At 35.1% G+C, this 60,948-nt stretch overlaps 7 protein-coding genes across 11 annotated transcripts; 4 read left to right on the forward strand and 3 right to left on the reverse strand.

The window, feature by feature from the left end:
* The first annotated feature begins 11,097 nt into the window (after positions 1-11,097).
* LOC137826498 (RING/FYVE/PHD zinc finger superfamily protein) lies at positions 11,098-14,542 on the forward strand. 5 transcript variants are annotated; one of them, XM_090294624.1, is made up of 4 exons: positions 11,098-11,327; positions 11,601-11,707; positions 11,829-12,191; positions 14,072-14,542. In XM_090294624.1, exons 3-4 carry the CDS (start codon positions 12,073-12,075, stop codon positions 14,304-14,306), a joined length of 354 nt encoding a protein of 117 aa, XP_090150750.1. In that variant the 5' UTR covers positions 11,098-11,327; positions 11,601-11,707; positions 11,829-12,072; the 3' UTR covers positions 14,307-14,542. The 5 variants fall into 5 exon arrangements, with proteins under 5 accessions (XP_090150750.1, XP_090150749.1, XP_090150751.1 ...); XM_090294623.1 differs by having other exon boundaries at positions 11,099-11,289; XM_090294625.1 differs by lacking the exon at positions 11,601-11,707 and having other exon boundaries at positions 11,122-11,289.
* A 12,144-nt stretch (positions 14,543-26,686) lies between these two features.
* Positions 26,687-29,692, forward strand: LOC137826588 (uncharacterized). Its single transcript, XM_068632601.2, has 3 exons — positions 26,687-27,232; positions 27,515-27,880; positions 28,760-29,692. Exons 1-3 carry the CDS (start codon positions 26,951-26,953, stop codon positions 29,396-29,398), a joined length of 1,287 nt encoding a protein of 428 aa, XP_068488702.1. The 5' UTR covers positions 26,687-26,950; the 3' UTR covers positions 29,399-29,692.
* Positions 29,693-32,019: 2,327 nt separating this feature from the next.
* On the reverse strand, positions 32,020-32,709 carry LOC137826561 (17.3 kDa class I heat shock protein). Its single transcript, XM_068632564.2, has one exon. It carries the CDS (start codon positions 32,658-32,660, stop codon positions 32,187-32,189), a length of 474 nt encoding a protein of 157 aa, XP_068488665.1. The 5' UTR covers positions 32,661-32,709; the 3' UTR covers positions 32,020-32,186.
* A 2,824-nt stretch (positions 32,710-35,533) lies between these two features.
* On the forward strand, positions 35,534-36,403 carry LOC137826487 (17.5 kDa class I heat shock protein). The gene has a single exon (XM_068632464.2). It carries the CDS (start codon positions 35,714-35,716, stop codon positions 36,182-36,184), a length of 471 nt encoding a protein of 156 aa, XP_068488565.1. The 5' UTR covers positions 35,534-35,713; the 3' UTR covers positions 36,185-36,403.
* Positions 36,404-38,170: 1,767 nt separating this feature from the next.
* LOC137826250 (17.3 kDa class I heat shock protein) lies at positions 38,171-38,963 on the reverse strand. The gene has a single exon (XM_068632145.2). It carries the CDS (start codon positions 38,865-38,867, stop codon positions 38,388-38,390), a length of 480 nt encoding a protein of 159 aa, XP_068488246.1. The 5' UTR covers positions 38,868-38,963; the 3' UTR covers positions 38,171-38,387.
* A 2,104-nt stretch (positions 38,964-41,067) lies between these two features.
* Positions 41,068-47,056, forward strand: LOC137824452 (uncharacterized). The gene is made up of 5 exons (XM_068630101.1): positions 41,068-41,407; positions 41,741-41,838; positions 42,015-42,428; positions 46,586-46,634; positions 46,746-47,056. The coding sequence occupies exons 1-5, from the start codon at positions 41,175-41,177 to the stop codon at positions 46,822-46,824; spliced, it is 873 nt and encodes a 290-aa protein (XP_068486202.1). The 5' UTR covers positions 41,068-41,174; the 3' UTR covers positions 46,825-47,056.
* A 4,245-nt stretch (positions 47,057-51,301) lies between these two features.
* Positions 51,302-53,509, reverse strand: LOC137824389 (uncharacterized). The gene is made up of 5 exons (XM_068630025.2): positions 53,039-53,509; positions 52,624-52,941; positions 52,159-52,528; positions 51,955-52,071; positions 51,302-51,863 (listed from the first exon to the last, which is right to left on the reverse strand). Exons 1-5 carry the CDS (start codon positions 53,264-53,266, stop codon positions 51,754-51,756), a joined length of 1,143 nt encoding a protein of 380 aa, XP_068486126.1. The 5' UTR covers positions 53,267-53,509; the 3' UTR covers positions 51,302-51,753.
* Between the last annotated feature and the right edge of the window lie 7,439 nt (positions 53,510-60,948).

Genomic DNA, 60,948 nt, shown 5'->3' on the forward strand with positions numbered 1-60,948 from the left:
GTGCGTCGCTAGCGCTTCTTTTATTCAAATTGGCGCGCCCTTCCACTGTTCCTTCATCTTCTTCATTCGACTCCCAGACTCTCTACGAACTTCTCTTCTGCGCACCCATCTTTCTTCAAATTCTCTGCTTCCCAATCTCTTGCGATCATTCAAAGGTATGGTTTTTCTTTTCCCTGGACCCTTTTTGGTCATCTTTACCGATTGCATTTATCATTCTAGTTATCATGCATCCATCTTCCCTGTTTTTCTTCTTCTCAACCCGCGCTAGGGTTTTTCTCGTGTTTCCGCCTTGACTTCTGCCCCCTCTTCTTTCTCCTTTACCTGGGCATTTCTTTCTCATTTCCTCTCTCTGTTTTTCACCGAACCATTCATCACTCCCTCCCTTTCTATTTCTGACCCTTCGTTTTCCTCCATTGCAGCTATCTCTCGATGGCTCGCTTGAAGCAGACCGCTCGTGTCATTGCCTCTTCTTCTGGTGCACAGCCCTCCGCGAGTGCACCAGCTTCGCCACCGCCTGTTGTCACCTCATTCCATGACAACTCCAAGGTCTATGACTGGGCCCCTCTGGCGTTGCTATCTGAAACGTCCATCTTGCTACCTCAGGACCATCTTAACTCACTCCTGAGCCACGACCCGGGCGAACCCTCGTGTTCCATAGGCAGGGAAAACGACTTCCACATCCGAGTCCGCATCCCTCCCCGAGGGATGCCCATTTGCGCTGACGACAGGGCCACCAATGGGGTGCCCTTCGTTTTTGTTTACTCCGCGATCTTCAAAAGGTTGAAGCTGCGACTCCCCTTCACCTTCTTCGAGAAAGAGCTGATGATGGAGTTGAACGTCGCGCCCTGCCAACTCCACCTCAACGCCTGGGCCTTCATCCGGGCGTTTCAGATCCTGTGTAACCACTTTGGGCACAACGCCTCGGTGGAGGTGTTCCTTTACTTCTTTGAGGCGAAGAAACCAGGGGATAGGTTTTGGGTCAGCCTGAACGGGGTTGCTGGACGGGTGCTTCTGGGCCTGTACCAGCAGTCCTTCAAAGACTGGAAGGGCAGATTTTACATGATATCCGCCACCCCACAAAGTCCTCATCTGCTCGAGGGGTACCCCCTCTACTGGGTTCCCCAGGTTGAATTTAAAAAACCCAAGGACCTCGAGACCATGGCCCCCTACGAGTGCGAGCTGTGTGGGCTGCTCCTGGGGGCTAAGTTTGACTCCGCTCGCCTCATCAAGGATGAGTTTGATGTGGCTTCTCTGAAAAAATATATAGGTAGTTCTTTCTCTGCCGCCCCTTAGGACACTTATACCTCCTCATGCATGCTCTTATACGTTTCACCTTGCTTGCGTCTCTTAGCTGTCTAATTTTCCCCTTTCTTGCCTATGCAGATTCAATGACAGGGAAAGATAGGAGGTTGGCGGTGTTAGAGCTTGCTAAACGTCGAGCGACCAAAGGGATTGGCTCCTCCTCTTCCACCACTGAGCCAATTGAAGCCCCTCCACTCTCGGTCGCGCCAGCTGAAGGCCCCGAGCAAGGGAAGAAGAGGAAAAGACTGGTGAAGGCTTCTTCGCGTGTACCTGTTGCTGCTGCTGCCTCAGTGGAAGAGGAAAGCTCTGGCTCCCCCCTCATTCACCGCCAGAGGAAGAGGCCAGTGGTCGAGGGGGTCTCGTCTCTTCAGCCTGGAGAGATCGAGGTGGTGGAGGTAGAGGAAGGTTCACCACCTCCCCCTCCCTCTACTCGACCTGCCCCAGAGCCCGCATGCCCACCTTCTCCTTGCCAACAATTGCCCCCAATCTCTCAACCGCCAACTTCCCCCCCAACAGGCCAATCACCTGGTCCATCTGCTCACCCTGCTGGGGGTGCTTCTGCTCAAAACGAGGGTGCCCCGTCTCCACTACCAATCTCCACCGCAAATGCTGAACATGGTAGGTCCGGCTCGCGCCCAAGCAACTCTGGGGCCAACCATGAGAACTTCAGCAGAGTTATCTCCATGGTGCGACAACACATCAGCAACAGGGAGCTCGTCGACTGGAGCGGGGAGGAGATGGATGCACACCTTGCCAAGCAGGTGGTGCTCTTGCTGGAGTTCTCCACCCAGCATCGCAAGCAGAAAGCCCTGGAGAAAAGGGTGAAGGAACTTGAGCACGACAAGGAGTCGCTGCAAAGTGACCTTGAAGCCGCTCAGGGGTCTGTCGAGCTGATGCGAGGCATGGGGGAGAAGGCCAGGAAGGAGTATTTGGTGCAGGTCCAGGAGACCATCAAGATGGAGATCTTGATGGGGCAGACTGTTGGTCCTCTGGACTGCAAGGTGGTAGAGCTACAGGCTGAGAACTCTTCCTTGCGCGAACGGAGTACTCAGCTGGTGGAGGAGTTACAGGCTGAGAACGCCTCCCTACGTCAACAGGATTCTCAGCGGGTGGAGATGCTCAAGTCCGCCAAAGAGGCTACTGCTGCTGCTGAAAGGAAGCTTGAGGAGGCAGTGGGCAAGCTGTCTGAAGCTGCCTCCTCCCTTGCTGCCCTCACCACGCAGAGGGATGCTGCGGAGGCTTCGAGGCGAAGTCTGGAGGCGGAGAAAGAGGACTTGATGAACGTGGGCGCTGATTCCCTCATTGATGGATTCGAGCTGGCGCTCGAGCAAGTCCGCTGCATCCTCCCAGAACTGGACCTTTCACAATTCAGCATTCATCACTCAGTGGTAGATGGAAAACTTAGGCCTCCTACTCCCTGAATCTCTTCCCCTTTTGTAAATTTGACTTCTCTGTACAAAGCTTCATTCTGTAGCCTTACGTTTCTGCACCATTCAACTCATTGTAACTGACAATTGTATGAATATCTCTGGCGATATACCTTGATTTTAACTGCTCAATTTCTCTTTGTATTTTCTTTGAACTTCACTTATCTTTATGTGCGTGACTAATTGTTAGCTAGTTTAGGTTCAACGCGATCTTGGGCTTCACCTTTCCTTTCGCACACGACTAAGTGTTAACCAGCTTAGGCTTAGCGCGATCTTGAGCTTCGTCTTTTACTTTGCGCACGACTAAGTGTTGACCAGCTTAGGCTTAGCGCGATCTGCTTCTCTTACTCTTTGCGCGCGACTAAGTGTTAACCAGCTTAGGCTTAGCGCGATATGCTTCTCTTACTCTTTGCGCACGACTAAGTGTTGACCAGCTTAGGCTTAGCGCGATCTGCTTCTCTTACTCTTTTGCTTCTGCTTGATCACGACTGGCTATTCCCTCAGCTTGGTGTTTAACAGTCCTCGTGCGCTGCTTTGCACTACTAGCCAATTACCGACAACTCATCAGTGATCGCTCTTTAGTCTTTTACTTAGCTTTCTCTGTCGCTCTAGCGCTAAGTGCATAAAGGACTTTGACATCGATCGCTCAAAGTGATGCCTCGTCTTGGGGAAAGAAAAGTGTTTCTCGCTAACCCCTTTTACTTTCCCTAAGGTCATCACCCTTTGGCGGGTTGAGTCGCTCATTCCCTGTCTCACTCCTGGGGTGAGAAAGGTTTCTGACTAAGAGTCTTACTGGGCCAATATTGGTGTATGCCAAGTGGGTAAGGACATTTTGTCAAAACCTTTCCTTTCCCCCCCTTGGTCTTACTAGCACCCCTGGCTTTTCAAACCTTTAACTGTTTGCGCTCACACCTGGGGTGAGGAAGACTTAGATCGGTGCCAGTACTTGCGCCTAGGGCAAGTAGGGCCTAACCAATCACCTGCACTTGCACCTGGGGCAAGGAGGATTTTAACTTTAATACTTGAGCACGCTTTATATGCTGGAATTTTTTCTTTAATTGGGCAGCCTCGTTAAAAACCCTCCTTAGGGAAAAGAGTGCCCCCTTGTCTGTTCAACTGTTTCCACCACATACAAACATGCATCTTTTAGCGCGAGAACGCCTATTACTGTACAACTTTAACTGAAATAAAATTTTAAATGGGTGGCGTTCCATGTTCTGGGGAGTGTTCCTCCTTCAAAAGTCTCTAGGCGATAGGCTCCGTTCTCTAATGTCTCCACCACTCTGTATGGGCCTGTCCACTTTGGGGATAACTTGTTCTGCATGTCATTTTGATGCGCCTTTCTCATCACCAGATCACCTTCTTGGAAACGCCTGGGCCTCACTTTAGAGTTGTGCCTCCGCTCTACTCTTCTCTTCACAGCTTCGGCACTGACTCTGGCCTCTTCCCGCACTTCGTCTAGCAGATCCAGATTCACCTTACGCTCTTCATTGGATTCTTCAGCAACGAAGTTCGAGAATCTGGGGGAGCTCTCCTGTATTTCCACAGGAATCATGGCGTCTGTCCCATAGACAAGGCTGAAGGGTGTCTCATGGGTGCTGGACTGTGGGGTGGTGTGATAAGACCATACAATTCTGGGGACCTCCTCTGCCCAGCCTCCTTTGGCCTTGTCTAGTCTTCGCTTCAGCCCCCTGAGCAGCACTCGATTTGCTGACTCCACCTGCCCATTTGTTTGTGGGTGCTCCACTGAAGCGAAAACCTGTTGTATCTTTAACTCTTCACACATCTTCCTCAGCTGATGACTTGTGAACTGGGTGCCATTGTCGGAAACCAGCCTCTTGGGTATTCCGAAGCGGCAGACAATGTTCTTCCAGACGAAGTGTTCGACTTTCTGTGCGGTGATGTGTGCAACTGGCTCTGCCTCCACCTACTTAGTGAAATATTCGATGGCCACAATGAGGAACTTCATCTGCCTTGTCGCCAGGGGAAAAGGTCCTAGGATGTCAATCCCCCATGTATGGAATGGCCACGGGCTATGGATGGACCTCAACTCCTCAGGGGGTGCCTTGTGCCAATCTGCATGCAGCTGACATTGTTTGCATCGCTGAGCAAACCTTATGCAATCTTCCTTCAGCTTTGCCCAGTAGTACCCCGCGCGGAGTACTCTACTTGCCAAAGCGCGACCACCTACATGGCTTCCGCACACCCCCTCGTGCAGCTCAGACATGAGTCTGGTGCATTGCTCGCCGTGTACACAGATCTGCACAGGGTGAGAAAATCCAAATCTAAATAGGCTTCCATCTATGAGAGTAAACTTACTTGAACCCCTCTTTATTCTTTTTGCCTCTGCCAGATCGAGCGGGAGTACACCATCTTCTAAGTATAGCTGGTATGGCGTCATCCAGGTGTCGGGTTCCTTCTCCGCATGAACCTCCATCGACTCATCGGTCTTTGAGGGTCGCGATCTCACCCTCGGTGCTCTTAGCGTTTCTTGGGTCAACGACCGATGACCGATCGTTAGACGCTCCATTGACTTGCATACGTAAAGCACCTGTTGTCTGATACGAACGCGCGCGGCACCTTCAGGGTTTCCTGAATGACGATTCTCTGCTTCCCCCCCTTGCCTGAGCTGGCCAGCTTGGCAAGCAGGTCTGCTCGGGCATTCTGCTCTCTTGGCATGTGCACTAACTCAAACTCGGCGAAGGACGTCTTCAGGAGCTGCACATACTCCAGGTAGGCTGCCATCTGGGGGTCCTTTGCTTGGAACTCCCCGGTAACCTGCCCGGTGACCAGTAACGAATTGCTCTTGGCCAGCAGATTTCTTGCTCCCATTTCTCTTGCTAACAACATTCCTGCGATCAGGGCCTCATACTCCGCCTGATTGTTGCTAGCTTTGAAGACGAAGCGGAGGGACTGCTCGATCAGTACCCCATTTGGTCCTTCCAGGATGACTCCCGCGCCGCTTCCCTGCTGATTAGAGGAGCCATCCACCGATAACACCCATCGGAAATTTAGCCCTTCTGCAGGTGTCGCGATGGATGATAGCTCGACTACGAAGTCCGCGAACACCTGCCCCTTGATCGGTCCTCGGGGCTCGTACTGAATATCAAATTCCGACAATTCTACTGCCCATTTGACCATCCTGCCTGCTACATCAGGTTTCTTCAATACGTTTTGGATAGGCAGATCAGTCATCACGACCACTGTGAAGCTGTGGAAGTAATGCCTGAGTCTTCTGGCTGAAAACACCACCGCCAGAGCAGCCTTCTCGAGGGCCTGGTACCTTGTTTCAGGGCCTTGCAGCACCTTACTCACGAAGTAAACAGGCCTCTAGGCCTGGTCCTGCTCTTGCACCAGGACTGAACTGACTGCCCTCTCCGTAACAGCAAAGTATAGACGAAGAGGGATGCCTACCTGGGGTTTTCGCAGGACTGGTGGGCTCGCCAGGTACCCCTTTAGCTTGACGAAAGCCTCTTCGCACTCCTGTGTCCAGAGAAATCTGTTGTTGCGTTTGAGACACTGGAAGTATGGGTGACCTTTCTCCCCACCAGCGGACATAAATCGGGACAGTGCTGCCAAGCGACCGGTGAGCTGCTGCACCTCCTTCACCGTCGTTGGGCTCCTCATTGCCACGATCACCGCACACTTCTCCGGGTTAGCTTCGATTCCTCGCTCTGTCAAGAGGAAACCCAAGAACTTCCCAGCCTCCACACCGAATATGCATTTCTCAGGGTTGAGCTTCAGCCTATACTTGGCAATGGTGGTGAATAGCTCTTCCAGATCAGCTGCATGATGCTTCTTCTCTTGGGACGTAACCACCATGTCATCTACATAGGCGTGTACGTTCCTTCCCAGCATGGGCGAGAGCACCCTATCCATGAGCCGCTGGTAGGTAGCCCCCGCATTCTTCAACCCAAATGGCATGACCTTGTAGCAATAGTAATACCGTTCCGTCATAAACGCGGTCTTGCATTCGTCCATTGGGTGCATCCTGATCTGGTTATACCTTGAGAAAGCGTCCAAGAAGCTGAGTAGCTTTCCCCCCGAGGCGCTATCAACTAGAGCATCTATACTGGGTAGGGGGTAAGAATCCTTGGGGCACGCCTTGTTGAGGTCAGTGAAGTCCACGCACATTCTCCACTTGCCGCTTGCCTTCTGCACCAGTACCACATTCGCTAGCCACTCGGGGTACTGGATTTCTCTGATATGCCCTGCGACAAGGAGCTTCTGCGCTTCGTCGTGGATCACCTTCCTCTTCTCCTCGTTGAATTTACTTCTTCTCTGTCGCACCGGTCGAACCATGGGGTCCATCGATAGACGATGGCAGAGGAAATCGGGGTCGATTCCTGGCATGTCGGATGCTGACCATGCAAAGGCATTCATGTGCTTCTCAATCACACCCATGATCAGCCTTCGCTCTTCTTCAATGAGGGATCCCCCCAACTTGAATTTTCTTCCCCTGATGTCCACTTCGACCCATCCTTCAGCTGGGTGGGGCCTTCTCTCACTGGCAATGACCGCTCTCGCGATCCCTGACCCGCGAGGAGTGATCGTGCCTTCCTCTTCTTCTTCAACTTGGGCTACCTGGGAGCCCCCCACCGCAGCGTTCTCCATCCTCTGAGCGCCTTGTGTCTCCCTGACCGCCAATCGCTCTTCGCGCACGCCTGGTGGTGGTTTTGTGGTGACATGGCACACACTTCTTTTTTGCTTCAAGCTGTTCTCATAACAGCGTCTTGCCTCAGCCTGATCCGACTTGATGGTTATCACGGTCCCTTCCATAGACGGCAGCTTCAACTTCATATGCCTTGTCGATGGTATTGCGCCCAGTCTATTGAGCGTTGGCTTCCCCAACAGGACATTGTACGCAGAAGGGGCGTTCACCACCAGGTACTTTATCTTTTCAGTGCGGGCTATCGTTCCGTCAGTGAACGTTGTCCTCAGCTCGATGTATCCCCGCACTTCTACCTGATCCCCTGCAAAACCGTAGAGACAACCAGTATACGGTCTTAACTGATCAGGGGACAACTGTAGCTTGTTGAATGTTGGCCAGAACATGACATCCGCCGAGCTTCCTTGATCTACGAGTACTCTATGCACCCGTCTTCCTGCTGTGATGAGGGAAATGACCACAGGGTCGTTGTCGTGCGGGACAACGTCCCGTAGGTCAGCTTTCCTGAAGATAATGTCCACCTCGGGGTAATGGCTCTCATTCACTGCATCTACCGCCATCACCGATCGTGTGTATCTCCTTCTTTGTGAAGCTGTGCATCCCCCACCAGAGAAGCCTCCAGCGATCGTCTGCACTTCCCCATGCACAGGGACTTCATGCTGTTGCTCTCCAGTTTGGGATCCTGACGCGCGATCACCCTGCGGCTCACGCAGGTAATCTGCTAGAAAACCAGACTTCACCAACTCTGCCAGTTGGTGTCCCAGCGCCAAACAGGAATGAAGTGTATGGCCAAAGGCCTGATGAAACTCACACCATTCATTCTTCTTCCTTCCGAGTACCTTATCTGTCTTCTCTAGTACTCGTAGTCTTGCTGCTACGGCAGGAAGGGCGATGAGATCCGCCAATCCCACCATGAAGTTGTATCTTGGGGGTGCGTTATTCTCCCTTGCACGCCCCTTGCTCTGGTCTTTGCCTGGTGCATAGGGACGAGGTTTTTCCCGCACCTTCTTCCCCTCTTTGGCCTCATGCACCCTTGCTTGCTGTGGTTTTCCTTGCCCTCCACGCGGTCTGGGTGGTGCAGCACTTCCCCTCTTCTCAGAAACCTCTGTTTCTGCCACTATGTGCGCCATCGCACGTCGTCGGATCTCTGCAAAGGTGCTGGGATGGCTCCTGATGAGAGACTCGCTGAAAGGGCCAGGCAGCACTCCCTTCTTAAACGCGTGCACAAGCACATCTTCATCTTTGCTGGGTAGTCTAACCACTTGTGCCCCAAAGCGGTTGAGGTAGTCCTTCAGCGACTCCCCCTGGTATTGGCGCACGTCGAACAGGTCGTAGGACACCACTGCAGGTGCCTTGTTGACGATGTATTGTTCAGTGAAGAGCTTCGAGAACTGAGAGAAAGACGTGATATGCCCTTCTGGTAAACTCACGAACCACTCCATGGCGATTCCGCTCAATGTGCTCATGAACATCTTGCAGTACACAGCGTCTGAGCCCCCAGACAACATCATCTGGGTGTGGAATGCCGTCAGATGCGCCTCCGGGTCTTCTACCCCCTTGAACGACGCTTTTACCCCCACCAGGTTGGGAGGCACCATGGTTCCCATGATCTCAGGGGAGAATGGCATGGGAAATGCCCTTGGAGGTGAGGGCTGCCTAGACACCCTTTCGTCAACAACGTGCTCCCTCTGCGCCTGCAGCGTCCTTCTCAACTCTTCGTTGACACGATTCAGCTCGTCGTTCCTGCTTTGCGACGCAGCCAACTCCGTCTGCATCCTTTCTTGTTCAACTTTCGACGCTGCAGCGTTATCCTGCAGCGTGCGCACCATTTCCAGGACCTGCGCCATTGTCACAGCTCCTTCGTCAGCGGATGGCGCAGGTGATGGTTGTCTGTTTCTAGGCATCTTCTCTATCAAAGAAACTGAAAAAACTCTGGTGAGCTTTAAAACTGTGGTATATATGGGACAACGATTCACTCGTGCCCCACGGTGGGCGCCAAATGATCCTGCCGGCAACTCGAACGTGGAGGAATCGCTTCGTGGCACTCTCTGCCCCGTCTACGCGACTGCGTCTTCTGCGGAATCACTCCCCGAACTTTCTCTCAGACGTCTTCAAATGTGACCTGCAAAACACACAGACGGCGCCTCTAGCGGCCGTTTGCACTCCGACGATCAAGTTAGTCCAACAGAACCACCAGAAACTGGAAACTAGTAATGTGTGTGTGAGAAAAAACTTGCACTCTGTTTTTTGTCTATCTCTTTTTTTTTTCTCCCCCTTCACTCTCACTCTGATTCTCCCTTTTATCTCTCTTTCCCTGTTTCTGGGCATAACAGAATTCTGTTATGCTTTTCTGGCATGTGTCAGAACCCTGTCATGCTTTTCAGAGAAAGCGTACCTTCAGAATCAGCAATGGGGAGCGTGAGAGTCTGCGCATGTCTGCGCTTGGCTGCGCCTGTCTGTACCTTTAGCGGTACGGAGTGCTCTTTTGTCTGGACCGCACCCCTCTCAGATGATGACACGTGGAGGCCTGCAACTCACATCTAACCACACACGTGTCACTTACTGGAAGGGCTCTAGCGCCTCTCTTTGTCTGCCTAAGTTACGCCCTTGCGGAGTAACTTAGGATGCTTCTCTTATCTGGGTAAATTGCATACTCTTAGGAGAACGTCGGGTGTGGCTGGTCTAGGCACACTCACCAAACGTTACTCTCTGCGTAGGCGACTTACCCTTCAGGATGACACGCACGTAATGGGTTGAGGGAATCACCAATCATCGACTGGCTTACTAGTTCCCTCAGGCCACTCTCGTGCACGATTCCCTGAGGTGTGTTCATGCGGGGTCCATGCGTAACGCTCTCGCTGGGAGCCTCAGTCCCAGTTTAACTGCGTGTAACACGAGACCCCGATGACAATACACCCGATGACTGATCAGTGTTTATTCGCTTATCGCGCTCTGCCTCCAGGCGCGAGTCTAGGAACTGATCTGCTGGTGGTCACTTGGCTACTGACCACCGATCACCATTCTGGGTGATCTACCCCCGACCTCTCTGCCGCCTGATCTGTCGGTGGTAACTTGGTTACTGACCACCGATCACCTCTCTTGGCGATCGTCCCCCCGACCTCTCTGCCACCTGGTCCACGTGTCACCCTGCGAGTGGTCCACGTGGTTCTCTGATGCTGACGTCATCGACTACCGATGACCGATCGGATCAGATGTAAAAGGAATAATTTTGGTAACTAAAATTGTGTATTGTTGATGATTTTTTTTTAAGTCCGAGTACAAGCATATAAATGAAAAAAAAAACTGAAAATATGAAGTAAAATAATAAATACAAATAAAATCGGAAATTATTCTAAAATATTTATAAGTTCTTCAATCTTATTTTCAACCATATTCATCATGTGGTAAGGAATTCTCAGAAAAATAGACTAAATCTATTTGTTTGAATTGAAAGATTAAATTCATTGATACATAAGTATAGAAATTTTCTCATCTCTTGAAAAGTATAAAACCAAAAGTAGAAAAGACATAGTTAAGAAAATGAAAAAGACATAAAAGACAAGAAAAGATGAAGAAAGAGAAAAGTGAAAGTGGTGAATGGCAAAGAGGACAAAGAATTTTGTGCTTTTCACAGTTTTATCTGTTGATGGCAGCGCCAAAAGAAAGTGCTTTTATAGGTGTCTTCTCTATCTATCAATCATAACCTCACTCTTCAAATTCATTCTCTTCTCTTTTCATTTTCCTTTCCCTTTTCCTTCTTTCTTGCATTCTCTCCTCTGTTGCACTCATCATTTGCAGCACATAGTGAAAAACCACCCTGGTTTCTCACCAGACTCCACAAGGAAAAAGAATCGTGGGGTCCACTTATCTCACACACCATGTCACTTCACCGTGAGTGACCCGTGTTCAACAATCTCTCTTGTTTTAAGGTTTCTTTTTGCTTGTTATTATGGTAACGACATAGTATAGACACACAGAAAATAATAATAATCAGACATATTAAAAACTCTGTGTGCTTTGGGTCTTTGAGTCGAGAGACACTGTTAGATTTCCAAGGCCCCTCTTTTTTTTACACACAAACAAACAAAAAATAGGGAATTTTTATTTTTTTTGCTATATTTCTCCCATCAGATCACTGCATAATCATAATGCTGTTTCTCTTATATCATCTCTTCTGATCCACTTCTCTCTCTCTCTCAAAGGTCCTCCTGTGTCAGGGTCTCAGAAGAGAGAGATCACATACCTTGCACACAATTCACACAACTCGTGCTGGGCTTCAGAAAGACTGAAACTTTCTCCTTAAAAACTTGTGGGTATTTATGATCTTTGCCTCACTGAGTCATTACATATAGATTCTCAACTTGGGTGTTCAAAATGTTGGTCACTACTGAGGACAAGTCTCATGTTGTTGTTGTTGTTGACATACACAGTAATGGCTGTTGTCACCGGAGCTCGGCCGCTGACGAGGGGTGTTCCGACGCCACCGATCACTCGCATGAGGGGCAAAGCTCTTCCCATGATCCTGGCACTGAGATAGTGGGAGTGTGTGAGAAGGAGAGAGGATCCTCTGCTTCAGAGTGTTCAGTGGAGGTGGATCTGGAGGAGGGTTCAGTCCTCGAAGTTAAGGTGCATTTGGATAATGTGGAGAGGGATTGTAGGATTTGCCATCTCAGCATGGATATGACCAACCATGAATCTGGAACTCCCATTGAGCTGGGATGCTCTTGCAAGGATGATTTGGCTGCTGCTCACAAGCAGTGTGCTGAGGCTTGGTTCAAGATCAAGGGCAACAAGTAAGTTCACTTTTATGTCTTTGGAATGACTTGGTTCTTGGCAAAGTATTGTGAATTTGTAGATTGATCAGTACTACTTACTCGCTAGTAGTTTACTACACACCATTTTTAAGCTGTTGGCTTTTGTCTTTTGGAGAGAAGTTATGAACAAGGTATCTCTAGTGGTCTTGCTTTAATTTGAGATATGGATAATCTATTTTTCCCCCAAATCTGGTGCTTTGACTTGACTTGTCTGTTTGTTGTTTTCTTACTCTTTCGCAATTTAGCATATGCTTATGATACGAAGAGGATTTGGGATAAAAGGCAGGGTCTTCTTTTGCTAAGAGAAAGTCATTGTGTGAGCTAAATTTGGCCACATTTTTCCCAAAATTGTTCACATCAAAATTAAATGCTTAAAGAAAGATGTTGGAGGGGAGATGAAAATATCATCATATTTGCATATCGGACTGTCCAAGCATGTTTGATTTGCTTCTCTACCTCTTTATCCAGTTGCTTGTGAACAAATTGAATTTCAAAAGTATGTCTGAGAGTGAGGTTTTGAAGGAAAAGGAACAATGAATTTAAGTTCTTGATAAATATTTTCTAATTTTGGTAATTTTTAAACAAAGAAATATAATGATATCCTAACCTTTTGTTTATTTGAAGAAACAATATATAACTTTCAATTAAAAAACAACAAATTTTTGAAACCTCATTTGTTGAATTTTTGAAAGCTTTATTTTTAAAAAAAAAAAACTAAACTTGCCTTCAATGCTTTGTTATTTTTAATCAGACAGCATGTATGGTCCATAAGTAAAAGTTGGTGTGTTATGAGAAATTTCTTGTAAAAGAAGGATTTTGTTAAAACAGTACATTTATGGAGGTGGGTATAGTTTCCCAATCAAGAAAGCCCTAAGTTAATTAATGTTAACCTCAAGGGAGATTAGTATAATCACCCCTTTATTTATTGATCTGGCCCTTGTTATTAAATAGTCATTTCTTTTTCTTTCTTCAAAAGAAATCATGAACAAGTGTATCATTCACTTTGGACTTTTGTGACACATTGACAGCTGAATTTCATGAAGTAATAATCACCTATTGTTGACAGGCTCCAGTAATTTTCAAATTCATAAGTTTAATTGTTAATCCGTAGAAGCATCATGAAATTTGCTGCATCTAGATTGTTTTCCCATTTCAGAAAGATATTTCCTTTTTTTACACTTCTATTTTTCAGAAAGAAACATGTTATTTTACCAGTGGGATATCAAAACACCAATCCATAACAGAAAGTCACAGACTTCAATTCATATCAAAGAAAAAATGTCATTTTGGAATTGTTTTTTTGACAGCCTTGTGAGCATATTGAATGAAGGGAATAAAGTTGAAGTTTGAAAGGATTGTTGTATTAAGTGAGTAGAATCGGTCATTGCTAGAAAATATAAGTTCAATTATTCAATGTTTGATTGAAATTTGAAGGTTTACGACACTTCAGTCTCTAGTTTATATCAAGTTTATAGGAATTTTCGTTATTCTATAGAAAGATATTAAGATGAAAATAATAGATGAAGGTTTCTTCTTCCTTTTTTTTCAAATAATCCATGTGTAAGTTGTTCCCAGCCCAAACAGAGAACATAAAGAAGTGACAGCAGTTTGGCAAGTCAGTTATCATCTGCTGCTATTTGTTAAAGTGAACCATTTCAGAAACTGTTTCGTATGACTTTACTTGTTTTTTCGGTAAAATATGGCTCAAGATCATTAAAATGCAGCTTCTATTGGTTCATGCTTTTTAGTTTACTTCTGCTTGTGTATTTAAACTACTAAAAGTTACTGCAATAGTGTTATACTTTTGTATGTAATAGACTTGTAAATTGTACTAAGTATTTGATCTGTATGATTAACAGAACATGTGAAATATGTGGATCAATTGCACGCAATGTAGCTGGAGCTATTGAAATTCAAATGACAGAACAATGGAATGAGGCAAATGATGCTTCCACGGTACCACCATCAGGAACAGCACCACCCACAGAAACTAGAAATTTCTGGCAGGGTCACCGTTTTTTGAATTTCCTACTAGCCTGTATGGTCTTTGCATTTGTCATATCCTGGCTCTTCCACTTTAATGTACCCTCTTGAATTCCTGTTTAACTTGAGGTTGAAGCAGGTTAAGATGATGGGGGGTTATTAGACCAACCTATGCCTCTTAACACAGGTATCAAACTCAATACCTGTGTCTGCATAGTTTATTGGAACTCTTTCTTTCTTTCCATGTCTTTCTTTCTTTCCTTACTCAACTTAGAATACCACCATGGATGCTTATGGTCATTTTCTTAATTAAAGTTATATAACATGCTCGTTTCCTATCTTAGAAATTGTACTGGAATGGATAGCTTAACTTGGAGGGTTTGTACTTTGTACAATGCACCTCACAATTTTGGATAATTAGTGCATTACCTAGTTTTAACCCTATGATATGGATGAGAAGAGATGAAGTTCAAGATCCAATAACTTTCTAAGTTAAATTGTTGTCCTTTGCATCAAACTTTTTCCTAATTCATGCTTGCTCCAATTGTGTTCCACTTTCAATGGAGTCATTGCTCCAAGTGGATACAAAACCCTCCTTGGGAAGTTTATATTTCATAACCTTAAGCTAAACATCTATTACCCTCAAACTTTGAACCTCAAATATTACACTATATATCCATTTTCTTCAAATAATTAAAAAAGCAATGATCACCAGCTCTCATATACTGCAAAGTGAATTTATCTCCAATGGTACACAATGTATTGTGTTGAGTGAGTATTTGTAAAATTAATTTTTGAAATAATGGCTTATATTTGGATGTTTCTATTCTAATAATAGGTTAATGATAAAATTCATGTATTTTTTTTATTTGACACAGAAATTGCTAAAGTTGTTTCCATTTGTTTTAGTGTAAAAAAAAATCCTATTTTTTTAAAAATTACGCATTTAATTAAAAAAAATCTAATTCTAGTCTAACGTTAAACCAAACTGTTACTATATTGAACTACTATGGTCAGTCTAAAGATAAAAAGTTTGAGTTTGCTTTAACATCAAACAGTTATTTTCCCAAATTTTTAGTAAAAAATACACATTTTAATGAATCAATCTTATCTAATTCTACTATAGTGTTCAATCAAACTTATACTAAATTCAACTATTAGGGTTGTTCTAGAAATGAAAGTTTGGGCAGTTTGTGTGAAATCTTAGATTTTAACTTTGTTACTATCATTATATAAAATAATGGATAGTAAATCTCTTTAATAAAGAGTGGGTACTTTTGTTTATCGTTTACAAGAAGAAAAAAAACAATAATTTGTCCACTTACAAATTATGCTGTCTCTGTTTCATGTTTATTGACGTTTAAGGTTGCTATATTCAAATTAAGCAACATTTGATATATGTTAAATATTGTTGAATTCGGATTAATAATTTTTGTTTTTCTGAAAAGAAACTAAGATCTTGGTCATTTCTTAAAAGTACAGTTTTCTTACCAGGTACCAAATTGCTTATAGGCAACTAAAGTAAATTCAACAAAATTTAGATTATTGTAGGGACAAGATTGTCTCTTAGCCAAAATAAAAAAGTGTACATTAATAATTATGTTTAGCATTGATAAAGACTTAGAAAGAAGGTAAAAATAGATTTTGATTGAGACTTTATCCTCCAAGATTCGTACAATGATTTTATTCCCATCTTAATTAGGACTAATAAAGGAACATTGGTGAACAATGAATTTTTAAAAGGTGACATTCGATCCACTGAATCGAAAAAATTATTCCAATAACAGTGTATAATGATATCTTGAATGATTGTTGCATTAATATTTTATCACTAATCATTTCATGATATAATGCTTTACTTTCTCTAGTGCTCCGAATATCATTGTAAAGATTTTTAATATATTCAACACAAGTCTTATTTTAATATTAATTTAAATATATATTTTAATTTCAACAAAAATATCGGTTAGTTAAGTTTATGACATTTTTAATCATTCTTTTTAGTTTTTATTATTGACTGTAGTTAGTTTAAGCCTAAAAATTAAAAAAATTATTTAGTGTAACTAAAGTAATAAATATTATTTCAAATTAAGATTAGTATATTTTTAATCACATAATTTAGTTAAGTATTATATTTATTATTTAATATAAATAAGATAGGTATATATTCAATTCAATAATTTATTTTTAACGTTGTATTTTTATTTAAAATAATTATATTTTATTTATAATTGTATATGCAAAGTGAACGACGTTATTTAGATTCGGTGGAACGTCTCCTGTATTTTCAAAGAGTTCTTGCAAATGCCTTGCCTTAACTACTATTTATTGTAGTTGTATCTGCTTTAAAGGTGTCTTCAACCAACCGATCGATCATCGAGACCAATTGACATGACTCGTCCGATACCGACTAATACAATAACTTATAATTTACTTTTTATATATTAATTTTTGTATCATAATTGTTATAACATATTATAAATTTGGATTTTGACTCTAAAGATAAAAATAATACTAAATTTTTTGTCTGATAATTAATTAGTTAAAGAAATGAATAATGTATATAAACTATCTCACATTTTAACTTATAAATTAAATGGGACAATTAATCATACCTAAACAAACATTTAATCATAATAAATGATTAAAAACTATGAATGATTTAAAAATATTCTTTTGTTTCATACAATTTTTAATCTTCACATTTTAAATATGTTAAATTATAATAATTATTAAAGTTATAATTTTGACTCATGACTTATAAGTCAGGTTGAACCAATTCTTGAAATAAGTTTTCTTTAATTGGTACACCAAATGAATGACTTGAAAAAGCTCATCCACCAAAGCTCCTTCCAATATTATAAATTGCAAATTGATCCGTAAACATTTGTAAAAAAATAGGAAAAATATAAGAAATGATGGTTTGATTGTGTTTTAATAATCTTTTGAAAACTTTTCCTAAATATGTTTAACTGTGATTATTTAAACGATAGTTTTACATGGCAAGTCATTTGTTTAAGTCTTTTTTAACTTATATTTGGTTTAATGGGATGTGACAAACACAACTTTTTATAACTTAACATATTTACTTGTTTTAAAGCATTTTTTTAAATTTAGTGTTTTTTAATAATTCGCCTTCTTAAATTAGTTCATACAATAATAACATGAAAAGTAAAAAAGATAAGAAAAAAATACACACGATATGTTTATATTGGTTTGACTCACACAACATACTATGTCCAAATCTTAATCAATAGATTGGATTTCATTAAGTAGACTAATATTGTGAATTACAAATTATTATTCTTTGAACTCATAGTCACTTATAGCTAACTCCTTGAGTATTTTTTGGGTTTGTAGTCACTCTTGGTTAACCTCTTGAGTGTTGTTTGGAATTGTAGTCACTCTTAAATAACCCATTGAGTATTGTTTGAGATTGTAGTCACTCCTAGCTAACCCCTTAAGTATTTTTTGGTCACTTCTAACTAACCCCTTGAGTATTATTTACGCTTGTAACAACTTTTGACTAACCTCTTAAGTATTGTTTGGGCTTGTAGTCACTCATAACTAACCCTGTGAACATTATTTAGGGTCGTAGCCACTCATAGCTAACCTCTTGAGTATTGTTTGGAATGCAGTCACTCTTGACTAAGATCGGTTATTCTTTGAACCTTACTACTCCTGAATCAAATTGAGTATTTTTTATCCCAACCATTCTTGACTCAAAATTGAGTAGTCTTTGGATCCAGCCACTCCTGACTAACACTAAACATTTGTAGAACTTAGTCACTCCTAATTAAAATTGAGCATTCTTTGTTAAATAACTACTCTTGACTAAGATATAAAAAAAATATTACAAATAAGTTTATAAATTCTAAGGTAACTATTTTAAATAATAAACTTATTATAATTTGTTGTTGGCTAAAATTATACCAACAATTCATAATAATAAACTCTTAAGCTTTTGGCCAACTTGGGTTTGGCCGATTTGATATAGTCCGATATGGGTGGTTAGTCCTATCTCCACTTCAATTAACATGGCCTAATCTGAACTTTGTCTGACATGGGCATGAATCGATTCGGCCTGATGTGGAATCGATTATACTCGATTCAATGTGGGTCCAACTCGACTTGATCTGATATGGATCCAACTTAACTCAGCTTGATGTTCACCCAACTATGTTTGAGGTGATATCAATTGTCTGGTGGCGAAGCTCAAGTGATTCAAGTCACAATCGAATCGTGACGCCTGGATTGTTACACTCTTAAGTAGAAAGAGTTGTGCTCTGACTATTATCTATAAATTTTGGCCTAGTGGTAAGCGTTAGATCCAACAATTAGTATCAGAGTCAAGGTCATAAGCTTGATTCCCAGTGAGACAATTGTTGAGAGAGAGATTATTGTAGGTTGCACAATTGTCCTATGGTGTAGATAAGGTGTTGAGTCACAATCAAAGAGTTTGATTCCTAATGTGATAGTTGTTGAGGGGGAGATTGTTACAGGTGACATCAATTGTTCATTGGCGGAGGCCAAGTGGACCAAGTCACAGTTGAATCATGATGCTTTGACTACTAATTATAAATTTTGTCCTAATGATAAGTGCTCGACCCAACAAATTGAACTATCCCCAAGGTGAGTCGATGCTACTTGACCTAACATGGACACAACTTTACTTGGTCCAACACGACTTAGCAAAGTGTGAACCTAACTCAAATCGACTCAAGGTGGGCTTAACTCAACTCGACCCAAGTGGAGCCAAAATGACTCAATCCAAGGTGCCTCGACTTAACTCGACTTGATCTGGACTCAACATGGACCTAACTTGATTCGACTCATGTGGACCCGAGTCAAGTTAGTCTGACAAGCATAACTCAATTTAGTCCAACGTGGACTTGATTCAACTCAACATGACATAGACCATACCAACCTTGGCTTGACTCTAACCTAACTTGATCGACCTACTTGACTTGGGCACAACCTCAACCATGTCTATCTTGACGGGACCGACTCATACATACTTGGCCTTTACCCGAATCGACCTGACCTAAACACGACCTGACTTAGCTAACATGGTTTCAATCTAACTTGGCCAGACATGAGTCATCTCAACCTGATTTGACTTGTTTGAAACTAAACTCAACTTCACTTGTACTCAATTTGACTTAACCTATCCTAACTCAATTTCACGTCTCGATAGGACTTGCTTCACACCTAACTTAACCTGACCTGAACCAAAATCTGATTACATGGGCTCATGTCGACCAATTTGAGATGATATTATCTTAGTCTAACTTGACAAAATTCCAATCTGACTTTGTTATTTTGAATTGTTTTTCACGTGGATAAAGATTTTTTTTTTTCATTTTTAAATAAAATAAGTTTTTTTACTTTAAAATCGAACATATTGATTGTCTTTGTCATATAGGATTTTTATTGCTATTTTGATCTTATACAATTTTTCTTTTACGAGTTATTTGGCATGTGGACTTTTTAACACCCAACCCATATGATTTAAACAATGTTTTAAGTGTATGAAATTAACATTAATATTATCATATTTATAAGATATTATATTCTTATCTAGATCTTAATGCTTTCATCACAAGTTTAATTCTTTAATCAAATTATGAAAAGAATTTATTAAAATTAAGATTATAAACTTTTAGGATAACTGTTTTAAATAATATATTTATTAGAATTTGTTATTGGCTAACATTAATTCATAATGATAATCTCTTAAGCTTTTTCTTATCCTAAATAGTGGGTCGCATATAGAAGGTGAAGCTAATACAGCTGTAGTGAGAAAGAAGTTAGGTTTAGAAGAAAAAAGAGAGAGGAATGAGATGATGCAGCAGAGTCAGAGTATGACATAAAGGTGTCTGTTTATTCAGATGGTGAGGCAGCATAATTAGAATGCTATCATTAATACTAATAAATTGGAAACCAATTTCTTGAGTGAATGCACGAGTTCTTGCCATTAACTCGGCGCAATTAACGCTCATTCCTTTCTCACCTAAATCTCCATCTCATCTCACCCACTACACGTGTCAACTTTTTTTTTTTTTCATTTATGAATATATGAAAAAACAAAATACACTTCATTCATAATATATGTGTATGAGTTTTAAATGTAATATAGTTTAAAATAGGTTAAATAATGAAACTTACTTTACTCATAACATTTATAAATATATTATTATATCTATTGTTTAGAGTATTATATTTAGTATTCAATTAAATATTTAATTTAAAAAATATTGTTTAAATTTTGTGTAAAACTCACAGTCATACAATAAAGAGAACACGGATTGCAAGAAAATAAATATTTAAGATTCTCTTAATGACATTTTACTATGTACCTCAACATAATAATAAATAAAAACAATCCTATTTTATTTTTTGGTACTTGTCAAAATAAACACGAAAAGAACAGAAAAGAAAACGAAAGCTTTGAGTTGAGATGGAGTGTTTCACCCGGGGAGTATACGTTTTCTTCATATTTTCAAGATGGGAAGCATGTTTTGATTATTTGAACATTCTTTTCGTAAATAAATATACACTAATGGAAAATCGTGATTATATGACAATATATTATCACAGTTATAATCTACCAATACAAAAAATAAGGCAGTAGTATTTTTATAATAAATTACAAACTTATTATTATGTTAGAAATAAAAATGACATAAAAAAATATAAGTTTTTGTTATGTGACTTATAGTTTTAACCGATATAATTAATAATTTTAGAATTTATAAATTTGTTATGTGCATATGCTAGTATTTTCCATAACTTAATTACGTTTTCTTTGGATATGTTTCTCGTTCTCATTCTACTTCATCTTCTTTAATACTGGTTTATTCTTGCCATCTCCATTAAAGTCATCGGATCCTCCAACTTTAACCAATTCTTCAATGTCTCCACCTCAATCAATGCTCACACACCTCTAAAGCCTCCCATACCTCTTCCCGCTCCAACATCTTGAAGCACTTTGGGATCCTCAACGAGAATAGCGTCATGTTTGACGAGTTTGAGATTGGGGATTTCAAGGAGGGCGAATCGGAGGAGGTGAGGAATCTGAACCTCGTCGCCTAGGATTTTGAGTCAACTCCTAGGAATGACTGTGAACAAGTTTGGAATGTGTTCGTGCAACATTAGCAAGCAAATATCGTGTTTGGACAATGAGGATGCGATTTCAAAACTCAAGTCAATAGAAATAGGACAAAAATTCGAGACAAAAATTCGAGAGAAATTGTTTGATTCAATTGTCTAAAGGTTACCATTCCCCAATTCCTTGGCCATGAATTTACATTTATCCTTGGAATTTTTGCAGACATTTTCACCCAATATTTTTTATATGAACTTTTTGCCCTCCTAAACTTTTTTTAGCAAGTCCATGTCGGTCAAAGTCAAACCTTGTGGTTTGAGACAAATTGACACATTTAAGTGTAGATATTAACATTTTAAGTCTCAATAGAAAAAAGTTATGAATGACATGACAATCTTATAATAGGTTAGATTAATCCTAGTTTACATCTATTTTAACAAAAATCAGTTACAAACTATTTATAAAATGTTATTTAGTAAAACTAGTTAACAAAATGATAAGCAACAAAAAGTCACTATTATAAAAAGGTAATAAACAATTTACAAACAAATTACATATGATTAACATGTCATATTTGTAGTTCCACAAAATAAGAATGACGAACAAAAAAATCTAAAATTCAAGAGACCGAAAATGTATTTTATCTTTATTAATTGTGTATTAGTTATCCTATGAAAAGATTGTACGTCAATTTATTATCGAATATAATATTTAAATTACTATACTGTTTTGACTATCAATTATATCATTGATTATACTTAAAATTATAGTAGAGAATCTCAAATATGAAAGTTATAAAAAAAAGTTATTATTTTAATATTAATCTCACCTATACTTAAAAATAAATAAATTTATTTTGTAAATCGAACAAAGCAATTTATGTAAACAACTTGATTTAATTTTTAATCAATATTAAGCTCCTCATACATCCTCATTAAAAAAAATGAAAATTTTATTTATAAGCATGAACCAACAATTAACATTAATATGTATATTTACGTTAAATTTGCAGCATACAATCAAGTATTTGTCTGATTTTATTTTAACATTTTAATGCTTTGTTTAATTAGGAGAGTGAATTTGAGATGATTTGGAGGAATGGGGAAAAATGTGAGAAAACATGAGATTCTCTGGATTAAGATAAATAGAGTGGAAAATAAAGAAAAATAAAAGAAAAAATTATGAAAGTTTGTGAGTGACTTGAATAATGTGATTGAAATTTTAATTTTTTAATTGATAAAAAAATGAAGATTATAAATTTTCCATTATATTTAAAATTATCTGGAAAAGAAATATGATCTATTTATTTATTGCATTCTAGTTGTTTATAATTAAAACATTATTTATGATACTGTCAAATAAATGAATTTGAAAAAAATATATAAATTATGTAACATTGTCCTAACATATGAAAAATGGTTTGATATTAATCAAATTAATGTACAATCCATAATATGAAAAAAAAAAAAGATTTTAGAATAATGTCTCATAAAATAATAACAATCATATAGGAAAATGTGTATTATTCAAAAGAGTCAGGAAAGTAATTAATTTGATGTTACGATTCATATTCTCATTTAACCATCAGGTTCAATGTGTTTATTCAACAAAGTTGTACAAAAACTCGGAGTCACCACATATGTAAATATGAGTCACCATTTAATATCAACATTGACCCGTAATCGATTATCAACCAAGGATAATCAGTTATACAGTAGAAAACACACTTAAAATCGACTATGGCACTAGTATAACCGATCACCCTTTAAAAAAAATACAATGTGTTCATTCCAAAAATTTGTACAAAAATCTTTATTTGGGTCACCACTTACGTAAACATGGGTCACAATTTAATATCAACATGGACCCATAATCGATTATGGCACATGGACAACTGATTACCATTTCCAGAAAAAATACGTAATCGATTATGGCAAATGGATAATCAATTATGCTTTAAAAAAATAGCGCGTAATCGATAATGGCGCAAGAATAATCGATTATCCTTTTAAAAATAACCTATAATCGATTATTGATCATTTGAATGACTTCCATAATCAATTATGAGTGTCTTCTCTCTCACGAATACATAGAGGGTCACACGGCTTTGTTCACCAAAAATGAAGGGCACCAACATAAATGACTACATGTTACGTGACTTTCTACTCATTTCTTCAACCATATGTGAGGATCCTCTTTTCAACTTTACCCATTTTTCCTCGCTTGCAAATCACTGGAACCAAACAAAATAAATCATCGCAAATTCATCCGGGTGAGCAATACTCACTCAAATACGAACACAATGTAAATTATTTTTAATATAACTCTCCATAGATAAATATGCACACATAAAAACTCATTAAATATTATTAAGAGGTCATATTAATATATATATATATATATATTGATTATATAAAACCTTATGATAACGAAAATGTAAGAAAAAATTGTGTATTACAGGTCAGTCTTTCTTCTTAAACTAAGAACAACATAAAATACATATGAAGTTCATAGTTGATGATATGATTCCAAATAAAACTAACAATAGAATTGAGAATTTAGGGTTACGGAATGGAATCAATTAAAAATAGTAACAATGAAAACTTAGATAGAGGGAGGCACCACAAGCAAAGTTTGATAAGCTTGAGGATGATTGCCACAAGAATTGGTGAATTCTTGCTAAGATCGCAAGATGCAGAAAAGAATCCTAGTAGAGATATATTATCTTTATTAAATTGTCAAAACATTCATTATCATTCTGAATTCCAAAAGTGTATAAATACAAATTTATTTATAGGTCTTGTCTCGTTTGTAAGTAAATAAAATGTAAATACAATCCATATTTTTCAATAATGATCATTTGTCCAGTGGTTAATTGATACTTTCTATCTGTTTCTAGATTCAAATCCTACTTGAAGCAACATATATTAATATGATTTTATTCTAATACTCCAAGCATGTTCTACAATGTATCTTTGACATTTCTAAACCTTCCTCTTGTCATGGGTCTACCTAAGTCTGGAATGTCTTGGTCAAATTCCTCCTCACCATGCCCTTGGACTTGAATGTACTCATCAATTACGCTAAGGGTCAAAATTTCCTTTCAGTGGAATATTTTCTTTTAACTTAGTTTTTTTTTTACAAAATTTGACTTTGAAACCTTAATGAAACTAAATCTAATTTCACTCGCACTAAAGCATGTTGAGGAACTACCTCTAACTTATGATGAATGCATTTAAGTAGAAAAAACAATAATAGTTCCATTGACGTGAAAATTCGTTGACATGAAAACATTAAGATACACTAATTAATTTTATATATTAAAACTTTTTTTTTTCAATTCCATAGGAAACTATTCACTCCGAAGTCACAACCCTAAGGCAAGCCTTCATTGGCATATGTTCTTACAAGGGCCTAGAAACAACTTCTTTCTTTTGAAATCGTTGACTTCTCGGTCTTCTATCTCAGTGTATGCTTTCGATTGACTACTACTCTAACTTGGACTTGGGCTTGGATGTAACTTGTGGGCTATCCCTTCGCTGGGCTAGGTCCACTGGATCTCTCGGTCTTTGGTTTCGGTATCCTCTCACGGGTGAGAATGTGTACTTGCAATGAGCTCCGATGATAAAGTCAAAATTGGTTTTAGTTAATGATCAGATAGAATTCACTCTACTTACCTGAGTTGATAACCTATTTATAGCATTTTCTTATTGGACCTTAAACCCAATTGGAATTTTACTCTTTGTACCTAATCTTCTTTAAACACACTTTCTAAGTTTTTGGCCTTTTAATGAGCTTTGCTATAATAACTAATTATTTATTCTTTATTTTTATTTGATTTTTACCTTCCGGTCAACCTTTTGACCAACCTTTCGACCTAGACCGTACAACATCAAATATCGATTAGAACATATGAATACAATATGATATCAAACAAAAAATCATTATTGTGAACAAAGAGTTAAACTTATTAAGATATCTTGTACATACACTTTTCTTAATTATATAAAACTTGTATACAAAAGTGTCTTATTAATAAAAAAAATCACAAATAATAAACGTTTGGATTGTTGTAAGAACATCATATATAGTTAATTACTGGAGCATTTTGATGAACGTGCATGAAATGATTCAGAATTGAGAAACGACAAGATGTGTTTTTGTCGCTTAATAGCTTCTTTGTCACCAATAATCGGAAATGGGATGAGAGACCACAGCTCATGTGGCCCTGTTCATTGGAGACATGAACAAATTCATGTGAGCCTAACCTATAACCAGCAACCACCAATTGCCAGGGCCATGGGCTACCATTCTCAATTACAATTACAATTTTAGAATGTTGGTCGCATCTTGCATATCTTGTATGCTTGTTTGGGACATGCATCTTTATGTTCTTCGCAAACATCATGTGTTGCCGACATTATATGAAGTTAAAAGGTATCGCATCTTCAATAGGCATGATCTTATCCTTTTAACTAGTTACTAATTATTAGGTAAAAAAAGACAAAGCTTATATAAAAGTATTCATGCCATTCTGGGAGGTAACACAGTTTGAATTGTGGGGTAATGTTCTCTCTTTGGACCTCCTCCTTATTATGTGTTTCTCTTTTCTCCCAATTGCAACTTCACTCATCATTTTCTATTTTCCTTTTCTTCAATTTCACTTTTAATGTAACTTGTTTACCTCTTAATCAAATTCACTTACTCTCTATGTCTGTGTCTCAAGAGAAAGTATCCCAATTGTGTAGCGGCCACACTAAGTATATACATATTTCACCTCCTCTCAATCACGTATGATACAATGTCAATTCTAATGTAGTTAAATAATCATAATATTGCTATGTGAAAGAGAAAGAACACCAGATTGTTGCATCATTGAATTTCCATTTACGTTTTTACCTAAAAGAAAAAAAAAACTATACAATTTTTTTATGGATTTTTAGAATTGATTCTTTTACTTGCCATCCAGTTTTATATTGATGTAGTAAAATTAAATCCAAATACCAATAAGTGAATAAATAAATATTATGTTCGGTAACTTTCTTTTTTTTACCTATTTAATAATGGTTGACACATTATAAATATATAGTTATATACTGCACATTTGGGTTAATAATTTAGCTAAATAGTGATGTAATAAATTCTAATAATTTGGCCTTTAGAAAGACTATAAGAAGGTATGAAGTGGAGGACTTTATGAGGATTTGAAGTATCATTTTCTGGCTGAGTAAATAAAGATAAGCAGCAGCAACCTACCTTAGCATGTTCCCCTTTAGAAAAAAATAAAACAAGTTAACATGAAAACCTTAAAATTATTCAAACATGTACATTAATGTTAGAGGGAAACCTTAAGTTATGAGGATATAGACAAATGAGGGCCCCCATAGTTTGGTTGTTAATATTTTTCCAAAGTAACATACTCCATACTCAACAACACTCGTATAACTATTTCCTTCTCCCTTTCAATTCAAGACACCAACCCTCTCTTTTCTCTTCTCTTTCGTCACTTCCTCATCTCATAAGCTTTCTAAACCCATAAACACATAACCTTTATCACCAAAGTCCTTCTTCCGTTCATGCTCATCAAAATCAAACCACATTTATTAACTCATCTGTTTGATTTCTGCTTCATATATATCTCTCTGCTATGAAGAAGCTCTCTCCCAATCTTACTCGCGAGGATGGGCTCCAAACGGTGCTGGAGGTTCCCATCCCAGAAGAGATTTTCACCATCAGAAGCGGAACCAGCAGAGCTTGGCATAACATGAAGTCATGGATGAAGCCAAACGTTGAATCTTCTAGATCATCATCACTCTTTGGAGACCAAAATACTGATATCCAACTCCTGCTTGGTGTTGTTGGAGCGCCATTGATCCCTCTCCCTATCACCTCTCACAACCACCCCATCACCATTAAATCCCATAACATTGTTAGTAGTTACTGAGACAACATTCTCTATGTTTTCCACAAAACTTAGAAGCTGTTTTTCAATTTGGAGTTTCACTTCACTAATCGATGTTAATTTTTAATGCAAAACTTTATTATTTATTACTAGTATTATTATTATTATGTCGATTACTGATATGAAACTCTAGTTCTCTAATTCTGATTGAAAAACAACTCCAAAAGTATATAAAGTATACTGTGCTAAGTTTTTTCTATGTAGTGTGTATGTATCTAAAGTTTGAATCTTTCATTGTGTGTTGTGAAGGAGGCTTCGATGGCGAAGTACATAGTGAAACAGTACGTGGCGGCTGTGGGAGGAGAGAGTGCTTTGAATTGGGTGGAAAGCATGTACGCGATGGGGGAGGTGAGAGTAGGGACATCGGAGTTTTCAGGAGGGGAAGAATGTACGAGTAAGAAGAAGATGGTGAAGGTGAAGAAGGTGAAGAAGAAAGGGGAAGTGGGAGGGTTTGTTGTGTGGCAGAAGAAGCCAGAACTGTGGTGTTTGGAGCTTGTTGTTTCTGGGTACAAAATCAGTGCCGGGAGTGATGGGAAAGTGGCATGGAGGCAAACACCTTGGCACCATTCTCATGCTTCTCGTGGCCCACCAAGACCACTTAGGCGTTTACTTCAGGTAATTTCACTTTAAATTTCACCAATATCTTTATCCTTTTCTTTTTCAGTTTTTTCCCTTTAATTTAAGTTGTTAAATGCGTGAGAGTGTGTTTATATATTTGACATAATGGAAAAAGATTAGTTATGCTTAGGATTTGATAGGTTATCTTCTAAACCGTGTTCTTGCACTAGTTGTTGTTTCCTCTTTGATTTGATTAGATTTGATTTCCTGAGTCACTCAAGTGTGAATCTGACTTGAATGTGTTGCATTCCCACTTCACTTGCTTTTTTCTTTTTCTAGCAATTAGAATAAAGGTTTAGCTCCCTATAACATAAAAAAGCTAGTTTGAATATGTTTTCAAGCGCTGCCGAACCAAATCTTACTCACCCAAAACCAAGTGCTTCCCTTGCAAAAAGAAACACCAAAACTTTTTTTTTATAGAAAAAGTCAAATTACTTTCCTCATTGTTTTTCATAGAAATTAATAACTTAGCCCTCCCAGAATGCAATGGCGTCTACATTTATTAACAAAAGTCAACAATTTAATATGCAACTAGAAGAAAATTTCTTCCTTATTTAGTCATTCTAGAAGTCAATCATATCTATCTTGTTTCCTCAGTGCATGACAACTGGTTTATCCATTTTTTCAAGTCCTCCCAAGCCTTTCAACACGTAATGGCATTTAGGCATCTTTTGGCTATTACTAGGACATGAAGTATGACTAACAATAAGCATCATATGCATTATCTGTATGCGTGATTGACGTATGAATCATAATCAAACAACCATTCCATGCTTCTTAAGCCCATCTTTATTTCCACACTTTGGTTATGAATTTTATATAATTAATACTGTCATCTATTCTATAAATCTTTGATAGTGAATGCCTTTTAAACAGGGACTTGATCCAAGGACCACAGCCAATTTGTTCAACAACTCCATATGCATAGGAGAGAAGACAGTGAACAACGAAGAATGTTTCATATTGAAACTTGAAGCTGATTCCAATTCACTTCACACAAGAAGTAGCAGCAACGTAGAGATTATTCGTCACACTTTGTGGGGCTACTTCAGCCAAAGAACAGGTCTCTTGGTTCAATTAGAAGACTCTCACTTGCTAAAACTCAAAACCACAACAAGTTATGCTATATTCTGGGAAACCAACATGGAGTCCCTAATACAAGACTACAAAACTGTGGATGGCATAAACATAGCACATGCAGGAAAAACTTGGGTGACATTGTCTAGGTTTGGTGAAGGCCCTGAGGGCCATTCCAAAACTAGAGTAAAAGAGGTTTGGAAGATTGAAGAAGTGGATTTTAACATCAAAGGGTTGTCCATTGATTGCTTCCTACCACCTAGTGATTTGAAGAAAGAGGAAGAAAAAGTGGTACAAGACTGTACAATGCCTGCAAGCAATACAAAGTTACCTTACAAGATTCAATCTGCTTCTTTTAAGATTAATGTTTCCAAAGTAGCTGCTGTTAACGTGGATGATTCAAGTGGTACTGAAAGTGATGATGAAAAAGACATGTAAATCAGTACCTTCCATTTTGTAAGACCACACCAATTTCGAATTTGGTTCCTCTCCTGCATTTTTGGTGTTCTCTAGTGTACCTTCAAAAATATACTGATTTTTATATATTAAAATATATTAAAAACTTTTTTAATATATTAAAATCAGTATATTTTGATGACATATTAAAAGGGCAACACCAAAGATGTATCAGAAAATTTTATGGAACTTGGTGAAGCTTGTAGGAAATAGTTTACGATGAGACTAAAATTATTTCTTAAAAGCCAAAACACAATTTAGTCTAATATTGGGTAATACTAGTTCTTATTTATTTGTATATTTATATGAATACTATTTAATAATATTAAATTAGAGTAATACTTATGTTGATGTCTATTTGAACTAGATATAAAATGGAATAAATGAATAAATAACAAAAATTCAAATATAAAAGAAAGGAGAAATAATTTATTTTATCTTGTTTTATTTTGTTTCTCATGGGCCAATATACACAATATTTCTTTTAGTTTCATTGTTCAAAGGATGAAGAACAAAATGAAACAATAAATACAAGAATAAAAAAAGGAGAATATTTATAAGAAATGTCGTCATTGAAAGGAGAAGAAAAAAATAATAATAATGAAGAAAAATGTGATAAAAAATATTCAAGGAGCTAGATATAGTTCTGGTCACTTAGATTTGCTTTTTAATCGATTCGAAATTCTCTTTTTCTGCCAAAAATAGTAACCATCTCACATAATCTCCAATGCAGATATTCTTTTCGAGTGCTTAGATGTGTCTTATTTATTTTTACTTTTTTTAATTTAAGTATTTATATAATTATTTTTCTCTTCAATCTAACCATACTTAAGTGAACCTCTACATATACATCACTTTGCATAATTAAATTATTTAAAAGCTACTTTTGAAACAGTGAATCACGCTTTATTAGATTACATATTCTTGGTAGAATGGAAATGGTTTCCCATCAAAGTAAATTCTTAGAGATGCTAAAATGGCTTATAGCCCAATTTCTCTTGGACCGAGTAAAAAGAGTTTTGCATAAGGCATTTTCTCCCTCCACCATATCAATTTCAGCATGCACCCAATCAGCTCTAGAAAATGACAAAAATAGCCTTTTATATATGACGAAAATAACCTTACACAAAAATGAAAAAATTATTTTTGAAACTTTTATCTGAAATATTTTGGATTTCAATTTTTGGAACATATTTTTGAAATCTGAAATTTTTTATCCAGAATGTATTTTTAGTTTTGTGTTCAGAATTTTTTTTTCAGCATGTATTTTTTTATTTCTAAATTATAATTATTATTTTGGATTTTTTAATTTAAAATAAGGGCAGTTTTGGAAATTTAAAAAATTGATATGGTGGAGGTTAAAATTGATATGGTGCAAGAGGGTAGTTTTGGAAATTTTTTGAAAATTTAAAAAATTGATATGATGGAGGTTAAAATTGATATGGTGCGAATAATTTGCCTTTGCATAAAAATACAAAGAAAAAGCCACATAACATACAGACTAGGATTGGCCCATAGGCTTTACAGTTTAACAAATTGATCTACTTTATAAGTAGGCAGTTTCTTCCTGCAACCCTACATTTTCCTTCATCCACCCCCACAATTTTGTAAATTTCGAAACTGACCCCCATAATTTCGGGATTACCCCTACATTTTCCTTCATCCACCTCCACAATTTTGTAAATTCCGAAACTGACCCCATAATTTTGGGATTTGGGAGTGTGCTATGGATTCATCAATCCGGAAGTGAATCATGGTGCATTCTGGATGAGGGGGTGTTCCGGAAACAAAGTTTGCATGGGTGTTCCGAAAGCAAAGTTTACATAAATTATTGATTTCTGGATTGTTGAATCCAGAAGCTTAATTTCTATTAAGAATCGGTGGATCTAGAATGATTTTTTTTAATTATGAATTCCGGAATGCATATTTTGAATTATGGATTGGGGATCCGAAATGATTTTTTCAATTATGAATATTTTGCATTTTTTTTATTTTGAATTGACACTATTATTCATATCCTACCAGAAATTAACACTATTATTCATATACTACCAGACTATTATTCATATACTACCAGAAGCATCAATCCAGAAGATTACCGGATGCGCCAAAAAAGCGTCAACCCAAAAATTTACCAAAAAAGCGTCAACCCAAAAATTTACCGGATTTCATAATTGGAATAAAAAAAGAAAAATAAATAAAAATAAATATACAGTTTATAGAGGAACAGTTTTGTCTTTGTGCAACCTTGTGGGGGTGCAGAAAGAAACTGCCTTATAAGTATTTTTCAAGAAAAACCATGTAGTACAGGGACGGATTCACAGTATGTCAAGTTCAGAAAAAAAAAACTTTATAATAAATTTAATTGAAAAGACATATAATAAAAAATTATTTAAAATTACAAAAAAAAAAAAGTGTGAAATAAATTTTATTTCTAATTTTATTTTATAATATCTGTTTGAGTTTAGAATGATTTGATATTTTAGATTTCGAAAAATTGAATAATGACATTTGAACAACTTAATTGCCATTACTAATGGATTAGAATTTTAAATCTAATAAGTGACTTGAGCTAACCTTTTACTGAAAATTCTGGTCGGAAATAAAACAGAAATAAAGCAGTGACGGTTTATTGAAACATGTAAAGAAAAACTTGACACCCACAACATTAGAACTTCACATAACTATGATGCATGATGAGACAAAGGAACACGAAACACACAACATAGAAATACAAGGACACTACACAGAATATAGAATAAAGAGATATCTAGCCAGAGATTTGAATTGACTTCAGCTGAGGCCTCTTCTCTTCCTCTTTAGGTACAGTAACAGTGAGCACTCCATTTTCCATACCAGCCTTTATCTCTTCCATTCTTGCATTCTCGGGAAGCCTGAACCTCCTCACGAACTTCCCAGAGCTTCTCTCAACGCGGTGCCACCTATCATCTTTCTCTTCCTTCTCTCTGCTTCTCTCTCCACTAATCTGCAGCACCCTCCCTTCTTCCACCTCCACCTTCACCTCCTCCTTCTTCAACCCGGGAAGGTCCACGCTGAACACGTGAGCCTCTGCAGTCTCTTTCCAGTCCACGCGAGTGTTCGCTATGGCATTGCCTTCGCCACCGAATGAAGGTGTGTGAGGTGAGGGAAAGGGAAACCCTCCCCAAGGATCAAATATATCAGGAGACAAAGGATCGTACACGTTGCTTCGTCGACCACCCAAGATGTTTGGGATGAGAGACATGGTGGTTTATTGGATTCTGAACACCACACTCTCTTTGTGCTGTGGAGAAGAAACTGAGGAACCTTTATATAGGAAACAAGACCAGTGTCTGTCTAGGACCTTTGCTTGAGTAGGATTTAGTTCAAATATGTTATTAACTTCTTTATATCATTGGTTAACTATGAGTTCATGAACTAAGTATTAATTAGTTAATAGTTAACATTTTATTTATTGTAACTTCACTAAGAAACAAATTGAGGCATGGCTCTGGTTTGAACATGTGTGTATGATGTGGCGTTCAATGGCGAAAGGGGATATAGGAGGTGTTGCAAGAGCAAATGTTTAGCTGTATTAAGTGTTATGCCAAAGTGCAGACACGTCCCAAAGTTCTTTTTTCATGCAACAGAAGATTTTCACTTTAGCTTAGTAGGCTTTCTGAATCATCATTTACAATCTCTGTGATATATACTGATTTCTGATCATGATAAAAAACATACTTTAAGTATACAAACAGTTCTTTTTTTGTTACATTTTTTTAAAACATGGTTTATTTTAGAATCTATAAGTAAATTTTAAATTCAGATACACCTGAATTAATATATTATAATTATTAATTATTAATTTACCATGTAATATAATTTTTACTTCGAATTTTTTAGCGTGTACTTTTTACATACTTATTATAAAAAGTTTTCTAAAGTCGGATTTCGTATGTTTATTAGGTTAAAGGATAAGTTATATATAAAGAGCATTAATTTATTTTTATATATATATATATATATATATGTATATATCCTTTTACTGTTTCAATTTTTTATATTATTTTTAACATTATTTTAAACTTTTGATATAGATATTTTATATAAAAAAAAGCTGCTTAAATTGTAATAAATATATATATATATAGTTAGTATATATCGATTTTTTTATTATTAAAGACAACTTTTTTTACATTGAATATTATATATTAAGTGATGAAATTATAATGCAAATAATAGAAATTACATAGATTATCATAATCTTTTATTATATTGTCAACTTATTTAGTATTCCTAGTAACTTTAATTATTAGTTTGAATGATTATAATATTAAAAAATTATTCGCAATATTTATTTATAATACTAAAAACTATAAAAAAAAAATCTACATTTTGACCGCATCCATAATTTATAACTTTGAAATAAATTATTAATGTAAATATTTAATTTGAGCAGATGGTAGAGTTGAATCGTGTTTTGAAAATGCATTATTTAATTCTTGATCGCTGAATACTAAATTATAGTCTTAGTGCGGACTCTATCGATACAGGATATAATATTTTTAACAAACACTCAAAATAAAATGTCTGAAGAGAGGGGTTTCTTTTCACGATATTTTTTTGTTAATACGATTATACGAATTTAATCGTTTCAATAAATGTTTGCAAACTCATATATGAAATAAATGTGTAAATGGGATGAGACGACTCCTTCACTTATAATTTCATCACTTCACTTCACAAGTCTGGTTTGAATTTTAAAAGGATCGTTTGGTGTAATCACGTAGATTCATTTTGGGTACTTCTAATATGAGTTTAGTCTTTTTAACTAATTTTAAAAAATCTTATTCTATTTTAACTGTGCTTACATTATTGTTCTTGATTTTAATTAGATAAATTATTATTGTTGGAACCTTATGAATATTGTTTGTTATAATTAAACATGTATGAAATTAAAAACTAAATAAAAAATTACATATTTTAAATCTCTGAGACTAAAGTTATACGAGAGAAATAGAAATACAAAATCATGGATAAAGAATTTAAAGGATCAAGATTAGAATTTAATCTTTAATTTTTGTAAATTTTATATATGCTCTCCGTCCTGCTTACAACATCTTTTCAATTTATTTACTCCTATTAAAAAATGATTGACTAACTTAATTATTATCAATAAAAATTGTTGATAAAATATTTTTGAAATTAATCATCTTGGTATTTTCATTTAATTAGTTGATGTTTTAAAAAACAATAACTAGACATGACTATGTATTCTTTTATAATCTTGATCTTAAGTTATTAATTTATAATATTTAATTATTAATCATTTAAAGATATTTAAAACTTTAATTCATCAATACAAAAATATTATTTTTATACCAAACTAGAAAACACACATATCCTTCTACTCATTTGTATTCACATTTTTATTGTATTATTATTTTATGAATAAATAATATTCTACTGTATGTATATTCAATTTTTATTAAATAAAAAAATTAAAATTAATTATTTTAATAATTATTAAATAGAAAATATTCATAAATTTTTTTTGTAAAGTAAATAATTTTTATAATTTTAGATACATGATTTTTTATTATAATTAGTTAGTTAAATTTTAAAAAATAATTACTAAAATATAAATGGTAAAATAATAAAATAAAATTAGAAAATTAAAATTTATAATAAATTGTTTATACTATAAATGACAGTTACAAAATGGTTATAAAATAATTTCTTTATTAATAGTTACAGGAATAGGAATAGAATAGAAATATATATATATATATATATATATATATATAATTTTATTATTTTTATAAATAATTAATGAAAAATTATATTTTTTGAAAAAAAATAATAATTATTTTAAAATAAAATATATTTAATTTATTAAATAAATAAATATATTTTATTAAAATATAAAAAAAATCAATTAAAAAACATACTATAGAGATCGAATCATATATGCTGTATGCTGTGGAATGATAAGCAGTTGAAGGATGAATGCAGCCGTACACGTGGCAGTCATATGTTAAAAAACGCTTTGTTCGTTCCCGAAACATCTTCATGCTTCTTCCTTGTCCACGCTGGCATCTCCTTCCATGATTCATCAGAAGTTACATACATTCTTCAGAACCCTCTCAACACTTCTTCTCTTTTCTGCAAACATTTGATCCATCATGAAACCTCGCGAACATCCTCCTCACTGCATATAAATAAGCTTATTCTTCTCCACTTTCTCATCACTCAGCAAAATCTCATCCACAAACAATCACCAAGACTAAATCTATCCATCAACAACTCTCGCAAACAATGTCGCTCATTCCAAGTTTCTTCGGCACAGGGCGAAGGACCAACGTCTTCGACCCCTTCTCCCTTGAAGTGTGGGACCCTTTCGAAACTGCCCTTTCCTTTCCGCGCTCCGAGGTCTCTAACGAGACGGCGGCGATCGCCAACACGCGCATCGACTGGAAGGAGACGCCGGAGGCGCACGTGTTCAAAGCGGATCTTCCGGGGCTGAAGAAGGAAGAGGTGAAGGTGGAGATCGAGGAGGGAAGGGTGCTTCAGATAAGCGGACAGAGGACGAAGGAGAAGGAGGACAAGAACGAGAAGTGGCACCGCGTGGAACGTAGCAGCGGCAGCTTCCTCCGCCGCTTCCGGCTTCCGGAGAACGCCAAAGTCAATGAGGTAAAGGCTGCTATGGAGAACGGAGTGCTGACTGTCACTGTTCCCAAGGAGGAGGTCAAGAAGCCCGATGTGAAACCCGTTCAGATCACTGGATAGGCTCCCAAATATTACACTTTCATGTGGAACCTATTTACCTATGTGCTTGGAGTCAAACGATGGTGTTGTGTCTTTTTTGTTTCTCTTTTTCTTTTATGTGTGTGTCTCACTATGAATAAATGTATGTGCTTGAATTGAGTTTAAGGAGTTTCAGATACTACTGAAATGTTGTAAGTGTTTGTGTTCATTAATATAGCTTCCGCAACTTGTTTTCATTAACTAGTTTAATGTGAAATTTTATTATTTCCTGCATAATACACTGCTCAAGAAATTTTAATTGTTATGGAAGTTATTGATGCTCTTACTAAAAATGTTTTTTATTTTTCTATAACTAAGGAGTATATCAGTTTCTTTTCAATTTGGGAGTATAGAACATTCGTTTCATTTCTGTTTAATTTGAAAATCAAATCTTAAACCTTGATTAAAAATAATTTATAACTATGGAAGGTAAATGAACTTTTGTCCCCACTGCTTTGTTTGTATGTCCCTGTAACAACCGTGGATAGATGGAATAAATTAAAAATGAGTGCATTGATAATCACATAGTTTATGTTTGATTTCTTTGTTTTGTCTCGTTTAGGGACATTCTTTATTGCCTCATCGTAAGTGGACAAAAGCTGGTAGAGCTTAGATTGATGTCTGATTAGTTGTAGACAAGGCAACTGAAGGCTCTTGGAATTTGACACTGTAAGGATGTGGTTGCTAATTGTAGATGTAGTTCTAAGGCTCTTGACTTCCACGTAATTGAAAAAAAAAAAGACGTAAAAATGTACAGTTATTAGCATAATTTCGTGTTATTATTTTTTTCATTGTAATCAGACAAAATACTCTTAGATCTTTTTCTCCTTGCTAGCAAATCGTTTTTAATAATGGTTAGAAAGGATTTCTAAAAACGATTTTAAAACTATCGTCAGTAAAGATGCATGTTGTTATAACTTTTATAGTTTAATGACACTTAGGACTATTATATAATTAAATAAAATTTTAAAAATAATTTAGAAGAGAATTTCTTATCGTAAGTAAACTCAATAACCACAGAGACAATTTTTTCGTCAAAATAAATAAATAAATTTAAGTTATGATATCTTGAATTTTTGTTAAAACTCCAGAATATAATGACGGTTATAACCTCAATCATTGTTGTGATTTTTTTTTTGAGACAATTTACAGGTATAAACTGATTATTAATAACATACATGTATTTGAATTTATTAACTATAAATTATTATCAACATCATCTTTTAACACATTTTTCTCAGTTGAATTCTATGAAATACATGTATTTGATTTGATTTTTTTAAAAATTAAACTGATTCCTTTTCTTTTATCTATACCTATATTATTTATATACATACATATATATATATATATATATATATATATATATAAAGTATTCTTCCTCAAACGATCTAATAAAATATTTAATAATTGAACTTTAATATTTATAATAAATTAAAATATTACAGTATAAAATGTAATAATATATTTAAAAAATATAAATATATAAATTTATAAGAAATTAGATTTCTATATCAATTAAAATATTACAATTCGTAATAATATGTTTAAAAATAAAAATATACATAAAATTTATAATAAATTAAAAATATAATAATATAAACTTATAATAATATTTAAGTAATAATATATTTAAAAAATACGAATATACATAAATTTATAATAAATAGAATACTATATAAATTAGAATATCACACTATAAGTTTGTAATAATATATTTAAAAATTATGAATTATAATAAATTAAAATACTACCTTTAAACTTATAATAATACTTAAAAAATACAAATATACATAAATTTATAATAAAAATAAAAATGGTAAATTAGTAAACAGGAGGTTCAGAACAATCTTATATCAATTAAATATTAATTATATATCAGCTTCCATCAGAAGCTTCAAGCACCATATCCAATTTTACAAGCATCGAAAAAGCAGAACAAGAAAAAACTGAACAAGGGTCATGGAGTAACAAGGAAAATATGAACTTTTTGTTTATTAAGATAATAACTGTTTATCCATGCATTCTACAAAGTTTTTCAAATTAATTACAAGCATCATGTGTACTCAAACTACACATCACCACATTACATAACATGTATAAACAAACAACATACAAACACACGAAACAACAGAACACATTTGTTTGGAACATGGAAATGGTTGTGATAGCTGAACCAAATGACCTAACCAGAAATTTGCACTGGCTTGACCTCAGGCTTCTTCTCTTCCTCTTTAGGTACAGTAACAGTAAGCACCCCATTTTCCATACCTGCTTTTACCTGATCAATTTTAGCATTTTCAGGAAGCCTGAACCTCCTCATGAACTTCCCAGTGCTTCGTTCAACGCGGTGCCATCTATCATCTTTCTCTTCCTTCTCTCTGCTTCTCTCTCCGCTAATCTGCAGCACCTTCCCATCTTCCACTTCCACCTTCACTTCCTCCTTCTTCAACCCGGGAAGGTCCACGCTGAACACGTGAGCCTGCGGCGTCTCCTTCCAGTCCACCCGAGTGTTGGCTATGGCACTGCTTTCACCACCAGAGGAAGTGACGTTGGCCAGAGTAGCTGAGAAAGGAAATCCCTCAAAAGGGTCCCATATATCGAGAGAGAAAGGGTCGAAGACGTTGCTTCGTTTACCACCGAAGAAGCTAGGGATGAGAGACATCGTTGTCGTTATCTTGATCTCTTCTGGTTTTGATGAAAACTTTGTTGCTGAGAGGATATTTTCTTCAAATGAACTGTTTCTGATGCTGAGAGAAAAATGCGAGAGCTGTATATAAGTTTCAAGAGAACTGCCATGATTTTTTTCCAGAATCTTCTATTCAGATGGCGATGGATGAGACACGTGCTTTTCTGTAACCTTCTACATCTTTCTGTTAAAAATCAATTTTCTGAATTCCAAAACAATTTAAAATATACTGTTAAGATTTTTCTAATTCTATTTAATTATAAATTATAGATAAATGATATTCTGAAAACTAAGAAGTGGTATATAATTTTTTATGTGATTGATTTAGATATAATTAATATAAATAATGAAAAGTAAATTTATAATTAAATAATATAAAAAAAATAATTAAAATAATAGTGTTAAGAATTGTAATGTGATTGTATAAAAAATAGAATTAAATATTATTATTTTAAATTATAATTTTATAATGCAACTAAAATTATTACCAACACCATCTTTTAACACATCTTTTTCAGTTGAATTCTATGAAATTTTGTAAATCTCTTGTCTTGTTTAATAAATGTCTATCCTGATTTTGTAAATTTTAGTTAAAAAATAAGTGTGCTAACATTATGTTAAAGTTTAGTTTCAAAAAATATGTTTATATTATTGTTTACCTTTTAATTTTAGCATAATATGATTTATGGATTATAGTATTTCCTGAATTTATTTAAAAGTAATACTTTTTAAAGAATGATGTGATAAATTTTACACTTTTGTCGTGGAATGCATAAATCAATGTCACACAGCTAAAATAATGAGAAACAAATTTTATGAAAAAGATTAAGGGGAAATTTGTGAAATTAAAAAAATTCAGGAATTAAACATTACATAAAAACTTTTTCTTAGAATATATTTCCAAGATTTCTACAGTTTTTTGAATTCCAGGATCCTTTTGAAATTTCTTTTCTGTAATTTTTGAATTTTTTTTTCAAAACTATTTTTCTAAATATATTTTTTGTATTTTGAAATTGTTTTTTAGAATGCATTTTAATTTTCAAATTTTATTCGGAAATATTATTTATGGAACACAAAAAATTATTTTAAATTTTCTTTTTCCAAATATATTTTTTAATTTCAAAAATTTAATTCCAGAAAGAAACAATTTTAAATTTCGAAAATTGATTGGGTGCAGGAATTCTGGGCTAGCTGGATTGGGCTGGTCTGCAAAGTAGGCCGAAATCTCTTTTTGACATCCAAAAATTGATGGCAATTTCTCTCTCCACCATATCAATTTCAACATGCACCCAATCAGCTTTAGAAAATGATAAAAATACTCCTCTTAAATGACGAAAATAACCTTACACAAAAATGGAAAAATTATTTTTAAAATTTTTATCTGAAATATTTTGGATTTCAATTTTCGGAACATATTTTTGAATTCTGAAATTTTTTAATCCAGAATGTAATTTTAGTTTTGTGTTCAGAATTTTTTTTTAGCATGTATTTTTTTATTTCTCAATTATAATTATTATTTTGGATTTTTTAATTTGGAATAAGAGTAGTTTTGAAAATTTAAAAAAATATTTGGTGGAGGTTAAAATTGATATGGTGCAGGAGGGTAGTTTTGGAAATTTAAAAAATTGATATGGTGGAGGTTAAAATTGATATGGTGCAGGAAGAATTTGCCAAAATTGATCAGCTACAGATGTGCACAATTGATATGGTCAACCTTATTCCATGAGCCCAATACAATACTTATTCTATAACTGTTTTTATTGTATAACCAAAATCATAATTTTCAAATAAATATTAAAATATTCTATAATTCTTTTCATATAAACATTTTATTAAAATTTCCCTTTTTTATTTTGATAGAATTTTACAATATAATTATAACATTATAAAAGTTAATAAAAAGAGTTATATTATTTTCTACTTATATAATTTAAATGAAAATTGTAAAATAATTTTAGTAATTAATTTTATTATAATAATTAAATTTTAATTTTTTATTATCATAAATAGAAAAATTATGGGCATGTGTTTCCCAGTCGTCATTGATAATGACAGGGATTTATGTTACTCATTTTTAATCAATTAGAAAATAATTATAACCATCATTTTTAATATTTAATAATAATAACTTTATTATATTTTCAAGTTATGAAAAGATTGAAAGTTTCCTACTAATAAGAAACTAAAAAAATAAAAAATAAAAATTTAAAGTGCAATTAGGTCTTGTATTTTTTGAGCTCGAAGGAGAGGAGTTCTTGGTTTATCTCTGCAAAGAGTGAGGCAATGGCAACGAGCGAAGACAGTGGAAAGAAGGAAGGGACCAACTTGCTTGGTTCGCCCACTTTCACAGAATTGGGAAACGGTCGTTTCAAGTGCGTAGAAACTGGGCACGAGGTCCTTTCTAAGGACATAGCGTCCTACTCTCACAGCAAAAAATGTCGTTTGGGTCTCATCGATTTCGCCTTGTCCAATCGCAAACCCCCTCTCAACATCTTCAAGCAAGACCCTCTCTGCCGGTAATCTACACTTTCCTTTCTCCTTTTCTTTCCAATGTTTTCTTTTTCTGATTTTTGTTCCTCTCTCCCTCCATGACTTCATGTGTGTCTATCATACCAATGTTACGTTCTTCGATTAGGTTAAGCAGAATAATCTCGAAACCTGCCGGTAATCAAATGTTGTTTAAAAAAATGTGGATTTTTTACTGAATTTGTGTGGAGCCTGTTTGTATCAAGTAGCAACACAATCTGGACATGAAAATGAGTCAAATTACAAGGGATATTTTGTTGTCCCCATTTTCTGTGTGTGTCAAGTATTTTACTAACATAGTTATTTTTGGTCCTCTTTTTCAGTTCAAAGTTGATATGTAAGCTGACTGGGGACAACGTGAATAAGTCGGAGGAACATATCTGGAAGCATATGAGTGGGAAAAGATTTCTCAATAAATTAGGTCAGTGATGTAATGTCTTTTATTCACTCAATATTGGATTTGGAGTGACGCCAGTGCTTCAATAATGAAGCGAGACCAAGTCTTCCTGCTAGTGTTTTCAGATTATGTGATCTGTGATTGAGTATGGCTATGGGGAGCTTTATTTACTGATACATTTTGGCTTTTATTATAAACAGAGCGAGAGGAAGAAGAGAAGTCGTCGTGCCAAGGAGTGGAGGTTGAAGAGAGAGTTCAGGAGTCAAAGAGTGCTGATGGTGGAAGAAAGGATATAAAGAAAAAGAAGAAGAACAAGAAGAAGAAGAATAACAACAAAGGAATTGATGAGGAAAACTTACTGGAGTCAAAAAGTGAAAATTCTGGAGAAAAGGATAGAATGAAGAAGAAAAAAAAGAATAAGGACACGACAATTGAAGAGATTAGATCAGAAGTTAGGAAGTCTTCCGATGAGGATAGTGACATCGAAGAGGAAGACTTCTGGAGGCCTCCTGTTGGTGATCGGTGGGACCATGATGATGGAGGAGATCGATGGGGTTCCGAGTCTGAGTCAGAGTCAGAGTCAGTGCAGGAAATTGAAGATGGGAATGTAATTGGTATGTATACCCCTCATGCTCTCAACACAAATGAGATTTAATTTAATATCAAATTAACTTAGACGGTCAATAACATAGATTTTGTTTGTCTCAAAGTTGGGAGAATTGATTTTTGATTGAGTTAATTTTGATCGGTTGAACTTAATTGGGATGTGTGCCCATATTAATCCTGATCATAGATTTTATATTGTAATGTGTGTCATGAGTTATTGAGTCTGAGTGTTTCTGAAACAAGCACTTAGCTGATTTATAACTTGACTTGTGACATTGAAGATACTGCTTAAAAAATGACATGAATAGTGTTGTCAAAATTGTGAGAAAACTCACTGATTCTTTCGATGCTACCAGTCTTGAGGAGGGGGTGGGATTCACGTATTAACTTGCACAAGCATTGCATGCTGTGTGGATTGCTTGTGGAGTAAGTTCTAGTGCAAGATTGTTGGAATCGTTGATCCACTTTACCTAGACAAATGAAGATGCTCTTGTCCTCTGTCAATGCCTCGGTTGCTATAGTCAATAGATGTGTTCTTAGACAAGACAATTTCCAGTTGAGGAGAAGGTTTGACGAGGTTATTATAGGAAGCAGTTTAAAAGTAGGAATTAAGCTTTGTTTGTATAGGTTGAATGACAGTTGTTCACCTTTTTTTTAGTGGGATCATCTTGGAATATTAGTTTGTGGTGTCTGGGTTATCTAGGTAGAGTGAAAGGATACAATTTCCTTGTGTAATCTGTTTTGCTTCTTTTGGTTCAGGAATAAATTCAAGAGTCAACCTTTTTCTGCAGTTTTTCTTTTCTTGATCCTGAAAATCCTAACTATTGGTTTGACTTGCCGGATTTTAAATTTGTGGTAGCAACCTGTTTTGGTTTTTATAGATACCACAACTTTTTCCTTCTAAGTTGGCGTACAGTTTGGGTTTACAGGTGGAAACAACTCCACCATACAGATTAAAATCAGGAGATAAGCCTAGAAAACAAACACAAGGACTCTGTAAAATATTAAGGTTTAGTTCAGTGAGTGTGCTCATATTGGGGAGTTTTTCATATTTGAATTGGGAGGGAGTGATTTAATTTTGCGTGTGTCATGGTTGGCCACTCTAAGAGATGCAAAAGTACATTGTAGGACAGGACTTCGATAATGAAATTTGTTGAACAAGATCAGGTTGTGGAAATTAGAGGTGATCCCCAGTTGTCAAAAACATTGATTACTCTGCAAGCTCTGATAAAAGTGACAGAGATAGAGGAAGTATGAATATTATGGGGGATAGAAACTGAGGAAAACAGCTCCATGAGGAACCCAGTTGTCCACGAAGTGACAGAGATATGCTGATTTCATGAATTATTAGGCCCAGCACCAGTCCTTAATCTAGTCCTGTCTTGTCAGTGAAGAAAAACAATGGAAGTTGGAGGTTTTGTGTGGATTACAGGGCTTTAAATAAGGCCACTTTAGCTAACAAATTCCCAATTCCAGTCATTGAGGAGTTGCTAGATAAGTTACCGGGGATCACCAATTTTTTTATGTTGGATTTAAAAGCTGGATATCATCAGATTCATATGCACATGCACAAGCCTGACATTCCTGAGGCTGTGTTTTGAACTCATCGAAGACATTATGAATCTCTCTAGTCATGCCTATTGGGTTGACCTATGCTCCAACTACATTCCAATGTGCTATAAATCTAACCTTATAGCCCTACCTTAGAAGGTTTGTCTTAGTTTGTTCTTATGATATACTAATCTATAGTTAATCATCGAAAGAGCAGTTGGTGCATTTGAGACAGGTTCTTAGTACATTACAACAACACAGATTCTGTGCAAATTTGAAGAAGTGAGTTTGCTCAGACAGAGGTTAGATACTTGGGGCATGTGATTTCTGTGCACGGGTTAGCCATGGATCCACAGAAATAAAAGCAATTCTACAATGGTCTAAAGTCAAGAGGATTTTTGGGACTCACAGGTTACTATTGGAGGTTCATTAGCAATTGTGAAAAAATAGCAAGACTTTTCACAGATTTGCTAAAGAAAGGGAATTTCCAATTGTCTCAAGATAGTACTGCAGCATCTGAACAATTGCAAGTTGCTGTAATTACAACTCCGATTTTAGCAAGGTCAAATTTTTGTTCAACAGTTTTGTATTGAGTGTGATGGCTTTGGTGCTAGTTATTCAACATTTTGGCAGTCTTATCTTTTTAGGTGGAAAAATCATAGTGTACACTGACAAGAAAAGCTTGAGATATTGCTAGAGCAAGGAATTTCTGCTTAGAACCAACAAAATTGGTAGGCTAATTTGCTGGGGGGGTATGATTTTGGTATTGTATATAAACTAGGGGAAGTGGCAGATGCTTCATCCAGAAAATATGGGGAGCAGGAATTGCAAGTGTTGTTGAACCATTTTGGCAAGATGTGAATTTGATTGATGAGGAGGTACGAGAAGATCCAGTCTTAGGCAAAATTCTGGAAGATTTACAGAAGGACCCAAATTCTCATGGCCACGACCTTGGAACATGGTAGATTATATTACAAGGGTAGACTGGTCTTAGCAGCCTTTTCCAGTAGGGTTCCTAAACTACTTTTAAAGCAGTGCTTTATAAGTATCATACTTCTATGCGAGGGCACTCAGGGATTTTTCACACATCCCAAGTTAACTCAATCTTTTGTACTGGATTGATAGGAAAAGAACAATAGCGGATTATGTCGCAGCCTGTCCTATTTGCCAACGAAGTAAATGCCAAGTATCTTCACAGGCCACATTCAACCACTTCTCACTCCCAGTGCCTCATTGAGACATCAGCATGGATTTCATTGCAAGTCTTCCTAGATCTAAAGGTTTTGATGCAATTCTGGCGGTTGTGGACAGACATAGCAAGTATGGCCATTTTATTCTCATAAAATCCATATTAAGCAAGATCTATGACAGGAGTTTTTGTCAAAGTAGTCAGGCTGCATGGAATTCCTACTTCCATTGTGAGTGGCAGGGACCCAACCTTCTTGAGCCATTTTTGGAAGGAGTTGTTCAGACTGCAAAGGACAACACTCAGGCTGTGTACGGTTTATCATTGTGAATTGGATGGCCAGAGTTAGGTGTTTAACAAGACTTTGGAAACCTACTTGTGGTGTTTGAGTTCTGAACAGCCCAAATCTTTGGAAGATTTCATTCCATGGTTGGAATATTGGCACAGTATCAGTTTTCTAGGTGCAACTCAATGTACTCCTTTTGAAATAGTATATGGTCAAGTTCCTCTGTCCCTAGTCAAATTTTTTCAAGACAAACTTATGTGGCGACTGTTGCACAAGATTTAATGACAAGGGTTGAATCTCTAAGGCAGTTGAAGTTTCATTTGGAGAAAGCTTAGACCCAAATGGTCGGACTTTCTATTGCCCATAGGAAGCCATCTAAAATAAAAGTAGAACATTGGGTGTATTTGAAATTTCGTCCTCATAGGCAAGTTTCTATGCCATCTAGGCTGCATCCAAAGTTATCTGCTCGTTGCTATGGGCTTCTCAAATTTCAATTGCAGTTACCAGAGGAGGGGCGTATATATCCAGTTTTCCATGTTTCTCTACCTTACGTACAGAACTTCGGGAAGGGAACAAGTTTTTAATTATGTTCCTAATCAGATTTTGGTTACTTACATAATAGCAGAACAAGGGGACGTAATCCCACAGGTTTGGTATAATGGCAGCATGGGTCACCTGAGGAGACAACGTGGGAGTCTGTTGACCTGTTTGAGCTTATAACCCTCTGTTCTTAGTGTGTTTGGCCTATTATTTTCTGGGGTATTTCTTTTTGTAAAACTAAAGAACTCGCCTTTGCACCCCCATATAATTTTAAAATGGGAGTACACAAAGCAATACTCTATGTTCTGTTCTTAGTTGTTTATGACAATTATGAGTTATTAGTTTTCCTTATCTATATTTTTTTTTTGCATATGCATTTATATAATATAATTTTGCATTTTAGGAAGGATTTTAGGATCTTGTTGATTTTTTTTCTATCATGAGTTACCATCTTTTATACCCCTTTTGATCCTTTAACTATCTATAATTGTCAGAGTTTGACACCATTGGACATGAGTACATGCTCATGCTGTTAGTTGTTTCGTATTGCAAGTAGAAGCGAGAGTTTTGATCTCTCATGTTGTTCCTTATTTTTCTCACAGATGGTACTGCTGCTGAGGATTGCAAGGAGACAGAAGAGTTGTCATCAAGGTATTTTCTTCAGTAAGAAATTATGGAAATGATATAGTTTCTGAATGTTTAACAGTACTGTCTGGCTTTATATACTGACACAAGTATCCGTTGAATTTTCTTTTTCTGCAGGACAAAAAGAATGTCAATAGAAATTGGACCAAGCAGCTTTGCTACAAGAAAGAAGAAAAGTAAGAAGCACCACATCTAGTTTTGTTCGTAAGCCAAGTTTTGTCAAGAGAATTGCAAGTCAGTTTTTCTGGATACAAAATGCATTTACCAAATGAATTTTTCTTGTATTAAGCAGCTGCTTTATCCATTATATTTGTGTGACAAGTAGCATGAAGTTGGATTAAATTGTAAGTCTTTATTAAGCAATTTTTTTGTGGAATCTTTAAGTTAAGCATGCAATCAATGCCAAGTTTGCTTATATTATTATTTAAGGTCAAAAGTTCTTTATGATCGGGACTCAACTCTATCGTTGACATTTTGTTTCCTCCGCAGTGACAAAGTATTTATATAATAATAATAATAATAATAATGTTTACACACATATGGTTATCTATTTATGATAATTATTTTAAAAATTATATATAATAATTTTTTAATTGATTAACTACGTCAAGAAGTTTATATTGACCGTTCATAAAAGTTGTGGTAGTTTTTAACATGAACTTATTAAAAATCAAAATACCACTCTTATAAAGCAATTCCTGATAAAAGTAATAAAAATTTTAATGCTTAAAATACTAAGTAAATTCAGTTTTGGTTCTTTAATTTTAATCTGTTTTAGATACTAAAAACTGAAAAATATCACTTAATGTTTTTAATATGATATCGATGCAAATTATTTATTATTAAAAATAACTAATATTATTGAAAAGACAAGTCACTACAGTATTGACCAATATTAAAATATTAAAACCGCTATTAAACGGAAAAAAAAAAGTCCATAGATATAACAAAAACAAAATCCATCCATGTTGATGATTCCTTTGGTTATAATTCGAAAGTAAGTATAGTTGACTCTATAATCTGCATATCAACATCTTTGACTAAGCTTTAGAAACGAAATGCTTTAATAGAATAACTAAGCAAAAGGTTGCAATGAAAACCTGGTCACAGTGAGATAAGTTTCTCTCTCTTCTAAACAGATTGGTTACTGCAAATGATTGACTTATGTTCACGCCATTGAGCGATGAGAATGAAGCGTGCATTATTAATGATAAACCATGTTATTATTTTTGTATTATACAAAATGAATCAGTGAAGAAGAATGTGCGCGGTGTGGGCCTTGAAGGATAGGATATGATTGACGCCAACTCTGTACCTGGCTTCATCAAACTCCGTACACTCACTTAGTATTGTTACTCAAACGCTCAACATCCACTACTTTTACCATCTCTACACATATGAATCAACTCAATATTCAAATCCATAATTCATTTTCCTATGTACTTTAGCCTATGAGGGTTTCTTCCAATCCAACAATTTCACAACAATCCACAAGCATTAAGCATTGACATTACATTATAATAATTAGATATTAGTAAGATTTGGGTGTATGTTAACAACAAAAGGGAAGTGTAAGTTATAATGGTTGCAGATGGAATGAGGATAAGTGTTAAAAATGGATGTATCAGGGACCCATAAGAAACGTGATTTACGGCTAGATATGGGCCAGAAATCAAGCAAGGCTGAAGGGAACCCATTCGTCAAAAGCCAGAAGAAAAAAAAAAGGAAAAAAAAAAAGGGCAAAAGAATGATCACATCAAAGATGATATTATCACAGGCACTCCTAATGGCATCTCGATGACCCTCCACGTGTTGACAACCCATCTCCTCTTGCACGTTACTTTAAATTATTTTGCAGGCTTTGCTTGGTATCTTGGTGGCAAAGACAAGTCCATAACAGTGAATCAATACGCACATAACCTTTCATCAATATTTATCTTTCCCTCTTTAAAGAGAGAAGGGCCAGTTCCACCACCAACAAAACCAAATCAAATCAAAACCACCCCTATGGGCGTGCAAGGTGCAAATCCATCTCACAGATAAAGGACAAGTAATAAATTTGTTGAAAAAGATAAGCAACACAAGACACATGATTCCATTAATTAACTCACAGCATAGCATAGTAGATAATTCTTTAACAACAGGCTTAAATGGCAATAATTGAATTTCAATGGAGACAGGAAGTTGGGGTGTTTGTTTTGTTGCTCCATAGGGACAAATCTAACATCCTTATTGGGCTTGATTAAGAAGTGAGTAAGTAACCAAAGAAAAGAAATCAATTAATGAGGCGCAACAACCGCCACCGACCTCAATCTGTGCCTTTTACTTGCACCATTTCTAGTAACCACTTCACAATCCTACCTATCTTTCTCCAATACCCCTTTCATCTAGTAAAAGACAAGGACTTAGACCGTCAATTAAGCAAAACATGGTACAAGTAAAACTAAGCTATGAACTGTCACCAACTCACTCAGTTCCATCTTGGATCCCTGAAAAGACAGCTATGCTTATACCCTTTTCAATATCAGCCACCCATGATGCACCAAAACCACCTATTTTGCTTCCCAAACCATTATTAACTCAGTAAAAACACATTCACTTCTGCCAGGTGAAACATGAACTCATACTTAGTGGCCAAGTAAGTAAAAAGAATGATTTTGGGTGTTGATTATATTGTTTCGTCTAGCTAGCTAGCTAGCTAGCCACACGTGACATAGACTACATACAAACATAGAGGGTTGTTTTATTTTATGTGTTTGCTTGCATAAGTTGCAAAAACCAAATGAGTGAAGATGAACCCTAGCCTTACCCCACATGCACACAAAGTTTCAGCTTCAGTCTCAGCCTGAGAATCATCCCTAATCAAACACCCATCTCATCTGCCATGTTAGTATTCTCTGTGACACACTTTATAGCTGTATTCCACTACCTCACCACCACTCAACCACTTTGATTAATATAAACAAATCTTACACAGTTTTTTACCTAGGATCATATCACCCACCTTCTTCATTTTAATTACAGTCACCACCTTTTTTCCCTCAACTGGATTATGTTATTGCTTATTTTATTGATTAACGTTCACAACTTATTTTCCCATCCCAAAAAATTGTTTGTTTTTCTATCTCTGTTTCAAGTTTCTTATCGTAAGTTGGTCCGTAAAATAATCATGTTAATACATGAAATTTCAAAGGGGCACTTGCAGTAAGAAAATAACAAAAACAAAATATAGTGTTTTCTTTCTGCACCGAAGGAGACATGTAGAGAAAATTATGGTGGAAAAAATAACTATTTGTTGAAGGCTTCTTTAGATTCTTAAACAAGCAAGTACAACAACTTGTTAACTGCATAATTTATTAAGCTGATGTGTCTTCTAAATGCTAACGTGCAGTCCATAAGTCCTTAACTGCTATTCATTAACTGTTTCTTTTATTCAAAAAAAAAACACATTTATGAGCTCACTTTTATCAGCTGTAAATTTATGCATCGTAAATGAATATAATCATCATTTCACGCTTATTTATTAAAACAAAAGCACTTATCTATTATTATATGTGATTTTGTGGTTTCGTTTTCTTGAGATGGGTTTCACCACTATAAATGATTTGTTCACGCGTTTTATTAATTATCAAAATAATTTTAAAATTTTCATCTTCATCGTAAGTTTTTCAGACGTTAAAATTGTTTATATTCCTAAATAAACCGTGTACGTTAGATTGAAATGCAGTTTTTTAAAATATCTTGATGTATCTGTTCTTAAGAGAATCACGTAAAGGAGGGTAGTGGTCTATGAAAATCAAGATTCCCTTTTCTGTGTTTTGATATTCCATCAAGCAACAATAGTGCTTATACGATAATGATGTGGAAAAAGTGTTAAAATAACCATACATTAAAAGCAGTGATAATAGTTATAATTAATGGATCTGGTTTAATAACGATAAAATAAACACTAATCGCCTAAGTATGATAGATAGAAAAGCAAGTATCAGCATTTTAAATCCTTATATTTAAAAACATAAATTAACATAATAAAAAATAGAGGTAATTAATAGATAACCAGTATAAAATATTAAAAGAAGAGGAATATAATAATGCGAAGTTTGACCAGGTCAAAATCAGAAGAGAAATGTCCCAAATGCAATCACGAATTTCAAAATGACAACTCTTTAGATCGGTTTTTGGATAAAAATAATAAAAATAAAATAAAATAAAAGGGCGGGATTGCAGATGAAGAGGTAGTAACTGAGAGGAGAGGGCCCTATCACTGGATCCAGAGAGGGACCCATCAGAGGTACACTCCCATCTTAAACCAGCAACTCCTGTCCCAATGCTTACACTTTCATCTTTTCTTACTTTCTTTCTGCCCTTCCCTCCATTTACTTGATAATGACCTTTCAAATTCACATTCCAGGGAAAAATATCTTAAGAGTATCTCAACTCCAACATGTCCCACAGTATCTTTAACTAGTTCTTTAGTTTTGCATTCTTAATTCATTTATTTGTTTTTCATAATTTTACTTCAGAAAGAAAATAACTCAAAAATTGATATCAGTCAAACATATTCATGTACTTACTCATGGGCATTGGCAGCAGAAATTCCAGAGGAAAATAAAGAAAAGCTTAAAATGCGATCCCTCAAAAGAAGGAGAATAGAGATATGGAGGATATTGGAATTACACAAACAGTTGCCTTTACTAGATATAGTATAACTTATTACATACTATTCTATAAGGAGTAAGAGCTTTTACAGAGAGTTATGGGCAATCTTCCAACACTTTTCTGCCAGCTAGACTTGAACCCGCTTCTAACAAAGCAAGCTCTTTTTTACCCTTCTTCCACCGTTTATTACAAAATAATAAATATATTCTTAATCAAAGATAAATCCCTTCCCCTAAACTCCTATCTTTCACTGTTTCTTCGGCTAACAGATCCCAAAAGCTGCATCTCTCACAAAAACCGGATGTTTATTGCCACTAAACTACCCAAACACATTCTTGAATCTCATATTTATATCATAAAATTTAAAACTAAAAAACAACTTCCCTACTATTTCTCACTAGCTTGCTTTCACCACCGAATTTAACTTATAGAAATTGAATCTTTGTTTGAACTATCATCAAAGGAGTCAGTACGTCCATTCCTGAGGCAAGCGAAGTTCGTGGTTTGCTGCCTCCTCTCGCCGCATGTTTAACTTCTGCTGCAGGAGAAGAGCATTTCTCCTTGCTAACAAAGCATCTACAAGAACCACAAACCCAAACAAGTTAGCCATTAACTCCGATTAAGAACTCAAGACAATACCAAAATGCTTTTCTTAAAACCCACTTACCATAATCCACCCCAAAAGCACTAGAGAAGCGTTGTTGGTTAGCGGCGTTGAGGTCATCAGTGTTGAGGTTCAGTGCGTGAATAACCTTAGCTGGGACCAAAACTGGGGCAGCACAACCTATTTACAAGACAAATCAATCAGGTAACCGCTAAATAAGGAGAAACAGTGCTAAACCAAGGAGAAAGAACAGATTCAGTAAATTACTTGTTTCCTTGCGAGATTCAGCGGGAGGGGCCACATATTGACGAGGCAGGAAAACCCCTGTTCCAGCGCAACCCCTTTTGTTAACACCGCCAGATCCAGCTTGCAGACCGGGTCGTGACCCGGATCCGAAATGCGGCACATGTTGATTCTGGTGCTTCATTTGAACAGGACGGTGCCATGCTGAATGAGGCAAAGCGCGTGAGCAGTTCATAGCCTCATAGTCATACCCAAACTCACGCAAATCACGCACTCTATTCTGAACTTGTGGCTGGTGCTGCTGAGTCACCCAACCAACCTTCTCTTGCCTCCCCCAAACCGAACCACACTGCTGCTTGAACATCTGCTCCGGTCTAACCTGCTGGTACCGAGCCTACACAAGAAAAAATAAATAAACACCCGAGTCCAACATGCAAATTCATTTACGCATTATTACAAACACCTTGAACACGTTTCAAAATAACTCACCTGTGGACCGCCCTGGTTCACGAAAAACGCATTCCCCGCTAGTACTGGTGGAGAAACACCACCAAAAACTCCCCCGTTCAGAAACTCAATCTTCGAAGAAACTTCGTCGTTCATCTTCAACCGCGCAACTTGCCCTGCGGCCGCGTACAGTACATCCCACGCATCGTTGGAAGCCTTGAACGGCGTCGTCGTCGGCGACGGAACACGAGAAGACCCGTTCGGGCTTCCGTCCCCGGACCCGCCGCTTCGACCCGACCAACTTCCGATTCCACTCAGTATGGACTGAGGCGACCCAGCCAAACCACGAGCCATCGTTTTCTGAATCAACGAAAATCCACAAAACGGCGTCAGTTAACCCTAGAGAAAAAAAAAACGAACAAAAGAAAACCAAACGACGCGCTTTGTCTATCAGTACCTCAGTTTTGTTTGCGTTACAGATTGGAACAGTGAGGAGCTGGTCCTTTCTCGTTTCATGAAGCGAGGCATGGCTGAGTCGGCGAGTCAAGCCGGCGAAGAAGTCCTCCTCGTCGCTGCTCTCAGTCCCGGTCGAACCGGAGTCGAGCGGTTCGGCCCCGAGCGAGTGAAATTCGTAGGGAAACTCGGACGGGAAGCCGAAAGCGGCGTCGAACTCAGAGTCATCCATGGGTGGAGGGAGCGAGAGAGTGAGGCAAAGCAAAGGTTTGAAGAAGGAAAAGGGGTTTGAGAGGAAAGTGAAAAAGTGATGAAGCCGTTACGATTTACGAGGGTAATGAAGGGGAACGAGGAAGTTGAAGTTGCTGGTTGAGGAAGATTTAATAATGACCCAGCTGTGTGTGCAGAGTGGGACCCACACAGCAAATGAAAAAGAAAAAAAGAAAAAAAAAAGGATTGTGGTGAGTTGGAGGATAATAGAATGTAAGAAGACAAGTTGCTTTTATTAAGGTTTCAGGGTCCCTTTTAGACACTTCAAAATAATAAAATAAAATAAAAAAAATTGGTATGAAAGAGAGAGGAATGAGAAAATTGTAGTGTGAACAACTGGAACACTGGCCCAGTGGTTGGGGACATTTGTCCTTGCATGCAATTTCTCTCCTAAACTTGAAATAATCTTTCAAATTAATTAAGCGCCACAACACAGATATCATTCAAAATCATTGTTTTGGGATATGGGATTCTCAGTTTTTACTGCTTCAGCTTCCTTCTCAAGGTTTGTTATCTTTTCAAATCAAATTTCAAAATTTTGGCCTGCTCCACTTCCCATTCTCTCACCTAATTCCACTCTACTCCTTTCTCTCTTTTTTTTGTCCCTACCTTCTTTTGGAAAATTTTGGACTTTCCAACATTCACTTCAAAATTTAAATTCTTAGCCTTCTAATTTTCAATATTTTTTTTATTTTCGTCACTGGATCTGCCGTTGATGCTGACCTTGAGATCAACCCTTTATTATGTAAATCTCGAAACCGATGGGGTCCTTTCAGTAATGTTCCTCTACAGTTTTTTTCAAATTAAATAAAGATTAATTTTATTTTGGTCGTTTGTAGTTTTAAAATTGGAATGGCCATTTATTTTTTCAAGTTACATTTTTAGAGTTTTTTTTTATGTCAAACTTGTAATGAACTAACAAAACCCACTAGTAAATGTCTAATGTGCAAAAATAATGTATGTGTGACGATGAAATATGCCTTTCTGTTTCAAATCAACATCATTTGTTATGCTAATGAAATGAAGAAAATAAAATGTCAATAATGCATAGCATCAATTTTAACTTCAATGGAAAAAAAGCTTAAAAAACTTATGGTATGACCAGAGATAAAAAAAAATAAGTGAGGATTATTTTAAATTAAATATACGAGTACTAAATAATAAAATAGTGAATGAACAGAAAAATGTTGAATGTTGTTGAGGTGGGGTTTTAACGTTCCCTCGGATTGGAATAACTCAAAGCCTAAAAAATTATTAACAAAAAGAAGGTCGTCATATCAACAACTCATTGAACCCCATGTTTTTGTGATATGAATCAAATCCTTATAAATTGAACCTTTACAAATATATTCATGTTACTTTCATTAATAACTTGTGATATTTTTCACCGTCATAGTTTTGTATTTTTAAGCTAAGTTCACTCACACTGTCACATTTGACAAAAACAAAACACCCGAATTTTTGCTTCCAACACAAATAGATTCACAGTAAAACTCTTCCTTCTCTTCGAAGGCAAGCTTAATTTAGTGGGCCAAAAGAAACTACTCTTGTACCATCGTTTTTGCCAGATTTTTTCATCTTCACGGCTATTATAAAATTTAGAGGGTCTTTTGAAAACAAGAATACAGTATATGTTTTTTGTTCTATATATTTTAAAAAGATAAATAGAAATATCTTCAAATAAATTCAAGAAAAACAAAGCAAAACATCTATTGTTATGATATGTTCACACGAGTATAATTTTATCTATTATTTTTATTTATATGTTTTTCACAACATCAAACATACTCTTTAAGTCTTAAAAAATAATTATGGCATAATGAGGTTATATCCTAATATATAATATGTTTTTAATATTTATTATTTAAAGTTAATTACAATAGGTAATCGTCTGACACGAATATAGGAGATATAAATTTATATGAGATATGGTATTAAAAAAGTGTATATTTATGTCGAGTCATATACTCGTACACTTAATGGGTTTCACATAAAGAGAAAAATGTTTCAAATTTACGTCAAATTTAGTGATGTTTGACATAAATTTACATTCACTAGTATATGGTTAAACGAAATAAATGAAAGTTATTTTCTAAATTTAATTGATTTTGACTTAAATAAATTCTTCAAATATGGAAAAATACAATTCACATATACATAAACTACGTATTTCAACAGTAAATTCAATAAAAAAACAAAATATAACCTAAAAATTAGCTAAGTAAGAAAATAAACCTAACTATATTATCTATGTTGAACAAGAAATGTTGTTAGTTGTTCGCTTATTTGTTGGGTGTCATCCTTAGACAATGGAGATTGATCATTGAAGACCTCAAACATTTGACTCACATCATTATGCAATAGTTATTAAAGTAAAATACATTAGCAAATGTTGAAATGTGTTACCTTTGTTTGTGAACTTGTAATATATGTCGAAATGATTCGTATGAATCAACTTGCCTCTTACAGTGAAATGAGAAATGAGTGACACAAATTATTTCTCTGTAACTTTTAAAATATTTATTATATGTATTAAAAGTTGTTTAACTTAAAGATATATGAATTACAGTGACATTGTTTGTCTCCTTCCATTTAAATTATTTGTGTGAGTAGCAATTATAATTATAGGAAGGACATACATGTGAGTCTGAATACACTTATATTTTTCATGTGTAATGAAAAATGTTAAAATCGCCCTTATAATAAGTTTTTTATTTCCTAACAATATTTTCCTTAAGTAAACAATATCACATTATTATGTAATCCTTGGGTATAATTATAATTAATTGTCAGTGAAACCTATAGTAAAGGATAAGTAATCAGGTACACAATTAGCATAATTTAAAAAATACAATTTAGAAAAATAATTTTTTAGTGTATGGATTCAAGTAAATATGTCTCTATGAGTCACCCGCGCATGTTTGCAAATACTCTGGATCTGAACATTTGTGTTCTCAAATTCCTACATGGATTCAAACTCAACAAATTGATATATTTCCAACTTGCCTTGCTCCACACTCTATGTATACATGTACCTAACATGATAAATTATAAGTTATATGTAATTATTATAATATGAAAAACATAAACGATGTAACACGGTTTACATGACTCATGGGAACTATGGTAGTATAGAGTCCAAAAACTTTGTTGTCCTAATGTATCTCATCCTCGACTTCCACCATGTCATAATCATCGGTAACAAGTTCTCTCATAACCTGTTTATCACGATAGACAAAATCCTAAACAAAGTAAATATGTTAGTTCGACATTAATAAACATTATAACAATAAAAACTAAAAAAAAACATAATGTAATAGGCGTGTCAATAGACTAGCATGACCAAATGTCCAAGTCAAGCTAAAAATGTGTCTAAAGTCTTCTTGACCAATTTAACCTCTTTGTTGGGTAAAGGTACTCGAGAACCAATATCTTGAGCTTTCACTAAACATTATTCATGTCAAGTCGACTATGCAAAGACATCATAGATGGTTAACCCTCTGTCTATTTGTCAATTAATTGTCATTAGACGTGGGGGTATCTTTTACATATAACTCACATTAGATTGGTTTATTAGTGTGATTATAGTCTGCAAAGGGATTTACCACATCACAACTCTCTTTGGTGTTCACTCGAACAACCTCAAGAACTGTATAAGGTGTTTCTTGAGTTTATTGTTGAGAACGAGCAAAGGATTTTAAGTTCTCAACAAACTTTTGTTGCAGACATTGTCATATTTGATTCATTTTTTCTTCAAGCTATATTCCCATATTGTGCAACGCATGTTGATTGCAAAAGTCAATAATCCTTAATGGTGATGGGTCAAAATATCATGGAGCCCGCAAGAAGCACTAGTATCGCAAACATGTCATGGATGCTCTTGTCTTCCTATGATCATCATCTCGATCACAAGGAACAAATGAGTCACGAGTGGTCTGGTCAACTAAAGATTTTTGCAATATACGAACAATAATTATTTATAATCATAAATACATGACATGTGAATGTTGGGGAAATAAGAATGGTAGTATATATATTTATACTTACGATTTTATCAACAACAATTTGTACAAACTCTAAAGTTATCTGTCTATTTGATTTCGTGTAAGCAACCTTTCACATCTCAAAATGGGAAGTGGAAATACAAGGTAAACAAACTCAAGCCATGTTGCCTTTCTCCGAGCCTTCACGAGACGTTGCTCTAACAATGCGTACCCCCTCCATGATAAGAGATGGGGTGCATCATTTAGCTTTTATCATTTAGGGAAAACTTTTATTTATTATTGTAATACAAATAAAAAATCGAGATAATAAACAACTTTAATTACATATTTGTCAAGAATTATTAATAATTAACATGTCAAGCAGAGTTCAATCGACTGACACGAAATTGCATCTCATCCTCGTCATTGATCTGGTACTTCAAACAATGACTCATATCTTTAAACTTTTTGAACGCTTACTCTCATGTCAAGAAAGTCACGAAGTTTCTTAATTTAGTGACAAAATAAATAAAAAATTTTCTTGACCGCCTCAAAGCTTGAAATGCAAAATTTTGTTGTATAAATAACATATAAAATATTAATCAATTTATTAAGTAATTTAATATAAAATAAATTTACAAGTTGTAAATTATGTTGTTTATATAAAATCATTAATATTAAAAATGGTTAGTGATGGAAGAAATTTTATGATGGAAAATTATTAATTGATTGATGAAAAATATGATACAATTGATATCAATTTAATGTATTGAATATAGTCATGTGTCATAAAAAAAAGTTAAAAAAATATTGTGAACACCTTTCTAAAGAAAGAAAGTTAGAAGATTTATCTCTCATCGAAATAGAAAATATATCCTTATTGATTGACGAGGGCGTTATATAAATAAATACGGAGTAATTAAATATGTATGGGAAATTATGTCGTTTCAGAAAAATAATGACAAATGGATATGAAACAAATGTAATATATATTCGTGTAAATAAATATAAGCAAAAACAATTACTCAAATAATTTGTCTATTAATAAAAATTATTATATATAAATTATGGGTATAAAAAACTATAATTCATTAACTTTTTGTAATGCCCAAACTAAAAAATGGCAATGAGAAAATCAATGTTGGTGTTTTCTATCACCACTTTTTATAATTTCCTTTGGAGATTCTTATTTGACCCCTTGTATTTGTCCAATTTCTTTATATTCTCCTTAACTTTATTTGTTCTTTGTATTTTATTTTTTTGTTATTTTTTCTGGCATTTATATTTATTATTCTTCAATATTTTAAACCATTTATTTATTTTAATTTCTTCATAGACTACATAGTTTAGAATGTGTTCTCCATGATTTACAAACCTTCTATAGCATTATATAATATCTTCTTTCAAGTTCTTTTCCAAAAATACTTGGAGTTATTATTAAATATTTTATTTATTCTAAAAATACAATCATTCTAAAATGTTTCAAAATTAAGTTGAATTAATTTAATATAATGAACGAGACTTACATATTATATATATATATATAATTTTATTAAGGTTATTCCATCATTTTGTAGTTGACATATCACTTTTAAATTTTGAAATATAAAGATTCATTTTTTTCTCTTTCTTTTGTGTAACTTTTGGCAAATATTTTAACTTTTCACTTCTTGATTAACCTTCACGATTATTTTTAATGTTTTCCCTTCTAATTTTTTTTTAAGTCCCTTTAATTAATATGAACCAATTTTTTTTAAAAATATCATTATCGGTGTGTTGATTTAAGTTCTGATAGACCATGGATAATATATAAACATTTTAACTTCATATGTTTTAAATCATTGACTTATTTTTCTAATGTTTTTTTAATTATTTTTTATTTAATATTTTTATAATATGAAAATGTGTGTATTTAATATAGTTGTATAATAACATAAACCCTTACCGGATTTTAATTTAAAAAAATAGAATTTGAAAAAAAAAATAATAGATACAAGTTTATTATTTATTTTTTATTCGTTGTTAGTTGGGATTTTATGTGTTGATTATTAAGGTGGTGTTTTTACTACATTCAAATAAATAATTAATATTAATTTAAAATATAAGTTGTTGAAACATTTAATTTCCGTCATGGATAAAAATGATATTTTAATGTAATGTATTTAATGTGTTAAAATAAATAATTAATATTATCTTGACAAATTAATATAGTTTGATGTCATTGGTAAATAAAAATCTTTCCTTGGTACTAAAGACCATCTCTTTCGTTGGTACTAAAATAAATATATTTTTAATTTATTAAAAAATAATAATTTTTTTTCTTTAATAATTACTGTATTTTTTTGTTCAAAAAATTCACTCAAAATAATTTAGTCTGCATAGTTATCATAAAAAATTTAATTTTGTAAGTATTGGTGTAGAAAATACTATTCTCCATAAAATTTTATAGTCTGCAAATTTTATTGAATCATGATTTTTATTTTTTATAAATTTATTTTTTTACAATAAACTTTGAAAAAAATAGAAGTTGACCAGTCAACTAACAAACAATTGATTGGTTATAATGATAAGTCTCACTAGTAAAATATTATCTACTCTCCTATAAAAAGAAGACAAAATAAAACTTTATTTTTTTTAAATTTTTAGTACATCTTTAAAATGTATTAAATTTAATAATTTAAAATATATTATAATTTTTTTAGTATATCAAAATCAGTGTAATTTGAATAAAAAAATTCAATAAAAAGTCTAAACTATATTAAGCTAACAATAACTAAAAGTGATAAAAAAACATATTAAACTACCAATAACCAAAAGCTATAAAAATATTAGTATGAAACAAAATATCGTGTTTTTACAAGAGTTTGTAATATCAATACACATATGAATAGTAAAAATAAAAGAAATACAGATATACACATCTTAATTTTTAAAATATGAACTTGCGTCTTTGTATTTTTAATTTTTTCTAACATTTTGAATATCATTATTTATTTGGTCTTTCACTTAAAAAATGTATTAAAACAAAATAATGAGATAACAAATTATTGTTTTCTTCTTTTAAAACATATATTTATAGAAATATAGTTATAATTTTGCAAGACATTTATTTGTAAATTTACAACTACTATATTTTAATGATAATAATATATTACTATGTACATTCAATTTTATTTTTTGTATCTTCTCATGTGTATTCTATTTATTAGAGTAAATTATAAATTTATAACAATAATATAAATGTAAAATTAATGACATATTTAATTTAATTTTTAATATTAAATATAACTATATATATGATAAAAAAAATGGGGATGTAGGGACACAATGTCGGTGTTTCCGTAGTCTAAATAAAAGAAATCTCATAATATATTTCCTTTGTTTGCTTTAAAGTTTTATTAATCAAATTTGAATATTTTCATAAAAAACAACAATATCCTGTAAGATATATAAAGCACGTAAGATATTTTATTTTCTTAAAATTTATTGTGAAGTTTTTTTTTTATCGAAAGCGTGATTTCTTAAATAGAAAGTGTCCCATAAGTTGTGATCTTTGACTGTTGCTTTAATTAGCCCACTCTTGTTATAAAGAAAAAGATGAGACATAATCATTGTGACATTTGACTCATAACAATGCATTATTACTGATTATTACTTACAG

The sequence above is a fragment of the Phaseolus vulgaris genome, chromosome 8 (assembly GCF_051622355.1).
Source record: "Phaseolus vulgaris cultivar YP4 chromosome 8, ASM5162235v1, whole genome shotgun sequence".
NCBI lineage: Eukaryota > Viridiplantae > Streptophyta > Magnoliopsida > Fabales > Fabaceae > Phaseolus > Phaseolus vulgaris.

Excerpts from the sequence above, each read along its gene's own strand:
- LOC137826498 (XM_068632475.2), top strand. The coding sequence starts at position 11,773 with ATGTTGGTCACTACTGAGGACAAGTCTCATGTTGTTGTTGTTGTTGAC. Across the intron at positions 12,192-14,071 it reads TTCAAGATCAAGGGCAACAA|AACATGTGAAATATGTGGAT; the intron begins GTAAGTTCACTT and ends TATGATTAACAG.
- LOC137826588 (XM_068632601.2), top strand. The coding sequence starts at position 26,951 with ATGAAGAAGCTCTCTCCCAATCTTACTCGCGAGGATGGGCTCCAAACG. Across the intron at positions 27,233-27,514 it reads CCATTAAATCCCATAACATT|GAGGCTTCGATGGCGAAGTA; the intron begins GTTAGTAGTTAC and ends TGTGTTGTGAAG. Across the intron at positions 27,881-28,759 it reads CACTTAGGCGTTTACTTCAG|GGACTTGATCCAAGGACCAC; the intron begins GTAATTTCACTT and ends CCTTTTAAACAG.
- LOC137826561 (XM_068632564.2), bottom strand. The coding sequence starts at position 32,660 with ATGTCTCTCATCCCAAACATCTTGGGTGGTCGACGAAGCAACGTGTAC.
- LOC137824452 (XM_068630101.1), top strand. The coding sequence starts at position 41,175 with ATGGCAACGAGCGAAGACAGTGGAAAGAAGGAAGGGACCAACTTGCTT. Across the intron at positions 41,839-42,014 it reads AAGATTTCTCAATAAATTAG|AGCGAGAGGAAGAAGAGAAG; the intron begins GTCAGTGATGTA and ends TATTATAAACAG. Across the intron at positions 42,429-46,585 it reads TGAAGATGGGAATGTAATTG|ATGGTACTGCTGCTGAGGAT; the intron begins GTATGTATACCC and ends TTTTTCTCACAG.
- LOC137826250 (XM_068632145.2), bottom strand. The coding sequence starts at position 38,867 with ATGTCTCTCATCCCTAGCTTCTTCGGTGGTAAACGAAGCAACGTCTTC.
- LOC137826487 (XM_068632464.2), top strand. The coding sequence starts at position 35,714 with ATGTCGCTCATTCCAAGTTTCTTCGGCACAGGGCGAAGGACCAACGTC.
- LOC137824389 (XM_068630025.2), bottom strand. The coding sequence starts at position 53,266 with ATGGATGACTCTGAGTTCGACGCCGCTTTCGGCTTCCCGTCCGAGTTT. Across the intron at positions 52,942-53,038 it reads GTAACGCAAACAAAACTGAG|AAAACGATGGCTCGTGGTTT; the intron begins GTACTGATAGAC and ends TCGTTGATTCAG. Across the intron at positions 52,072-52,158 it reads TGAATCTCGCAAGGAAACAA|GTTGTGCTGCCCCAGTTTTG; the intron begins GTAATTTACTGA and ends TCTTGTAAATAG.